The sequence below is a fragment of the Mastigoproctus giganteus genome, chromosome 14, assembly GCF_048544385.1.
Source record: "Mastigoproctus giganteus isolate SK-2022 chromosome 14, ASM4854438v1, whole genome shotgun sequence".
Classification (NCBI taxonomy): Eukaryota; Metazoa; Arthropoda; class Arachnida; order Uropygi; family Thelyphonidae; genus Mastigoproctus; species Mastigoproctus giganteus.
Window position 1 is genome coordinate 44,128,125 of NC_143588.1, and position 72,089 is coordinate 44,200,213.

Below are 72,089 nucleotides of genomic sequence, written 5' to 3' on the forward strand. Positions count from 1 at the left end.
GTGTTAAGCGCCAAAGCAGCTAAGGTTCTCACGCGATTGTGTCTGTAAATTGCGTGAATTCTGTGGCCGATTTGCCTGTTTGCTGGACGCAAAAACCATGGAACTCTCGCCGACTAACTCAGCCACGTTGTGAAAAAATCCATCAGAATTCATCGCGTTATTGACGCCATTCGAACCTAGGCATTTTCCATCTGGAGTGGGGAAGGTGTGTGTTTATGTATACCCACGGTATTCCAAATTTAATTAGTGAAGAGCATTCCTAGGATGCTCTAGGAAGACGCATTGCAGCCCTTGTCGCTTTTCATATCTTATATAATAAACTCTTATGCTAAGCATCTCTCTTCAAACGTACAAATACTATTAGAAGTATCATTCATTCATTCTAGCTATTCTGGAGGGTATCATACGGAAGTGTTCCACGTACTATATTGAGGTATACTCCTCTTATTAATTTACTAATATTATTATCAACGTAGAACATATTGAGTATTACAGCTCTGATTCATACTATTCATTCTAGCTATACCATCGACCACTCAACATCTGTGGAATCGGTTAATCGTAAAAGAACATTGCTGGTATTGCATCGTGTTTCGGATTTCGATTAGACTGGCATGGCCATTCAGTTACCTTTCGCGATTGTGATTATCTATTGTGCAAAGAGCTGACATAATGCATTATAAGAGAAATGCAACCTGCTTTACTACGTCCTACGTTTCGGAGATATTCTATCCTTCTTCAGGTGGAATAAATCGGAACAAACCCTAATATTTATTTATTATTATTATTATTTTTTTTTTTTGTTAAGTATAATCAGTTCTCTCCACAACAAATGTTTATAATTTCTTTCTCTTCGTTAATTTTGTTCATAATTTGCATAATTTCTATGTTCATTTAAGGAAGAGGTCTGAGGTTATTTCTTTTCAACAAAATCAAATATTCTAGAAAAATCCTGTTTAAATAAAACATCATACTTAATATGACGGTGTGTGAGGCTTAGGAGGTACATACAGAAATGAACTGATTCCTTACGAGGGGGAGGGTTACGTACCTCAAGGTTTGCAGGTCACATCACTCTGGTTGTGAAAGTGAACTAAATAATATAGTTGGATGTACAGATAGAATGTTCCGGAGATGTCATCATTATAATTATGTCACTAGAATGATAATAATTGCTGGAGTTGCGTAGTAAACAGTGATAAAGGTCTTTATGATACGCGTTATTTGCTGTCACAATCTATGATTATATCTGTTTCTATAATTATGATTAGGAAGATAAATCTCCAGCAATACCTTTTCGTCACCCTAAGCGTGATGTCCTTCTCGTGACCTTGAAATTTAGAAGCGCCTCACAGAGAATTGTTTGTTCGTTTTGTACAGGTATACGTACATATGAGGAAGTGCATAACCCAGCTCATAACCCATCACTGGGATTTGATTTCAGAAATCTGTGATTCATGCATTCGCATTATAACAAAAGAAAGTCAACAAAAACATGGTTGGAATATATGTGGCTTCTCTCTCTATTTAGTCTACATGTACTATTTCGAAAAAGGCTCATTTCATCATATAAACGTTGTTATTATTATCAGAAGCAAAGATAAACGAAGTATATCGTAGTTATCCTGTGATTGATCTTAGGTGTAGTCCATTTGCTACAACATCTATCTTTCTGACACGTTTCTGTTTCTGGCAGGGTATTGAACCAATAGAGATGGAGAGATATAATGCGCATGCTTCCTTCCCTCGCATCCAACTTTTATCGTGTTGGTCATTGTGTCCTATATTTTGTCTTATCTCATGGGATGAGATTGTGTACCGCTTCGATTTGTACCATTCTATTATATTATTCTGAATTTGTTATTTTTTTCTTACGTTTATCGCTTACAATCTTAAACTTTTTTTCTTTTTTTAATACCTGACTGGTTAAGCTAACATGCCTCACCACCCATGTGATGCAACAGTAATTTTTATTCATTTTTTCTTCCTTTTTCGTACAATTTTTATATATATATACCTTAACACATATTAAATTCTGTATTTGACAATACTAATATTAATTCTATTAATTAATTATTGTTAATTAATGCTAATAATTATTAAAGAAAAGTATTGATTATTTAGAAAAAATATCTAACTTTGTGACAGCCATTGGACAAAAAATAATAATATTTTTAAAAAGTTAAATCAAGTAAACCTATGATACAACAAATTGAAAATAATAATTTTGTTAGAAACCGAAATTCGCAAAAAATATAATAATAATAATAAATTAATTAATTAATTAATAAAGAAATAATAATTCATTTACGATTATCTCAAAATCAGTGCAAACTGCGCATGCCTAAGCAGATGTCTGGTATCAGACTGTTCAGCTATGAGTCTGTAGTGAGTTTTTCTATAGTTATTTTGGCGTGTTTGTGAGTTAAATAATTTTGTAATAAGGTTTTTGAAATAAGAAAAGATATCGGCCGAGATAAGACGTGGAGATTAGCGGTTATGACTTCGAATTGAAAAGCTACGTGATCGGCACCCTTCACAAATCCATAATGCTTTAATACTATAATACCATAATGGAAAAACCAACCAGAAAGACGTGTTCAGAGAATTAATTAATATTTGACATCTTCCCTTTCTCGGGTAAAGAAAGGAGCTTTTAAGAAACAATAATTTTAATTTATTGGTTTTGGGATAATCTTTGTATCCAGTCTTGAAACTGCTAAGAAGTTAAAAGAAAAAGATATCCATATATTCCTTCCCATGCGATCAATGCTGTACATCTATAATAGCTTGTTATCTTAACACCTATCGGGCAAAAAGATTCTGTTTGCATTGATACAGACATCTTAGATCCACTTCATTGATCAAGCAAATATTGGTTTCCATTAAGTCCGGAAATAGGCTGAATGGGATTTAGATGTTAATCAACGCTCGAAAGTTTTATGTCAATGTTCTAAACTGATGTTTTCCATATGTATTATATTCATTATTCTGAGTTGGGTTTAAAAATGTGCGCCAAGGAAATAAAGGCATGAGGCGTATTTATCGTATCTCTAAGTTTATTCGGTATTTTCTCTGTGACTTTTATTAAGAATGCCTTTTGAGGATTTTTAGAGTTTTAATCTGTTCGAGGCAGTTGATGCACAGAAAAGTTACTGCATCGCAGTAAAGTTTTTACTTTTATATGAATTTGTAAGCAAATTTCAGAATTTTTAAGTCTGTGGTTAATTAATTTTAAAAATATAGCGTATTAGCAGAAATTAGATAAATATTTATTTTGCTTTCTGATTATCTTGGACTTATAAACAAAATATGCATATTCGGAGATTTATTAGCAAACTCTTTAATTAGATATAAATCTTTTAATAAACAAATTAATTATTACTCATTTTTAATTTTATGCTTATAGCGATGGCATCAGCTATTATAATTATTAGTGAGAGTCACCAAAAGAGAAACGACCCTTTTATTATTTTTAAATATAATTTACTGAGACTGCTATGTGATTTTCAGAAAATGATAAGAATGATCCAGCCTTCATACAGAATAGAAACAAAAATAGAATAATAGATCCAGCCTTCATACAGAATATGCTACCACCAAAATAGCCTTTTACTTTGGCAGTTAATTTATACCAGTTATGGACAGTACGATACCGGAAGGTTAGTTTTGTTAGATCCAGCCTTCATACAGAATAGAAACTCTGGAGCCTATTGACTTCTGTTTCCCAGGTTACAATAGCATTAAATCTTAGCTGTCATTTTTCAGCCTATATTGTATTTATAATCAATCCAAATCATTTTGAAGCAACGTGGTTCTTCAAAATAGTAGAGAGATAGCCGTCCATCCTCCCTCCTCATTAGTAATGGAAATAAAAAAAACAAGAGGAACAAGCATCAATCCCAGAGAGACTCCTTTTACCATGTTGGCCAACTCTGAAATGTGCCTATTTATGACTATTATTTGTTTGTCTTTCAGCCATCCCCTGATTCGACCAGTCTTGTTGTCGGTGCAGTTTATACAATAACCTCTCTTGGAAAACCATTTGAACTTCCTCTTCATGAACTCATGAAGAGGAAGTTCAAATCCCTAACCATGCACGTTATGATTTTGTCCGATATGATTATGATCCATCATTTCCACGTGTAAGTAACCAATCTGATTATTGTGTTCTTTATATTCAAAAGCGATAGTTAGTAATTAGAGTCTTTTTTTTTTTCTTCTTAAAATCTTTAACTTCTCTTTTCGTCCATTTTGGTACCTTTCGTTTATGGTGCTTTATTGGAGCGAATGCATTAACGCCTTCCAGAAATATCTCTTAAACACATCCCATATTGATTTACTATCTGACAAAATATTGTTGTATCTTCAGTTAATACATCCTAAATTCCTCAATCGCTAATGTCCCATCCTACCTTTTGAAAGTGAAACCCCTCATCCTTTTCCTTTGACTACCGAAATTTATAAATACCCAGACAATTTTTGAGCATCACGATTACTGATTCCTAAACCGTCATATCCTTGCTACTGCCTGAAACCTTATGGTAATCCTCTTTTAGGGTGATTCTAGTATTATTAAAATGCTATTTGTTCAATATATAAATGGTTGAACGTTGAACGCTGCGGTTTCTCTTTGTTGTATTTTTAAGTTATCTCACAATTCAGATTACACGGGGCTTATGAACTTCCCCCACTAACCTATATTAACAGTTTAAAGAATATGGAAGAATTTCACAAAAAAAAAAATTATGATGCAATGTGGTTTTAGTAATTCTGTTCTAAAATAATATAATTCATATATTATTTAATAACTATAGTAATATTCTAAATAATACAATTCCAGTGTTATTTAATAACTATAGAGTTTATTCAAAATAAAAATGCTAGAATGCATTTATTAACACTGTAATCGACTATTACCAAAGTATTAGAGAATGCAAAGTTCAAATTTGTTAACGTGTTTTAAAAAATATAATTAAAAAAATATAAAACTTTTCGCTTTATGGAACTTTAACACATTATATTAAAGGTATCTAAAAAAAGGATGGTGTTTAATACACTCAAACTCTGAAGATGAAACCGAAAGAAAGAAGGTGGATTTTTAATCTGGATTGGCAGATAAAATAACCAAACTCTGAAGATGAAACCGAAGGAAAGAAGGTGGATTTTAAAGGTATTTGATTGGCAGATAAAATAACCAACATCAGCAAAATACATAAATTTCGTTAAAGATTACTAAAGTACAATTGTGATCAGCTTTTTCTGTTGACATATACCTTAATATACTTTTAAATAAATAAAATAGAACCTTGTACACTCGATATATTTTAAAGTTAAGCTAAACTATATTCATGCACCACTTCTATTTATATCGGACTTAATAATAAATAAAAGAAGCTCAAAAACATTAATAAACATGCCACCCATATTTATTTATTATTTGAAAGTCTCCATATATATTTTTATAAACAATAATTTGAAATAATTAAACTTAATTTATTCATTATAAATAAATTTATTTCTACGCTTTTTAATATTATAAATGATTTCTCCTGCAGCCTACTCGAATAATGAGGTCAAGATCTGTATTTAGAAAGATTTCTTTTTCCAATTCAGTTATTATAAATATGCGATATAAATAGAAAGTGAATTATACTTGCAAAATATGTCCTTGTTATAGTCTTAGTGTTTATTGAATAGTAAAACAGCTGTACATTAATTAATTCGTTGTGAAATAATAATAAATCCCTAAGAGAGCGTTAGATAACTCTATATAAGCAACCTATTCAATACTCCACCCTTATTAAACCTAAATGAACAGTCACTGTGGCTCTACGAAAGTAATGAATCTCAGAACAGCCAACCTTTTCTAAAACTACCACTCTTCAGTGATGTGTTTTATGATTATTTTTTAAAGAATACGTACAACACAAACATTAAGGGTGATTGACACTATTTTATTAGCAGCAAAATCAACGGACTGTCTGACACTGTCAGATACATGAAGTGAATGTGCTCTATAAGCACCGGAAGGAAAAAACTATACGACCATTATATAACTTTGATGGTGGATAACGACACATTTACAGTATACAGTATATACACACAGATACAGAACTCTCTATAATACTTACTTCACTAAATAGATGGGTTCAAGTCCACAAATGAGATACTTGCTCTCATTTAGATAGGTGGGATGATGAAAAATCACTGCTTAATAGATTTGATTTGGTTCGTAGTATCCTGTTAGATACACTTGATGAAGAGAAAACGGAAAGTGTCAGACAGTTCTACTTGTATGATGAAGATTATCATTGAAACAACTATTTTCTAAGTCAGCTAAATAAACTTGTAATTTTAATTCCTCGTAACACCACCAGGATTTCACATCCTAGTAAAACTCACTTGCATAACACTAAACACAACTGTAAAGGGAATTTATGGGATGGTGTAGGGAAGAGGAGTGGCACGGAAATTCCTACATATTTTGATCCACTTTTTATTCTGTTGGAGCATTTTTTTTTCTTCCTCTCTCAAAAATGAAAACATCTCTTCAGATCACAACTACGCATGCGCTAACGAAAACAATATACATCAAAGGTATTATTTTGAACCCGACACTATACTGTTTGAGTCTTTGTACTCTCAATAACTGTTAAATACTGACATCGGATAAAGAACAAAGTTATAACAAAAAAAATGATGTTTAAATATACAGAAATGTCTTTTAAAAAGGCATACAGTCTGCTTCTTCACAATAGTATTAACAAACAGTGAAAAAAAGTATATATATAACCGTACATAATGCATATTGCAACATCTATCACTTTTCCAAATAGGGATACAAATCTCTTATTAAACCAGCCAATACCACGTGACTGGACTAATGATTCTAACACAACAGAATTCCTATTGAATTCGTCTCTCACGAAGTGAAAAGTCAATACTTCTAGGGAGTGTAACCAATCGAGACGAAAATATCTTCACTTACAACAATATTTAATTTGTGCACTGATTGGTGAGTCTACGTTTTCACGAAGAAATATATTTTCCTGTAGCCCAATTTTTTTGTGTGGTTAATTAAAGGTTGCTTGGTAACTGGTGTGAGTGGTAAAAAAAAATTACGTATCGAGAGATATACAGTTATAGGTTAAATGAAGTCAAAGCAGGAGTGCTCCTCTTTGTCACATACGTCTTTCCTCTGTGTACATGGTGACTGCTGAAGTGAAAAAAAAAAGGGAGAAAAAAAAAAAAAAAGAAAGAAAATAGAAAAAAAAAAGAAGGGCGTTCGCTGCTATTGGAAATCAATCACTCTACAACCCAAAAAGCTCTCCGTTACGTATCTTCGGAAGCTGCAAGCTCCTACGGCGAAACGCAGCAAAGTCGACACCACTAGGGCACGAGCGTGTAGTGTTTTGTAGATTTTTTTTTAAAAGGGAAATAAAAGTCTTCTTAATTGCACACTATGCGTCGATTTATAGAACTCTTTAGATAATATAAATTGTAACAAATGGCCATAACAAATGCAACGTTGATACAGGAAGATGGGAAAGAGAAAGAGAGAGAGAGAAATGAGATTTTTATATAAAATTTCTCTCGCTTCAATCAGATTAGAATTTTAACTAATAAAAAGACGCCAAATATGAAAAAAGAAAGAAAACGAAAGCATCAGCAGTAAAGAGACAGAAAGAGAAAGTGTAGCGGGTTGGGTAGAGAAGCCGTAAATTATCTGTTCCGAGTCACTGAGACCAGGTCATCAGATCTTTCCTTTGATCGAACCTCATCTAACATGTTTACCCAGGATGTAGGATTAATGAACCGGACAGTTTAGCCATGAAAGCTATTTTCTTCTTTCTTTTCTTCCGTCTATTTGTCTCTTTCGCTGTTTGGTTTTGCCCATTTTATGTTTCTTTCTTTTATGCTCTCATTGTGTCTGCGCTGAAAGTTGCCGAGCAAATTAAATATAAAAAAAAACAAAAAAAAAAAAAAAAAACAGAAAGTCAGCTGATTGGAGAAGTGTGAAAGTAAGAAATACCGCAACTGATGAGTTAAGAAAACTTCGGCATCCTCCACTTTGTGATTAGCAGAGATAAATGTGTGCAGGTGAATCTGCTGATGCAAGCAGCTGTGCTTCTTGCCTGCACCCTCAACTGCTAAGACAGCAATAAAAGCCACTATGAAGTCATGCAGAAGCAAAGATAAGCATCCCGTTCAAAACTCAACAAAGGAAATCACCCAGAATAACGGACAAGACTCTGCCGCAAGAAGGTCCTTTTTTTCTTTATCCTCCATTGTATCCTCCCCCTTCCTCCCTCTCCCCTTCACTTTCTTCCTTCTTTCCTCCTCTCCGGAATTTTTCAACAAAAGTTGTTTTGAATCGAATTTTTCTGGACCACTTCCCTGTAAAATTTAATGACTATCGAAAACCCGGGGGGGAGAGTTTAAGGGGAAGAAGGGGAGGCAAAAGGACGATTTTTTTTTATTTATTCCATCTTGTACAAAGTCTTTTTACTACACTATTGTGAATCCTACTGTGAGAACAACAACAAACATTGCTACAGACACTGCCATGACAGGGATGGCTCTGTCCACCGACATAGATGAATGATAAAGACATATTTTACACTGCTGTCTTCAGCTTCAAACATCTCGAAACTTCTTCCAGCTAATGTGTATTATGTGTGTGTGTGCCTGTATGTGTGTGTGTGTGTGTGTGTTTGAAAGAGAAAAATCTGGTTGCATTGTTAGTGATATATGTATACATACATATATATGTTTATTCGACGGTGCTTTTTTTCTTTCTATCTATCTAGTGGATGTCTGCCTTATCGGCAAGTCTTTATTTGGGGATTCTTTATGAATCTGTTATGTGTCATTCGCCTAATCTTTAGAAGCAACAACTGAGACATAGGGACAAGCGGATTTGTCTACTGAACTATCGACAAGGAAATGATCTTATATATCTATATATATAAATATCTATATATATGTTTCTATGTATATAAATATAAATATATATAGATATATATTTATTTCTTTATTTATGCTTTGGTCTCACTATGCAAGTGGGGATGATGATCGGGTATCACCTGTGGTAACTGGGGAGGAATAGTATTGGCCATCTTGTGTTCTTTCTTCCATTTCATCCGCCTGTTCTGGAACCATATCTTGATTTGTCGCTCGCTCAGACATAGGGCATGGGCTATTTCTATTCGTCTCCTCCGAGTTAAATAGCGATTGAAGTGGAATTCTTTCTCCAACTCCAACGTTTGGTAGCGGGTATACGATGTTCGTTGGCGTTTAGTTTCCCCCATAGCGTTTACTCCATCTGAGGAATAAAAGAAAACAACGAGTTGTTATAGAAATTGGCAAAGAACTAAATGAACTGCTAGTTAAGTAAGCATTTTATAAAGTTAATAACTTTGGCAATCAATTGAAAGAAAATATTGGAAGATATTTTGTGATTTTCAATTTTTGGTCAGCACCGAAATAAAAGTTCCGAATCATCAGCTAATAAATAAACTTTATAATTCATAAACATCTTTACAATCGCCTTGAAGACTGCAGTAAACACTATGGGGGGTATAAACTATGAGATAGGCCTAAATTGTTGGCCTAAAAACACTAAACAGAACTTCATTATCTTCATCGCCATCACCTCTTAAATTAGGGACAATAAGAAAATGAAAATGATTGGTTAGTCAATCCTGGTAAATGAGTAGAAAACCAAAAACCGTGGATTTTAAAGGAAAATAGGAAAGGTTCCTCGATGCCCCTCAATGTCCCATAAAAAGAGAAAAAACGTTGGTTTTGTTGCAAGATTGTGTGCAAAAATTTCACTGGAATAAGACTAATATTAATAAAATAATATTTATTATTCTACATTCTTGCAAAAATATGGTAAATATTGTAAAAAAACAGATGACTGTTTGAGTTTTCAAGTTATCTCTAAATATTTGTTTCATTATAAGTTAAATATTAATTTCCAAGATTTAATTTAATTTAAATAAAAGATCTTATATTGTGCTAGGTAGTGTCTGTTGAACAATAAACGAAAAAAGAGAGAAAAACAAAAACAAATTATACATTTGTATTTAGTAATGTCATGTATAAGTCATTTACTGTTTTTAGCATACAGTTATCGATTATTCTATAGTGTCAATAAAAACGGATAATTATGAAATTGTAATTTTAAGCTTTTCCTGGTGTTAGCATTAATCTTATTATTGAAACGCTTTGATTACAAATGGTAAGCTTATTAAGATTTATGAATATAGGCACAAATGACTCTGATCAGAATGATCACGTAACAGGAAGAACTACATTTTCACTTGTGACTTCCGTTTACACTTTTCTTTTTTTTTTTTTTTTTTTTTTTAAATGGCGTTACTTTGTTTATCTGATTCGATCCTGTGATTGGTATAAATGAAAAAGCATAATAAAATAATAATTATTACATTTATATTATTATTATTAAATTCGAAAAATAACAAAATATCTTCTACTAGGTTATTATTAAAATGAATGAAATAAAAATAAATGTTAACTTCCTTCCTAAGAATATCAACTTACCAGAAGAGAATTCTTCAGGTTTTAGGCTGATCCGCTGTCTAAAAATAACCAGGTGGTAATTCTGATTAAAAATAGTGTTATATTCATCATTCCCTTCTATAAATGATTTCGTTTTTATATTTTCTGATTAAAAATAGTGTAATATTCAACACTCTCTTCTATAAGTGATTTCGTTTATATATATATATATATATATTATATATATTATATTATATATATATATATATATATATATATATATATATATATATATATATAGAGAGAGAGAGAGAGAGAGAGAGAGAGAGAGAGAGAGAGGGCGCTCGTGGTGTCTCTACTGCGCCACAACGAGAGTATAACTTTGCTAAAATACCGGAGAATAGCGAAAATAAATCAAAAAATTGTGATCTTCTTTGTTCTTCATTTAATTTAATGTAATTATCGGCTGAAGAGGGAGGATTGTATATAATTCATAAAGACATCAAAACCCCATTTCCCTACAAGGAAATAAGAAGAGAAATAAACATCAGATTACACAAATTATTATTTTAACTGAGTTTGAAACGAAATAGGTAAACCTAGGGTTGTTTTTTTTTTCCTTATTCACCAAACCAACAGATTATGAACCCATGAATGGTGAAAACCAACGGGCATTATTCGAAAACCGGCCACTAATTACCTGACCTCGTCAAAATATCCGCCTCTTTTTTTATCCAATCTTTTACCCTAACCCTTCTCCAAGGTCTAAAAGGATGAACCGAATCTTCTTCCTCATAGTGGTAACCTCCCTCTTTCCGCATTTCTAGCAGGATCTTATAAGGCTATTGTGGTCGACATTATAATACAGTAAATGAACCGCAGTCCAGGAAACATAAAACCGTACAGGAAGTCAGAATCTCTTTACGGGGGAGTTTAGGAGACTACAAGCATGCAGAATATTCGTACATACTCTAATATATTTACGTATCATAATAATGTCAGGTACTTCTACTTGTTAAGTACTACAAAGGCAATGGATGTCTCCTATTTTAAATGGAATCACGCATTACTTCTTTTATTTATAATTCTTAAATGCAAGGATCAGCAGCTCCATCTATCCAAAAATAAACTTGTACAACTTGCAGTGCCATTATTAGAGCACCCGAAGCTAATCGACAAAAATATAAATGTAAATTAACTTTTCATTTGTAAGCGCGCAAAAAAAGAGACTTTTTTTTTGTTTTAATTTCTTTTATCTCACAGAAACATTAATTTTCCGTTCCATTAGTATGCTTACAATATCGTGAATTTTTACGGTTGGTTTTCCTTTACGTACTCCGATTAAGAAAATTCTCGAATGAATTTTCAGAATTTATATTTAATAAAGCAGGATCGTGTTAAAGTAATTTGGCTACGAAAATGAATTGGAATTTTTGAACTTACTCGCACTCATATATAACAGATACAAAAAAAAAAAACTCTTTCCTCTGCTGATTCTTAGATTTCAGTGATCATCAAATACTAATTGAATCACCGAAAGCGAGTGTCCAACTTTTATTGAATCTTTAAGCAGTTTAGTTTCATTTGACCTTGGACTACTGATGTAGGCAATTTTTCTTGAGCATGACGCTTTCGTTTTGATTTTTTTTCTCCTGCTAAGAAGATAAGAATCTGCCAAAATTTATTGTAAACAAAAGAACAGAGAAACACGAATACATAAACATAAATTGATGAGTCACTTTAAAATAAGGCCACAAGACGTCCGTTGGACCATTATGTCCCACAAACGCCCAATAGGAGACAAATCAGGGGTCCTAACAGGTCAAGAAAATCATGTCGTTGGAATCGGACCAACGTCTGTTTGAATAAAGGATGAAACAATTCTTGGAGAAATTGCAGGTGTGATTATCTACAATCCAAGCTCTTCGAATACTTTGGCTTGTTTGTTTGTTTGTTTGTTTGGGGATTTTTTTGGCGCATGGGCATCTATGGCCATAGTGCGCCATACATAGGTTAGTATTTCTGCTATTTCGTTATAGATCGAGGGTCAGGAGACTGATTTTTGACTAGCTAAAGGAGGTGGTATACATTGATCGCTTTGAGAAAAGTAAAAATCTTTGAGACATTTGTTTTATTGCCCAAAAGTGAAACAAGTGTTAGTGGGTCTTCAGTTGTGGCTGGAGTGAAGATATTCTGGCGTTCTATTGCAAATTTTGCGCATTCCACAAGGATATGTTTCACTGAAAGTACTGTTTTACAGTGATCACACTGGGGGTGATTCTCCCCTCTTAAAAGATAACCATGAGTAATATTAGTGTGACCTATTCGGAGACGAGCTAGTATTACCTCCTGTTGTCGAATTGCACTGAGGCTTGAAGGCCATTGCTCAAGATTTGGCTTGATACTTCGAAGCTTATTTTCAAGTTGATTTTGCCATGTTGATTGCCACTGGTACATGCATTTTTCCTGTATTATTTGTCTATAATCTTGATGTGGAACTCTCCACTGTACATCAGGTGGTAAGTCGGCCGTTTTTGCGGCACTGTCCGCTAATTCATTTTCTGGAATTCCCATATGTCCTGGGACCCAACAGAAGTGTATGGTTTTTCCAAGCTCAGATAAGGTATATAAAGAGTTTGTTATTTCTTTAACGACAGGGTGGGTGATGTTCATGGTGTTTGAATACTTTGGCTTGCAGTGCACTTGATAACGGAACAATAATGCGATTTAAAAATTAACGTATTTCAAAAATTTTCTCGAAGAAGGACTTATCAATGCGTCCGAAACGTCTCGACAAGCCCGAAACAAAATTAAGTTGCAACGTGCTTTGATTAATCACCCCTCTGTGATGTTCGCTCAAAGATCTGATTCACTAAGAGTTTAATATGTAGACGGTTTCATATGGTATACGAACCGTCTTAACAGTAAATTAATTTCAATCATGATTCTCATTAACTACGTTGTCATAGTGAAAAGTTCACTGCACCTTGCACTGAGCAGGAATACTTTTTACATTATCTGTAAACTTCTCATTGTGTGTCTGCCACGCGTTCAAGCTTGTCATTAATCTAAATTCCACCAGACTGTTTATAATAACCGATAGAGTATCCTTCGATCTATCAATTATTAGAGAAAATTTTAATATTTAATCAAGTACAGTGGTTTATTATTTATATGATGATTTGCATTATCTTCATGCAGATATATCTCTATTTAGAAAAAAGTTTATGGGTTCCAATATACTTTTACTGCTTAGTACGATTTTTTCTAAATCTAACAGTCTTTTCTCAAAGGTAAAATAAATAATAAACTGGGTGTATGATTAGTCAGTAAGCAAAACTTAAGATTTATGGAATATTAATGTGACACATTGACAGTTAATGTCAAATATTTACGTATTAGTGACATTTCTATACATTTTTCTTAATATTTCTATATTTTCTACCTCTTACAGGTAATTTTATATAATATAGTGTCAATGCATCACGTCAATTTGGCGTCAGATTTCGATGTATTCAAATATATTGACGTATTCTATAAAAAGTTCGACGTACTACGTCGAAAATGACGTGTGCTGACGAATATGTGAAATGTAACATCGAATATCTTATTTTACGTGATATATCAAAAGAATATTATCATTGATATTATAATACCGCTGCATTGAGCAAAAGAACCTACACTGGTGGAGTAAAAAATTAAGGTACAAGCACATAGAAAAAAAAATAGAGATATAGAACTCAACACCACTGTATAAGTAAATTAGACTGTTAGAAGTTATTTTATGACGTTCATGCATTTGAGCGTTTCTTAAAAGGCGATAAATTCAATAAATTTACTTTTATAATTATAAAACCTTTAGGGTTATATGATTAACGATGTACTACTTAAAGATTATTCGGGAATGTTATTTTTTTTTAGAAATTTCAATGTCCAGTGGACTGTATGGAGTGGTTGGACATTCCTGGTGTCTGGCGTTCGAAGCAGGGCATAAATAAAGGGCCCACGTAGTTTAAAGCAACGAGTTGATATGCTTAATACAAACACGACTTGCTTCTTTTCTTTCGTTGGCATTTTAAGCAGACTGATTTAAAAATTGGCCAGTTATTCGATTTTCAATTTCTGAAAGGAAAGAACAACAAGAAATTCAGAACAGTTGTCCGTATATGGTGGAAGTTTGTACTCAAAAAAGGGAGGTCGTAGAGAGGCCAAGAAAGCAGTGGAATTCAGTGAAAGCATTCATTCTCAATCAACAGTGAAAAAATGTCCATACCAATTTTTTTCCGGGAAATGTATGGCATCCGATTTCTTCGACCACCCGTGGTCTTTTGCTGGTAGCCGTCTCTGAAGAGCCCGATGCCAACACCTGAATGGTATATCAAAACTATAGACAGCCTGTATTTAAACAACAACCCATACCAAAGGTTGGTTGGTTGTTGTTGGGTTTTTTTGGCGCAAAAGCAACTTTGGCCATATTGCGCCTATCTATTAATGTTTAGTGACAAAGACATTTATATTTCTTAAATATGATTTATATCTGGTCAAAATATCCTATTAATTTTAAATAAGTGAATATATTTTCAATTTTGGAGTTATCGCCTAGGATTTGTGATAAGGTCAGAGAATCTTGGGAAGCTATAGGGAGGTGGAAGGCTGATTGTCGCGCCATGTGGTATTGTGGACATTCTATAAGGAAATGTTTTACAGTAAGTTGACAAGAACAGTGAGGGCATTCTGGAGGATTTGCTTTGGTGAGTAAATAATTGTGCGTAAGATGTGTATGTCCAATGCGTAATCTGGATATAATGACTTCTTCATGCCGATTCTTGCGAAGACTCGATTTCCATGGCTGTAGCTCATGTTTTATTTGAAACAATTTATTGTTTAATTCATTTTGCCACATTTGTGACCACTGATTGTGGAGAAACTGTTTTATGATTGGTCTGTAATCGGTATATGGAACTTTGCAAAACCTTTGGTTTACGTTTATAGGATTCTTTGCTGCTTGATCAGCTCTTTCATTACCTTCAATGCCTGTATGTCCTGGGATCCAACAGAATTTTACTTGCTTCATTTTGCTTTTAAGCTTCACAAGGTGAGCTTGTATCTGATAGAGAAAGGGATGTGATGGAGTCTGTCTTTTTTGGAGAGCTTGTATTGCACTCAATGAATCTGTGTAGATGAGATGTTTTAGAAGAGGGGAAGAATCTATGTATTTTAAGGCCATTTGTAGGGCGAATAGTTCAGCGGAATAACTACTGCATTGATTTGGAAGTTGTTGTGAGAGAACAGTGTGTGGAAGTACCACTGCAGCACCAACTTTGGTGTCTGTTTTAGAGCCGTCTGTATATATATGAAGGTATTCCGAGAACTGTGATGCGTGGGCTGCATGCATCTGTTTTATGTTGACATTTGCCAGAGTGCTTTTTCCCCATTGTTGAAAATAAGTGTCACAGTTTGGCGTGTGGGTGTGCCATGGTGGAATACTTATGCTGTTATCCTCATGTACATTTTCAAAGTTTAGGCCCCATTTTGAAATTGTTTCTTTTAGTCGTATTCCGGCTGGTTTATTTACTGTGGGTTTATTGCTGTAGAGGATTTCCCACTGTGGATTGAAAAGATACTGCCAAGTAGGATGGTGAGGCAGACTTCGGATTTTAATTGCATAGTTTAATAGCAGCATTTGCCTCCGGAGATATAATGAGGGCTCATGAGTCTCTGCATATAAGCTTTGTACTGGTGATGTTCTGTATGCACCTAAAGAGATTCGTAAGGCACTATTATGTATGGAATCGAGCCATTTGATGACACTTGGTCTACACGAACTGTACACAGGGGCTCCATAGTCTAGTCTTGATCTGATTATAGCATGGTATAGGTGAAGAAGTGTGAACCGATCGGCTCCCCACTTCATTGCAGAAAGAACTCTGAGAATATTTAGTTTTTTTTGACAGGTTGTTCGGAGGTATTTGATGTGTTCCAAAAAGTTAAGTTTTTTGTCAAGAATCAGGCCAAGGAAACGTATACTATTTGCTAGAGGTATCAGCCGGTTTTCTAGTTTTATTTCTGGATCTAGATGCATTTTTCGTTGTCTGCAGAAGTGTACAGCTATTGTTTTTTGTTCTGATAATCTGTAGCCATTGTTTTTAGTCCACAGTTCTATTTTGTTCACTGCACTTTGTAATTGTCTTTCTATCATGTTCATGTTTTGTGAATGGCACGAGATAGTAACATCATCAGCATAAAGGAATGTTTCAACTGTTTTTGGCAGGTCTTTTATAATGGAGTTTATTTTGATGACAAATAAGGTTGCACTCAGCACTGAGCCTTGGGGTACACCTTCTTCCTGTGTGTATATTTTTGACAGATTGTTTTGGTATTTTACCTGGAAGGTTCTAACTTTCAGAAAATTTTTTACCAAGAGTGGTAAGTTTCCTCGCAAACCGATATTGTGGAGATCTTTAAGAATGCCGTATCGCCAGGTAGTATCAAAGGCCTTTTCTATATCAAGACTGATCATTATTAGATGCTCATTCCTTAGAAAAGCATTTCGGATATTTGCTTCTGCTTTTATCATGGGGTCCAGAGATGATCTGTTTTTACGAAATCCGTATTGAGTTATGTTAAGAACGTTATATGTTTCCAGAAACCAGGTTAATCTATTGTTCACCATCTTTTCGAGGATTTTCCCAAGGCAACTTGTTAGCGCTATTGGTCGATAATTTGTAGGGATCGTGTGATCTTTGCCAGGTTTTGGTAAGGCAATTATAAGGGAGTGAAGCCAGGAATTTGGATAGTAGTTTTCCATATAAATTCTATTGTATAGCATAAGCAATGCCTTTAGAGATTTTTCATTAAGTTGTTGGATCATTTCATAGTGAACTCCATCAAGTCCTGCTGCACTTTTCCTAGACTTAGACAGAGCTTTCTGTAATTCTTCTATGTTGAAAGGTTGGTTATATGGGAGTTGTTTGTTGGTTTTAAAATTTAGTCTGTATTTTTCAGCTGCAGTTTTAGTTTTCTGAAAAGATGGAGTATATGCCGATACTGCTGATATATTTGCAAATATAGTTGCCAGTAAGTTAGCGATTTCCTTGGGGTTGGTTATCTCCTGGCCATTCCAGATTATTAGTGGAGTTGGAACTGAAAGAAATTTCCCATTTAGTTTTCTGATTTTGTTCCATATGACACGGGTATCTGTATTTTTGTTAATTGTGGAGGCAAAACGTATCCATGATTCCTTTCTACTTTTACGCTGGAGATATCTAGCTTTGGCTCTGGCTTTTTTAAAATTTATGAGATTGATGAAAATGGGATATTTTCGGAAGAGATTCCAAGCTTTGTTCTTCTCTCTTTTGGCTATACTGCATTCTTCAGTCCACCATGCTGTGTCATGTTTATGGCATTTTCCAGATGACCGAGGAACTGTAGCTTCAGCTGCTATTAAAATTTGGTTTGCGACATGAGCTGTAGCATTGTCTATGGGCTGAGTGGTGATTATTTGTTCATCTATTGCTGCAATTGTTTTATATTTAGTCCAGTCAGCTTTATGGAATCTCCATCTTTTTTGGCCATCGTGATGTGCAACATCATTTGTTAGTATTTTGCAGATCACAGGAAAATGGTCGCTATTCAGTGGATTCTTCAATATTGACCATTCAATCAATGGGTATAGGACAGGTGAACATATGGATACGTCAATTGCAGAGGCTGTTCCAGTGGGCAAATGGATGTATGTCTCAGTACCAGTATTAAGGAGAGAGAGATTTTGCTGTTCCAGTAATTTCTCAATCAATTTACCACGTTTATCTTGATGACGGGATCCCCACATGGGATGGTGGCTATTTAAATCTCCCATAATACAGACCGGAGGTGGAAGCTGGGCTACTAACGCTTCCAAATCTGAAAATGAAAATTCTTGATTTGGGGGAAGGTACAGTGAGACCAGTGAGAAAGTAAAATGTACTGAGACTCGAACTGCGACTGCTTCCAAAAGAGTTTGTAGTTGGAGGCGTTTACACGGAATTTTGGAATCAATTAAGATTGCAACTCCACCATGAGCTCCTCCGGAAAAAATTCGGTCTTGTCTGTAGATACCGTAGTGGTTTACTGCTGCATTTATTTGTGGTGTGAGGTTAGTTTCTTGAAGGCAGACGCCTACCGGGTGATATTTATCAACTAGATTGCGAATGTCATCCAGGTTGCTGCGAAAACCTCGACAATTCCACTGTATTATTGTGCGCATTATATTGGCTTTGTATTTGTATTTGTCTCTGACTTTTTACGAGTGGGGGTCTGCTTGGATCGCTCAGGCTTTTTCTCTTTTCTGGGGAAGATTGGGCGAACTTCCATCTCTTCCTCAGCATGTATCTCTAAGATTGGTTCTTCTGGGGCTTCTTTTTCATATGTATCCATATGATCATGGGCAGGGGGTTTGTCATCTTTATCTATATTTTTAGTATTCATGATTGGCCGTGACATAGACGGCATTGTTGGCGGAATTGTAACAGGTGTATTTATGGCTTGATTAGAAGTTGAGGTTGAAGATGATTTTGCTGATGGAGCTAGGATTGAGCGAGCCCAATCAGAAATAGAGATGTTTGGTGGGACTGTAACGTTGGTTTGAACTGAAGTGGTAGTGGTGGTAACAGCAGTTATTTGTTTATGCTGTTGGACAGTTGCTGCATATGAGCGTGTTATTGTAATTGGTGATATTTGTTTTTTTGCCTCAGGGTAGGAAACTTTGTGCTCGATTTTATACTTCTGAATCATTTTTTCTTTTTTCCATGTTTCACAGTCTTTTGAGTAAGCGGAATGGTTGCCTCTGCAGTTTGGACACTGCAAGGTTTGTGCAGAACATTCGGTATGGATATGGTCTTTAGATCCACATGAAGCACATACAGCAGTCCCCCGACATACTGTCTGTGAATGCCCAAATTTTTGACATTTATAACATCTGATTGGGTTCGGTATATACGGTCGGACATGACAGTTCAAGTATCCGGCCTTTACAGTAGTTGGTGGATTTGGCAAGTTGAACGTTAGTATGATGTTTCTGGTTGGAAGTAATGAACCATCCTTTTTAATTAGGATTCTTTTAACTTGAATGACATTTTGGTCTGAGAGTTCTTGTTTAATTTCTTCCTCGGATACGTGTAGAAGATCCCATTCTGTTACAACTCCTTTTGAGTAGTTTAGGGTGGCATGAGGTGACACTTCTATGGGAATTCCTCCAAGTGTTTTCAATTTAAGTAGCTTGTCAGAATGCTTGGATTGTGTTGTTTCAACAAGCAGGTCACCTGATTTTAGTCTGCGAACCATTTTTGGTGAGCCAGCGACATTCTCTAAACTTTTCTGGATCAGAAAAGGAGAAAGCTTGCTGACTGGCTGGTCAGTCAAAGAATGTATTATGAGGAAATGAGGCCAGATATTCTGGTCTGTATCCTTCTTTTGTCTCTTAGCAAAGGAAGGGGTATATTCTTCCTGCTCTCTAGAATGTGATGGGGCATTGAGCCCGCAAGAGTCAGTGTTGGTATAGTCCATCTTTGCTCCTTTTAGCCCTTGGCAGAGAGACTTTTCTGCCAAGATTTCCGGCCCCGCCACGGGGAGGCAGGAGCAGTGCCTGGTGTGACCAAGCGAAGATTAGTAGGTATTAGTAATATACTATGAGATAAAAGAAAGGTGGCTTTCCTTCCTTGCTCTGTACAGGGACTTTTGTTACGAGAGCTGTTATAAAATGAAAAGATTTTTTAAACGATAACAACAAAAAGGAACTGTAAATCGCTTTCTGGAAATCGCACTGGAAGTACTGAGAAGTCGCTTAGTCACAATCGCTTGGCACCCGGGCCCACGTAGCGTGCTTTGGCACGTGGACCTTTAAATGACACGGAGTTTTCATTCGTGGGACATCGGCGGACTTTGTTTTGTGCCATTTTTGCTGCTGTGCAAACTGAATTCCAAGGTTTGGGAAATAGTGGAACAGGGTGGACGCTTTTGGAACTGCAACTGCAGAGCAGCGATACAGATCATTTTGTCTTCAGTCCCATATGTGCCCGATATCCTTTTGAGGTATATCTCCTCCCCACGTCTGGATTAAGTGTTCCCTTAAAAAACCTATGGCCTGAACCAGTTGAAACATGGCGGTCAGTTGCCATTCCATCATGTTCTGGACATGCTCAACAGAAGACAAATCTGGGAATTTTTATGGACCTTTTCACAACAGGACTGAATTGTTTGGTCTGAGGTGAGGTTGGCATGTTTTTTTCCCCCCAGAAACTTTGGCTTTTCTTCCAGAACTTCAAATCAACCACAGAACACAAGCAATTTACAAACATTATACAGGGTGCAATGTGGCCTAAGTTTCTGATACGCCTAACACCCTATAACAACCAACCTATTTCAAGTGGTTCTGTCTCTGTACACGATGGGATGTAGTGGAGGAAGGGTGGGGTTGTTAAAGTGTTCTTTGGCGCATCGACTTCGCAGATTAGAGTGCTCCAGTACTTTTGTCAGGTCGTGTCAGATTTTGTTTGTATGTGCGTCCCATGGATCTGTCATTTCAGTTTTTTGTTTCTTATACATCTTGGTATGGTTTGCTTATTACAGTATTGTTTTTATGATATTTATAACATACGATAAAGATTAATTGTCTTTGTAAAATTGAAGATGGACAGCTGACTGTTACTGGTAGGGGCCGCAAAAGATTTTCGTCTCCCATTTTCATATTTAGGGTAGCCTGCAAGTTGGTTTAACTGTTTTCACTGTGTCATAAAATCGGCTTCTTGGAGGTTCTTGTATTCGGAGAAGGAAATGCATGATGTGGGTATGTCCTATTCTTCGTCTGACTAAGATTACCTTTTCTCTCCTTAACTTTACTAAGCTTCAAGAGCATTTTTAAATTTGTGGAGTTTGGTTTGCTAAATTTGTTGCCAAGTGGTTTGGCACGCTCTTTGAATAATTTATGTGCGATCCACGTATGTACACTGGTGTGCAAAACTTAAGGACCAACACTATTTCTAAAGGTTACAACCACAAAATCTTTACTTAAGGTACTCTTTACTGATGAGAGTAGATTCAGTCTCAGCAGCGATTCTGGACGTCAGGTAATCTGGGGAGAGGTTGGCACACGGTATCACCCCGCAAACATCACTGAAAGGGATCTATATGGCTGTCAAGGTGTTCTCATCTGTGCAGGAATTGTCTTGGAAGAACGGTACACAACTCCAGATACTATGCATGCTACTGTACTGAGGTAATCTTTCCTCGTTTGTGCGTCTGTTCCGAGGTGCCATTGGCCCAGAGTTCGTGTTTATGGATGATAACGCCACTCCATTGTACCGCAGCTGTTGATATGCTTTTGGAAAGTGAGGACATTGTTCGTATCGATTGGCCTGCCCGTTTCCTCCGATCTAAATCCCATCGAACACATATGGGACGTTCTGGGGAGACGCCTAGCGGCATGTCCACACCCACCAGAAAATGTTCATCAGCTGAAGGTGGCGCTGACTGAGGAATGGACGATGTTACCGCAAGAACTTATCAACAACATTGTTCTAAGCATGGACAAGCGGTGCAAAGCCTGCATCGACATTAGGGGTGACCATATCTCCTACTGAGGACCACCCTTCCCAGTGCTATGTTGCCATTTTTGAATAAAGTCCCTCTGTACCGTTTTGTTTCCGTTGTTGGGTCAGTGTTGATTACTTCATCATTTCTGTACCTCACGGGGTTCCTTTGGTATGCTTTTCCCATTTCCAGGTAACTCCTATGAGAAGCTATAGGTGAAATCCTGACTGTTCCTTAAGTTTTGCACACCAGTGTAGTAAGAAATGGCTTTTGGGGTAGAAATATGATGGTTTTTGCTGCGTTGTCTGCGTCTGCGATAATGTTACGTCTGGAAAGACTATTGTAGCGCCTACTGTAATTTCTGATTTCGATCCGTCTGTGTATATTGGAACATAATTGCAAAATTGTGTTCTATGCATTGCAAATAATTTCTGAAAATTATCTTTGGGTAAAGATGTTTTATCTAGCGTCACAATGTAAGGTCGTACTGTAGAGGTTGCAATTGTCATGGTGGAAGAGTCTCTGTTGGCGGTTTTGAGACATCTAGACTAAGATGATATGTTTCTATTAGTTCATCGAGCCTAACGCCTAATGGTTGATTGATCTGTCTGTCATTTCGGTAATGGGGGAGTCAACGCAGTGTACAACATAAATGTCAACAATCCTACTTCTGCCAGCCGTCTGCTAATGGTGCACCCTGGCACTGGATGTCTCCAAGGCGAATTAACATCATTAAAACGCTTTTAAGTTGACAAACTTCTATCCTCATACGAACACACAATATCGGATTTAGGAAGTCTGAGGGCCTGACGCTGTATTTTTAGAAGCAGTAAAAGGAGATTCGCTGAGGCCCTAGACTAAAACAATTGCATTGTTCCAGGGCCCGCGATCTTCGGGACCTGGAACAATTTGACCTCGGCAAAGTCTGATGAATACATTCAAACATCCTGGAAATTTGCGTTTTACAATGCTTCCAGTCTCAATTGACCTGCCCTCGGGGGTAGGTCAGTTGAGTCTGGAATCAACTGACTGGTGTGGGGAATACGGTGGATATAATCACCGTATTCCCCACACCGGGTGGAAAAGAATTGAGTTTGAATCTCTTTAATGTCGTGAACAATTTTTATGGGCCTTTTACACAATGTAGCTGAGTTTGTTGGTCTCAGGGAAGGGTAGAATGGTTTTTTCTCCTGGAAACTAGAGTTTTTCTCCCAGAAAACAGGCAAATGGACCACAGAATACGCGCAGTTTACAGACATAAAATGATACATCTATATATTCTTGGGACGTACTGATTGCAACCTTGCTGACATCAAGACATTTTTGAATATTGCTCTTTGATAAAGGAAAAATGCAAACTCCAGTTTGGGAAGCATCCTTCTTTAGTCGCTTTAGGTTTCAAAGGTGAGGTTGATACAAATCCATGGAAGCTGTATTTGTAGTGTTAATGGACGGAATAATCCATATTTTGATCTTTTTGTCTTGGACAACACCTGGATTTACTTAACAACCCACATTTCCAGCCCCGCCATGGAGAGAAAAGAGAAATGCCACAGGATAATCAAACGCTGGGTTAGTTAGGTGCGTGGGTTGTAAAATCTGGCCCTACGCCCTCCACCTGAGATTGGCTAACCACAGCCTCGATCGAAAAGGAATAAATATTCTTCCAGCTATAAATGGAATTGAGCCAAACTTCTCCAAACCATTGACAAGTGGTGCAATCATTTTAATATCACAGAAGACTTCTTGGTCATCAGAAAGATGGCCAGTAAGAATTCCTGGAAAAATTTTTCGATTTTGGGTTCAGTATTCGCTTTTGTAATGAAATGCGAAGTTTATAATCAATGTCCTTTTGGGTCTTGAGCGTTTTCAATGCATGTCACCGACCCTGCTTCTCACAGTGAATAATAATCAAACTACTCACCCATAATCTAATAGGCGTCCACGGTATTTTGTATTCTCTGTGTGTATCCGTTTCTTTCTTCATCATCTCCATTAACTAAGACTGTATTCTTCGTAGATTTGAGAGGAAGTGAAAGTGGCTTCCTTCTGCCTAACTTGCTGCATAAATTAACAATTTGTTTCGATAGGAATCAGCTCCGTGTTGAATTCTATTAAACCTTCCATCTTTTTAATACAATCTACTAAAGTTTCTAATGTTTGAAACCCTTTACATAACAAAGTCGATGAACCTAATGACTGTAGTGTGTAAAAACTCCATTTATTTCAAAAGCACAATCATTTAGTATAAAATGCTCTCCTCTTCACTTTATCCTACTTCAGAATACGGGTTAGGAATTTTGATTATCTGCATGTAACGTCAGATGATCTTAAAACATAAGTCAAACGTGTTCAACGTCTTTATGTAGTCCTAACACGTAACTAGAGTTGTTGGCCTTTATAAAACCTGATTTTCTATAATCGAACAATTGAAATTACGAAATTTTCTTTTCTCTTTCTTTCTTTTTACCCCCCCCCTTCAATTTCTCTTCTATCAGAAGAGAGCGAGGTGAATAAAACACGTTTATTTTCTAAAAGCTCAATACAGACTGAGAATGATAATATCCACGCATGCGTAGACAGATAAGCACGTACGTAGCCAATGACTATTTTGGGCATGCGCGTAAAGTCTGCGAGAGTCAAAGGTATATATCGGAGGAGGGCGTATTTAGTTTGGTTTGGTTTTGTGGCGCATCAGCAACTAAGGCCATAATGCGCCAAAAACAGGCGCATTATGTCTCTAGTTGCTGTCATATTGTTAACTGTCGTACAAAATATAACAGTCAAGAATGCGTATTTAGTGGTGTCGTTGAGGATCGACAGCGCGACATGCCTATCTCTCTACCAGCACGTTTATTCATGTCTTAATTTTATCTTTCAGTTTATTGTAAATTACAGCCATCAGAATATCCCTTAGTACTTATAAAAATTTAAATGACTTAGGGAAGACCAAAAATTTTTATTAGATTAACGATTTTTATCAGTTCAATTCCCTTCAATGAGGTCAGAAATTTTTATGGGCCACTTTTCGAATCGTGGCTGAGTTAGTAGATCCCAGGTGAGGGTAGCGCGGTATTTTTCTTCCTAAAACTTAGGAGGGGGATGGAAATAGGTCGTTTAATACGCGGCTTCATTTTGCTTCTTTAATCTCGCGTTAAAAGAACAAAAACATGTCTCGTTATTGGAATTCAGTCTTTCTCTTGATAGGTGGCTTGTAGTACGGATTAAGAAAAAAAATATTCTCTTATCTGCCTTCCAGTGTGCTCCTGGTTTCATAGTATAAAACCCAAATGATCGATAATTGCATTTTTTGCTATACTTCTCACAAAAACATCACCAGTAGAAAAATATGCAGTCGTTTAAGGTACACCGTTAGGAGGCGTTAGTTGTTATCTCTCTCTCTCTCTCTCTCTCTCTCTGCTTTGTGTTTTTATACCGGTGGCTATGATAGAAAAATGTGTAATGCGTTTTAAAATGTCTCAAACTTTCTTTTAGGGTTTAATGATCGGTTCTTGAGCATTAATCACACCATTAAGTGACTTTTTGGCCAGTCACTTGAGCGAAACCAAGTTTCCAGCGATATCTAAATATAGTGAGCTTAAGAGCACCCTGGTAATATGGTTAACTGGCCCTAACTCACTTGGAAAGAATTCTTAATCCTGTTATGCCCCGAATAAGATGATGAATGAGATTAGAAGCTTCTCTTTGGACATGCGCACATACATGCAAAGGTGGTGAAAAATCGTTTGTTTGAAATAGACAATGAAGTGTCAGAAATCGTGTCCGTAAATTACTTTAACCTTACTGTCTGTTTATTTGTTTTGAGGGATGAAAAACCCAACTTTTTCGAAGTTAAAAACCACTGTCCCGCATTGGAGAAACTGACTCGGCCATGGTGTGGAAAACCTCTTAAAAATTCTTCCATTTCCGATGGAATTCAACTATTTAATGAATTCATTTAATGAATTCTTCATTAAATGAAGAATTCCCTTGGAAACTCTAAATATCCGGGTCCCTTTTGTTAATTCCAAGCCTCTGCCCTCTGTTCTTTAATTTATAAAATCAAACACTCGTCATTAAGAAAGAGTACTTGGTGTACGTTTTGTGTTTCATAATAAACATGGTAAGAACTGCATCTGAAATCCGAGCTGAATTCAATAGGAACAGCGAAACTCCTGTGTCTGCATCCACTGTAAAGCTTCATCTTAAAGAGGACTTCGAGGTCGTGTAGCGGTCCGAGAACCCTTATTAAAACCAGAAATTCGAAATAAAAGGTTAGCCTGGACTAAGAGCCCTCAATCGAAGAGTGGGAAAGTGGAAGAGTTTCTTTATGAACGGATGAATCTAAATTTTTGGATTCAACAGTAGAGTTTATGTGAGACGATTAACTGAAGAAGAAATAGTGGTTGTTTAATGCCTACAATCAAGAATGGTAACGGTTCCATCATGATCTGGGGTTGCTTCTGTTTTTCTGGAGTGGAAGACATCGCCAAAATTGATGAAATTTTAAGATAAAGAAGGCTATAAAAACATTCTTGAACATAATGCGATATTCTGTGGACTTGGACTTTGTGGAATAAATTTTATCAGGGACTTTCTAGCAAATAAACAACAGGAGATGGGGTATTGGAAATTATGGTGTGGCCACTCCAGTCGCTTGATTTGAACCCAATAGTGCTTTTTGGGCTCATCTAGACTGTCAAGTCTGTGAAGTCTGTCCATTAGACTTTACAGACTCCACGAGATTTTATCACTGCCCATGGGCAGTGATAAAATCTCGTGGAGGGACTTTCTAGCAACTAATCAACAGGGGGGGGTATTGTAAATTACGGTGTGGCCACTCCAATCGCTTGATATGAACCCAATAGAGCTTTTATGGGCTCATCTAGACCTTTAAGTCTGTGAAGTCTACCCATCAGACTTCACAACTCTTGTCATACGCTGTGATTCCATACTTTTAAGAAAGAGTGTATATGTTTAACCGAACAGTTTACCAAACTTTATTTGCCGAGTATTCCTTTTTGATTTATAAAGAAGGGCGTATTTCATAAATAAATAAATACAATCGTATATTCTAAATTACAAAACAGAACAATTGTAAATAATAATTGTTTATGCAATCAAAGTTAATGACTTTGCAAAAGAGGTCAGCTGAGTTATGAGTTTGTATAAGACAGATTATATCGGTAATAAGTGGTCAAGTAAGGTTTAAGCAGTTGACGAGGACAAAGAAACTTTAAAGGCAAAAAATGTAGCAAGTAAAGAAACAAACGGAAAGAATAGAAGATGAAAATCGAGCAATATTTGTTCTTATTCTGGGAAAACAAGGACAAGGGGAATGCTATGATTGCGTCTCCTGATTTCGACATAAGTTAAGAATGATTGTTCCCAATGATAAACCTTTACATATAATACCATTGATTTTTTTAAAAAATATTTCCTGTTTGCCAAATGAAAAGCTTATAGAAAAATCCAGAGTTTCCGGGAGAAAAAAACATATTACCATGGTCTAGAACGACTAACTCAGCCACGTTGTAAAAAAGGACCATCAAAATTTCTCCTGCCATTCAAGGGATTCGAACTTTTCCACCCAGTGTGGGGAGGACGACGGTTGTGAACAAAGTAAAGTTAAGGAAATGAAGAAGACATTCTTTAATAATTCATGTTGTTCTTTTTTGGGTTCCTTAAAGAATAAGAACTCCGGACTTATCTCACAGCTAGGAGGACTCCACCCTTATCAGTCCAAGGTTCTTTTGGCCTAGCACCGAGATAGTTGTCCCCACAGCGGTCACGAGGTTATTTGCAATTCAAAATGCATAGCGATTTGGGTCACTATATTTATAAAGAGATTTCGTCTTACCCAGATGTGTATGGTGAAGTTCTATTTGGTCATCTTAAAGTGTTTTGTGAACAAAATAGTTGTCAGGACAACAGATGAATTGTCTCTTACAGTCGTCAGCCACTTTACAGTTAAGGTCGATGGCTAGTCACAGTTGGTTGCAACCATTTCCCTGAGTGATCGCTGTACGGTGAAGGGACGCTTACTTACCAACGCATTCTCCTGGACAAGGACTTAATCGTGTTATTCGATTGAAGGCAGCGTGCCATTTTCCACAGGATTGCTAAAAATATCTTTTTTTCAAACTGGTTATTGAAGACTTTTCTTTCAAGGGTTTTATTCAATGTACTACGAACTTATAAATCTCCAGTACTCGTATTATTGCTCACAGTATTAAATTTAAAAATTAATTACGTGTCCCATATGAGTTTACTTTTCAATTAAGGTGGTTGTTTTGCTTTCCGATTCGTCCTAGCAGATGAAAAAGTGATTATTTTATCCATCGTTGTCCATCCACGCTGTTTGTTAAAAGTCTGGATTAAAGTCCCTTTCAGAGGTGAGGAGTTATTGAGTTGGTACTAAAGTTACTTTCTCTGGGCGAGAACCTCATGGTTTGTTTCTCCTTAAAATCTGGAATTTTCATCCCATAAAACTGGAACCCAAGTATAGATTAGCTACAGGTTTTGTTGAGTTGTGTTTCATTAAATGTCCAGAAAAGGCCATAAGTCCAGAAATCCAATGAGAAGGACAAAGGGTTGAAAACCACCGATAAAAGTTGCTCTAGTTTAGGTGGAAGATCCTCGAAACCAAGTCTTACCCAAATAGCAAAAGAGGATTATCTTATACAGCTATATACGTAATCGCTGGCTGTCCACGAGGACGAATCGGATTGGTTGGTTGATTTCGTTTTTTATAGAGCATTGAAAAATTTAGTCCATAACGCGCCATGGCAAAATAATAAAATGTAGTAAATACAATATGTTTGGCAGCATATAAACAAGTTACTGTTTATAGGCTACATCTGGTCCTTTTGCAGCGGTACTGTTCTTCACAGAGATACGAGGAAGTTCTGGCTGCAGAAATCGACCTACACCATCCTCCCAAAAGTAAACGATGCGGGACAAGTCTTATGCAGATAAGAAACTGATATAAAAGTACGACATCAAGCGCCATTTTGAAGTGGAATACTACCCCTCATCCTTGGACTCTGGTATAATGCATCGATAATTCGTGCTACGCAATGTTCAAGTCCTTCTTCTGGAGGAGAAGTGTCATTGTGTTCAACTGTTTATCGTGGGTCGGTTGGAAACCCTCAATTTTGCGTCGTATATTGGACATACCGGACCAGTCCGTGGTATTTACACTCTGCTAAACCTATAGAGTAAATGTCAACATTCACTCACACCATTGAGAAAAACAAGGTTCTAACTGATGTGGCCGTCTCGAAATTCTAAGTTGAAACTTACAGTCGCTAAGTGGTAGAAAGTCTTCCGCGAAGGAAGAAAGTCTTCCATGAATTCTTCAACATTTTGGTTGAGGAATAGGGAACTTCTCGAATTTCATGCACAGAAATTGAGCCGTTGCATCCAGTTTGTGAGAAAAAGGTGAACCAAGATCAGGATCGTACATGTTACTATAATTTGTGTTCAAGAAGTTACCCAAAAGTTTCCAGTTTGGTTTGGTTTGGTTTTGGTTTTATTGGCGCATTAGCTACTAAGGCTATAATGCGCCAAGACCATGTCATTTATAAAATAATTTAAACTTTCAGTGACCTAATTAGTTAGGTCACTATGTCAAGAAGTATAAGAAAAATGTAAATTTTATAAACGAGTAAAAATATTTATTGACTTTAAAAATCTAAAAATAGCAGACACATTGTCATTGTCGGATAAAATCTGACTGAGTCTATATGGCTCAGTCAGATGATTAAAAGCGGTAAGACGGATACTGCTAAAAACTGGACATTCGATTAAAATGTGTCTAATTGATAAAACTGTGCCACAAGACTCACACATAGGAGGGTCATCAGCCCTCAGCAAAAATGAATGAGTTAAATGACTGTGTACTATGCGGGTCCGGGCAAGAACAACTTCCTCAGTACGATTCCTGCGCAGACTGGACTGCCACGGTTCAATAACAGGCTTTATACAATATAGTTTATTTCCAGTCTGTCTATTCCACGAGTCCTGCCATTGGGAGTGTATTTTCTCGTGTATTCTTTGCCTGTAGTCTGTATAGGGGACTGACAGGCAGCGATTATTTCTGAGAATTGCTGATTTGGCTGCGGTGTCAGCCAAATCATTTCCCTTAATCCCAATGTGGCTAGGAATCCAGCAGAAGCGGATGTCGTATTCACGTTCACGGAGGAAGTGAATCTTCTGCTGGATGCTAGACAGAACTGGATGAGAATTAAATCTCACGGTTATTAAAGCCTGTAACACACTAAGAGAATCAGAATATAAAATGAACCGTTGGTTTTGGCATTTACTGATGTGATCCAAAGCTAACTCAATAGCGTGCAGCTCTGCAGTAAATATACTGCAATCAGAGGGAATCTGCTCCGATGTAGTGGTGTCTCTAAAGACAGCAGCAGATCCCACATATGATTCTGACTTCGAACCGTCTGTGTAAACTGGCGCGAAGTCAGAATGTTCAGCTCGGTGTGCTGAATAAAGCTGCAGGTAGACCGATGATGGAGTGTCCGACTTTCCCCAATTTTTAAGGGGCAAGTCACATATTGGAATACGAGCATGCCAGGGTGGAAGGGGTTGCTTCGGTGTTTGGGCAACCTTGTCTACCTTGATATCAAGTTCTATGAGTAGCTCTTGGAGACGAATACCAAAAGGACGATTAGCAGTCTTACGGGTATTGTACAAATTTTCCCATCGTGGCTCAAAAACGGATAGCCACGTAGGATGGTCTGGCAGGGATTTCAGTTTAAAAGCGTAGTTTAGACACAACTGCTTACGTCGAAGGGATAACGGTGGTTCGTTTGCTTCGACGTATAAACTCTGGACAGGAGATGTTCTATATGCTCCAGTAGCGATACGAAGAGCCTGGTGATGGACAGGATCCAGCCATCGAAGGGCACTGTCTCTGGCTGAAGAATATACCTGGGACCCATAATCAAGTTTGGATCGCACAAGTGCACGGTAAAGCCGAAGAAGCGTGCATCGGTCCGCTCCCCAAGATATAGAGGAGAGCGAGCGGAGAATATTAAGCCCGCGTGTGCACTTTGTGCGAAGTTGACGGATGTGGTGCAGAAAGGTCAACTTTTTATCAAATACGAGTCCCAAGAATTTTGTGTCCGCTGCTACTGGAATAGCATTTTGTCCGAGCATTAATTCAGGTTCAGGATGAAGATTACACTTACGACAAAAATGTACGCAGACGGTCTTCTCCGGCGAGAACCTGAAGCCATTTGCAAGTGCCCAGGAGTTGAGGCGGTCAATGGCTTTCTGCAGTTGTCTTTCAATAACCCTCATGTTGCATGACTGACAAAAAATGCTAAAGTCATCAACATAGAGGGCACTGTTTACAGTTGGAGGAAGTTGTTCTGTGATGGAATTTATTTTGATGGCGAAAAGCGTGACACTTAATACTGATCCTTGTGGTACTCCCTCCTCTTGGCTAAAGGAGCGAGAGAGTGAGGATCCCACACGAACTTGGAAAGATCGATTGGCTAAAAAGTTTTGAATAAACACGGGGAGATGCCCTCTAAGGCCTAGGCTGTGCAAATCTTTTAAGATGCCAAATCTCCAAGTTGTGTCATACGCTTTCTCCATGTCAAAGAACACCGACACCAAGTGTTCACGTTTTAGGAAAGCATCCCGGATGGATGTTTCCAGTCTAATAAGATGGTCCAAAGTGGACCGGTTCCTTCGGAAGCCGCACTGGATGTTGGAGAGAAGGTCATTTGTTTCTAAATACCAGATTAAACGAGAATTCACCATTCTCTCCAGGATTTTGCACAGACAGCTAGTCAGAGCAATAGGACGATAATTGGTGGTGACTTTTGGATCCTTTCCTGGCTTAGGAAAGGCAAGAACGATTGCCTTTCGCCAGGAGTCCGGAAACTGCCCTTCAGTAAAGATTCTGTTATACAGAAGGAGCAGACAGTCCATAGATTTTGGTGAAAGATGTTTAATCATTTCATAATGGATGCCATCTGGTCCAACAGCACTTGCTTTGGAAAGAGTAAGGGCTCTTTTCAGTTCCTCTATAGTGAATGCCCCGTTGTAGGGATAGAGGCCCTTGGTCTTAAAATTAAGTGCTTGCTTTTCCATTTTATGTTTCACGACCAGGAACTCTGGGGAATACGAAGATGTTGCAGAGATGTTAGAGAATGTTTCCCCAAGAGCATTGGCTATTGCAGTTGGATCTGCAATAGCGCATCCATTATAATCTAGGATTGAAGAAGGGTGGGATGTATATTTTCCCTTCATTTTCCGGATTTTATCCCAGACTACCTTAGAGTTGGTAGACTGGTTAATAGATGATGTAAAACGGATCCACGATTCGTTTTGACTCTGACGACGGATGTAGCGTGCTTTGGCTCGTGCACGTTTGAAGGCTATAAGGTTGTTCGTGGTAGGATATCGGCGGAATATCCCCCACGCTTTGTTTTGAGCCTTTTTTGCTGCTGTGCATTGTGAATTCCACCAAGGTTTGGGAAATGGTGGAAACCGGGCAGATGTTTTTGGAACAGTATTCACAGCTGCTTGGACAATGATTTCTGTGATGTACATTACTGCGTCATTGATAGGCTCCTGACTGACTGTACTGAGGTCAAAATTTGCCTGATGTTGGAAGGCATTCCAGTCAGCCTGATCAAACTTCCACCGTGGTAACCTAAAAGGAAGACATGGTCTCCCACTGTGTAACAAGGTTATCACAGGGAAGTGATCACTTCCGTATGGATTCTCCTCCACTTCCCAGGTGAGTGAAGGGAGTAGAGAAGGGGAGCAGATAGAGAGATCAATGGCAGAAAAGGTACGGGTAGGCATGTGGAAGAAGGTGTTTGTTCCAGTATTTAGAAGGGAAAGGTCATTGTCATTTAGCATACGCTCTATGACCCGTCCCCTTCCAGTGATGTTAGCACTACCCCACAGGGTGTTATGTCCATTAAAATCCCCAAGAAGTAAGAAAGGGGGAGGCAACTGCGTTACAAGGTCATCAAGGTCTTCCTGGGAGATGTCAGTCCCAGGTGGCAAATAAATAGAGCAGACCATTAATAGAAATCCCACTGTAAGGCGAATTGCAACAGCCTCTATGCTGGTTGTAATTAGCAAGGGCTGAACTGGGGTCTGATTATTCACAAGGATAGCCACTCCTCCATGAGCAGGACCATCCGCAATTCTATCCTTACGAAAGATTGTGATGTTATGCATGGTGGGATCATCATTTGCCTTTAAATAAGTCTCCTGCAAGCAAAAGCAAACTGGCTCGTGCTTTTGCAGGAGGGCCTTGATGTCATCTGTATTTCGCCGGAATCCACTACAATTCCATTGTAGGAATTTAGCCATTATTTTGGCTTGGTGGGTCCTTCAGGCGGCTTCCGAGGTGCTGAGGGCTTACTTTTATCAGTCTTGGCTTTATCTTTTTTGGGGAAGAATGGACGCTGTCCCGTGTCCATTTCTTCCTCCGCAAAGAGTTCCAAGACTGATTCATCCTGTACCTCCTTGTTTTCTACATCCATTTTTTCTGTTGTTCCTTGAGGCTCTTTACCACTTGGTTTTGGTAGTGGTGGAGCACTAGGAGGTACGGATATAGGAGTGGCAACTGACTGTGTTTTTTTGGTGGGCTTTTGAGAACTCAATAAATAGCGTGCAATCGGGGTGAATGACTCTTTTGGTGGTATAGTCATCTCAGTTTGTGTCCCGATAGTGCACTTAGCAGAAACCTTCTGGGCGTATGAAGGTTTCCCGCTATTTACTGGTTGGATACGTTTTCTGGCCTCTGGGTAGGAGATATTCAGCTCTGTTTTCAGTTTTTGTATTTCTTTTTCATCCTTCCACCGCTGGCATGCTCTAGAGTAGGCAGGATGATCTTGTTGACAATTTACACAGATCGGTTTAGAAGCTGAACATTCCTTGCTCTCGTGGTCTTTCGCACCACATCGAGCACAGGCAGGGTTACCACGACAAGATGTTTGTGAGTGGCCGTATTTTTGGCATCTAAAGCACCGCAGTGGGTTTGGGATATAAATCCTCACTGGGCAGTTTAGATAGCCTGCCTTGATGGAACTTGGAGGCCGTGGGGTGTTAAACGTTAGGATGAGAACTCGGGTAGGGACGAGATTCCCATCTTTTCTCATTGATATTCTTTTGACAGCCGTCACTCCTTGTTCTTTCAATTCAGAGCAGATCTCTTCTTCAGAAACATGAAGAAGGTCCCACTCTGAAATGACACCACGTGAAGAGTTCAAAGTTTTGTGGGGGGTTACGATGATAGGTATTCCCCCTATTGATATGGCGTTCAGGATTTTTTCCGCCTGTTTAACATTTGAAGCTTCGACCAAAAGGTCGCCAGAACGCAGTCTTTTTACAGATTTTGGTGAACCTGCCAACCCTTCTAATCCTTTCTGGATGAAGAAGGGTGACATCTTTCCAATGGACTGCTCTCCGGTAGAATGGAGAATGAGGAAAAGCGGTGTAATAGATGGTGTTTTATCCTCAGTTCTGGCTCTTTTTGCAGAGGTGTTATCTGCGTCATGATCTCGATTAGGTAGGGGCCTTGTTGGGGCCCCAGAAGAAATGGGGTTTAAATTACTCATATGAGTAAAGAGAAAATGTCTGATGCCTAAGTACCTCACCCACCACGGAGCCCTACGAGGGGACGCCCACTCGTGAACTAGCAGGTACTGCGTACACGAATGGGACGCCGAGTTCGCTTAGAGCACCATACCCACGTTACCAATAAGTCTTTATCCCGTCCCAGGACCATAGGGAGGGAGACTTATTGGAACGCAGTTGACCCTAGCAGTATAATACCACCCGCCGATTGATCCCAGTCGAGCCGGTCCGGGACCACCCGTCTCGTCGAAGCAGGGGCCAAAGTGGTGTATTGAAGCTGGGCCCCTCAACCACCAGGATCCCCCTTTCCGCTTCCACGGGTCGCGGCGCACGGCTGCACACGCCGGATTTCAAAGATGTAACCCTGAAACCAAGGTATGGGCGTTAGATCCCAGTGATGCTAATCTGGAAACCCAGCAGCGTCACTGGGAGGTCCCCTCACCACGTACAGGTGCCCACGTTGATGTTGTTGTTGTGGGGGTTTTATGGCGCATAAGCAACTTTGGCTATAATGCGCCTATTCTTTTAATGTAATAATATATAAGAAATTCTTGTCACGTCAGAAAGGGCAGTAATCAGAAATGACTAAAAACTCCAATTTTTTTCAGAAAGTTAAAAAATTCCGGAATGTTTGCATTGTCACCTATGATATTCTCTAGAGTTATTGGTTTTCGATCGTTAACCAAAGATAGCAGGATTGTATTTCTGTTTTGTTTATAGTATGGACATTCAATGAGAATGTGTTTCACTGTCAAATTTAGAGAACAATGTGGACACTGTGGTGGATCATCTCCTGTGAGTAAATGAAGATGGGTCAGGTAAGTATGACCTATTCTTGCTCTTGAAAGAATTACTTCTTCCCGTCTTGATGTCCGGATACTGGAGAGCCAGATTTTCGGAACCTGTTTAATCTGTAAGAGTTTATTATTCGTTTGGGAATGCCATAGTGCTGTCCATTCTGATAGGCATGCAGTATGAATCATTAGTGCACAGTCTGAGGCTGGGACAGGGATATTGGTTAAAATCGCCCACGTTGAGGGGCCAAAAGTTTCCAGGTGTGAAACTATTGCAGAATTGCTTTGTAAAAGTCCTGATTAACATTTTGGTCCCGTGGGACTTGTTATATCAATTCCATCATCCTATCAAAACAGGAATCGTGAAGAGTACTCGTGAAGACGTTAGTGGGAGGCCAGAATAACCCTGAAGTGATCTGAACGATTGGTGTTGGCACCAAATTGTTCCCAAAGGTGTACGCTATCACCATTTGGTGGAAGAATTCCGTCCTGGAATCTGCGTTGCCACGGCAAGAGGATTCCTAAACTTTTGGTAGAACTTAGAACGTTTCCTGCGAACTCTGAAATTTCAACGAGACGTACAGAGGACTTGGTCAAGACTTCAGTTCTGATACGAAGATTGCCTCCCTGGAAGGAAGGCACCTCATCTTCCCTCGCAAACAGTCCTCACTGCAATCTACTAAGGAAAATTACCCTTAATTATTGCTGTGGGAATCTACCAGACTATGAGAAATCTTTAAATGACTAGGAACGAGATTTTGTTTGCAAAATATCTTTCCACGTTTCAAAATGGTACATGTTGTTTAAAGAAAACTCTATATGGACACTCTTCTAGCGGGGGAAAAAAATAATAATAAAAAGTCGGGTGTGTAGTACGCGCACAAGGAGTCTACGGATCTATACATCTAAAGGGGGGTAAAAAAATGCCGTTAATACCGATCCACGCCACCGAACGTAATCAACAGTTCCGAAATAGCCCCCAAGTGGTGAATTACATTCTGTGACTTTTTCCATCTAAGACTAATCACCTAAAACGTCATAACCTTCGACTATGTCTATAAATCACGTGATATGGACCCTAAAAATGATCTCGTGGCATAAAGCACACAAATGATAAAAAACAAAAAAGAAAGTAATTATTTTTGATAAAAATGTTTCTTATTCTCTGACAGCAGCGCACACGGACTAGGGGCCTAGAGTATTCCGAAACAATCCACATGAGCAATGGTGTTCTATTCACTGCCTTATCTACCACAGCTGATTCTGACTGATAGAGTGTTCTTCCTGGTAGTACAAGCGAGTTGAAAACGGAAAGATTTTTTTTTTCCCCCTTTTTCCTTTTACCTTTCGATTCATTTTTCTTCCGAGAGGTTTTGTATAAATAGAAAGCCACTTAGATATGTTTAGCGTAATAATTAGATTAGGCAAGGGAAAGGAACCAAATGTCTGCGGTTTTTTCTCTTTTTTTTTTCTGTCAATCAGAATTAATCGCAATTAACGGCTATACATAATTTTTCTTTATTTCAGGGTATTCCGAAAATAAAACAAAAAAAACGGAGTACCCGGAAGGAATTCGTCTAATTATTAACAATTAGAGTCGCTTTATAAACAGAAATAGCATTACAATCATGTTGTCAAACAATTAAAAAAAACCGACCAACAATGCATTCGTCTGCTAGCGTTTTCCAAATCACCTATTCGCTGCCCATTGAACGCAGTTGCTGCGTTTCATTGGCCTGTCAAAGTTGATTTATTATTGGCCTTTTCTGGGAGTTTCTGAAAGCTATATGGCAGATGATTGGTTTACCTGTGTTTTTTTTTTGCAAATACGACTTTAACCAATCAGTATAGATTACCAACCATTTAGAACTCCAAGAACAGGACAATGTTAACAGACACCACAACTGAGAGCCCCTTCCCTCTATTGGAGTGACTTCAAGACAAGAATCGAAAACATCTATTATTTGGTAAGGTTTATATCAATCGGAAGTTCTAACTAAAAGCGTGATATATGATTGGCCAACTGGGATAACAGTGGCTCCCCCTTCTGTGAACTATGATTGGTTGAAAAGCGAATCATAGTCTTCACCAATTCCTGCCAACAAAAATGGATAAACCGTGTTTTATGTCATCTCTTTTAAAAATAATAAAAATAAATAAATCCGAAAAGAGACTTCATGAGAAGACAATCTTCCATAACTGATTTATGACGATTGATGTCAACGTTTATTCAATTCTATGATCTTTCAGAACAGTCCACAGCAGCACCTGCTGCAAATATAAATATTCCAGTCGCGTGCAGGAAACGAAAGAGGAATATTGGAGTTGCAGTCACGTGGTTTCTGCGATCGGTGAGTAATTTTACAACTCATTTCTATAAATACGACTTACATATTCAGGATAATGTAAACAAACAAGATAGGACAGGATATGTCAAGTAGCGGTTAACTGAAACGGAAAATACAATCTGGTTTCATTCAAAGCAGAGAAATTACTCCAATAAGGACGTAAAGGTCCCCCAGTGTCAGAACACTGAACTGTCTTTTGATACAGCGCTATACGAAGCCAGTTAAGGCCACATGAAGATGCTCCTTGAAGTTGTATTATACCAGTCACGTAGTGTAACTCACTCATGAACAATAGTATTATACTTGTCACGTAGTTCATGGTCCACTTGTTGGGAACATGGTTATTGCATGTATAACACAGTACAGCACCGTGATCTACTCTGGTCGCGTGTTCGATGCTGTAAAATGTCGTGTTATGTCACAACCGTTTGAACCATCCTGCTTGGGTTGCAAAACACGGAGGACTACAAGAAAACTTATTATAGAAACATCAGAAATTACCGGAATTTCCTTCGCTGTAATTGGCTTCCCACCGGAAGTTCTTTGTTATAGTGTAGAACAGGTTTTGTTTTTAATATTGTGTACTTACATATTTCATTTATTATTAGTTACAAAATAATAAAATAGTTAAAGGCAGTTGCAAAAAACAGACAAACCGCCCATAGATCAATCCAACCAAACGAACTTTTAAATCTTCTGTAGATTCATCTTTGGAGGTCTTACAGAGCAAGAGGAAAGTTCTACAACACTTTAGATCACATTCTAGTAGTTATCGCTAAGATATTTTCCTTTGACCGAGGCTCTTTGTGTAGCAAAGGGCCCCCATCCAACATCATGAACATCTTTAGTACTAAACAATACGCATATTAAACTATGAAACTTGTATCGTCAGGTTCCATGAGAATATTATTTTATTCTCTGCAAATTAAGTCGCATATAAGCCCTGACTGTGAATGCGCTCAGACTGCCAGTTTATCTTTGTGTAACAAGAGATCTTTGCAAAATGCTGTAAACAGTCATAAGACTGGATGAACTGTGGTAATGTCTGAAACAGAAACAGAATATCCCAAATATGGAACATCGAGACATTCTTCTAGCATTTTTGCTCTTAATTTGGAAGACAAAGAGGAGGATACCTTTCCAGTTCTTTCTCTAGTTTCAGAAACATAGAAATTGTATGGATCAGTGGACAAGACGTTAATCCAATAATAAATATCTCAAATAAATACAGTTAGAATCACATTACCTCTTTGGAACAATACTGTTCATTAAGTCAGTCTCTATGATTATATAGCAGTCCATCTAAATAACGTATTTAGGAATACAATTATATTTCAACAACACCACAAATAGAATAATGATGGCTGATATGCAAAAAAGAGTTAAAGAAGCGGTCATAAAGAAGAGGTAATTACAGGAAATATTTTTCTCGTCCTCTTAGTCAACTGTGACCATCTAATTGGGAAATCTTCAAAGGAAAGCCGACGGTGATTGACAGAGACTGCTGCTACACCTCTGTGAGAAGCGTGTGAAGATTCTGGATTCATTAATTTGAAAATTACCACTACCTAAAGACCCGTTCCCAACTCCCACGACTTGTTTCAAAACCAGTATTGTTTATGGTGGATATTACGTACTGAAAGTCAAAAATGGCAGATCCAGCTAAGATCCAAAAGGTCTGCGTTACTTAACCCCTTTCTGGTTGGGAAAGGGAGGGGGAAGTTGAATTCAGAAAGTGGTGTAGTCTCAAACACGAACCAGAAATAAATTTAACGTTCTGACTGCAGTGGAAATGCAATTTTTTAAAATCATTTGTAAGTCGCGAGTATTTCATCGGGTGAAACTTAAACTCAGTTATAAATAGAACCGTAGGGACCAGCAACCTTCATCCCCCACCTTGTGCAGCGTATCGGTACTCGTAAGAGTATATCAAGCGACTGCGTGTGGATTTAATGAGCGTTTTGATGGCAAGGGAATCTTTGAAATTAACTTAAAAGAGAAAGAAGACAGAAGAATCCCAGGAGAATCTCTAACTGCAATAAATTTTTAAAGTAAATGTTCATAATCTTCCTCAACTACCGAGGCGCAGGTGGCACCTGTTCAACAAGTTCTATAGCTAATGCCCTTGTGGACAGAAATAATTTCAAGTCGACAATACAACCATTCACTTTCCAAAACATGCGACACAGTGGTTTCAGGAACACGAGGAAGAATCAGCCCTGGCCAACCGAATCCATGGATCTCAATCCCATTCAGTATCTATCGATAAAGTCGAACGCATGCTCATCAACACAATCTTCTGTCCAAGTTACTCCAGCAATCGAGGACAATTTTATTACAAGATTGGCACAGTAATCCGCTTATCGCTTTTCAACACCTTTTTGACTCCGTGCAAAGCTTCTATTGGAGCAATTCTTCTGGACAATGGCGCTCAAACACTATTAACTCATGTTACTAATAAAGAGGTCAGGCAGTGTAATATAAATGTACTGGTCTCTAAAATCTGGTGTAGTTTATTTATACACTGTCCATGCCAATGGGAGTATAATTTGGTGCGTATTATTACCTGTATAAGGGACCGACAGTTGGTGGTTAACCAGGGGAGTAGCTGATCGGTGGTGGTATCGATTAAATTTCCCTGACATCAGTGTGGTTTTGGATCCAGCAGAAGCGGATCCCAAGCCACATTGTAGTTGGGGAAAATCTTTGGTAGTCGCTATCTTTAATGTGACCAAGGGCTATGCCAGTTGCATGCAACTATGCGTTATATATGTTAGTTTCTTGTGGAATCTTGTTAGATACTATTATGTGTGGGAAGTCAGTAGCTGATCCCATATCATGGGAGATGTGTAGATTGGTAGGAAGTCAGAATACTGAACTAAATGTGACGCGCAAACAGTTTCTGGTAGACTGATCGTGACGTGATAGACTTCCACCCTGATCTTGAGAGAGAGGTCACAGGATGGAAGATGAGCGTGCCAGTGTGGAAGGAGTTGCCTTGGTGATTGGACAAAGTAGAACGGACAAGAGTTCGATAGAGACGAAGAAGAGTACAACGAGCCACATTCAAAGAATTTGAAAACACTTCAGGGAGAGTGTGGATCCGACACGGAATTGAAGCTGACGATTAAGTAAGAAGTTTAATGAAAGCAGGGAGGTTACCTCGTAGACAAAAGTAATGAAGGTGTTGTGTGGTACGTACGCTTCTTCGATTTCAAAGAAACCTGCTACCAGATGTTCAGATTTAATAAATGCATCATGAATATACGATTACAGTCCGATTAAATGAACCAAACTAGACCTGTTTCTTCGGAAGCCGCACTGTGTCCTGGAAAGCAGATCATTTGTTTCCAAATAGCATATGAGGCGAGCATTAACCATTCTTTCCACGATCTTTCGCAACCAGCTTCTCAAAGCAGCAAGAAAAGCTGCTGTGCATTGTGAATTCCAAAAGTTTTTGGAAATGGTAGAAACCATGTAGACATTTTTGGAATTGTAACTGCTACTTCATCGACAACACTTTCTGTAATATACATAACTGCATCATTGATGGGCTTCTGACCTACTCTTGCGATGTCACGCTATGCCAGATGGTCGAAGGCATTCCAGTGAGCCTTATCAAACTTCCACTGAGATATCTGTGATAGCAAAAGTGATATCACAGGAAAGTGATCATCCCCATAGGGATTTTCTTCAACCTGATGCGTGAACAAAAGGAGGATGAACAAAATGGTAGTTCAGCAATGAGATCATCAATGCCTCTGTGGGAAATTTATTCAACAACTGTTAGAAGAAACCCCATGAAGACGCGCATAGCAACCACCTCTATCGTGGTTGTAAGAGGGATTACTTCGAAAGGGGTAGGTTGCCCACTACGATATTCCATCGCGAGCAGGTCAATCCCCAATTCCGTCTTTGCATATTATACTAACATTACGTAAAGAATGGGTCTTCATTTGCTTTTAGATATGTCTGCAAGACTGGTATGTAAAGGCACACTGGATTTTGCCTATGGAGGAAGCCCTTGTCATCAACATTCCATCAGAATCCATTGTATGGAGTTGCCATTATTTAGGTTCAGTGTATCCGTCGGACGGATTCCGAAGTGCTGGGGGTTTAGTGTTTTTCAGTCTTGGAACTGTATTTTTTTGGAAGAAGAATGGACGTTGTCTTGGGTTTATTTCTTCATCGTCAAAGAGTTCCAAGATTGAATCTTCTGGTACCTCCTTTACTTCAATGTCCATGCTTTTCTGTGTTACAGGGGAGGGGGGGGAGATTCTTCAACCTTTTAATTCTTATTACCGGTGGAGCATTAGGAGGCACAGATGTAGGAGTAGCAGCTGATTGGGCCTTCTGCAAGAGTTTTTTCTGAGCACAATTAATAGAGTGCGATTGGAGTAAACGACTCCTTGGTGGTATGGTCATCGCAGTTTGTGTACGGATGGTACATTTCGCTGAAACTTTCTGGGCGTATGAACACTTCCCGCTATATATTGGTCAAATGCGTCTTTGGACCCCTTGATAGGAAATGTTCGGCTCCATTTTCAGTTATTGAATTTCTTTTTCTTCCTTCCACCACTAGCATGCTCGAGAGTGTGCAGGATGCTCTCGTTGTCTTTGGCACAGCATCCAGCACAAGCAGGGTTACAACGACAAGCTGCTTGTGAGTGGCCATACTTTTGGCATCTAAAACATCTTAATAGGTATGGAATGTTAATCCTCACTGGGCAGTTTAAGTAGCGTGCGTTGGCGGAACATGGAGGTCGTGGGGTGTTAAATGTTAGGATGAGAACACGAACAGGAACGTGATTTCCATCCTTTTGCATCGATATTTGCTTGACAGCTGTCACTCCTTGGTCTCTCAATTCAGAGCAGATCTCCTCTTCAGAGACACGAAGAGGATACCACTCTGATATGAAACCACGTGAAGAGTTTTGAGATTTATGTGGGGTTACAATGATATTCATTACTCCTGTCGATATGGCTCTTAGAATTTGCTGGTCATGCTTTGAACATGAAGCTTCAACAAATCCCCTTAACAGATTTTGAAGATCCTACCAACCCTTCTGATCCTTTCTAGATAAAGAAAGGTGACATTTTCCCTGCTCTCCAGAGAATGAGGAAAAGAAGTGTCACTGATGGTGGTGTACCTTCATATCCAGGTCTTTTTACAGAAGGATTGTGCGCATCATCTAATCCGTTAGGCAGAGGCCTTGTTTGAACCCTAGAAGAAGGAGAAGGATGTTATTTCAGTACTCATCGACAGTACAAAAGTACTCATGAAGTTTGTACTTCATGAGTACTGAAATAGCAAGCTTTTGCTGAAAAATTTGTTGAGTACATCGACAGTACTTCAAGCTCTTGTTGTATAATTTTAGAAATTATTTATACGAGTAAAATATGATGCCCTAAGTTCTTCACCCGCCACAGAAACCTATGAGGGGATGCCTACTCGCTAACTTGCAGGTACTCCGTTCCCCAATGGGAACCGAAGTTCTCTTAGAGAACTTCACACTTTTCCAATAAGTCTGGACCTTGTCCCAGGACCAAAGTGAAGATATTTTTGTAGAAGCAGGAACCAAAGGGAAGGGAACGGATTTTTAACGCTTAAGGTAAGCTCCAAGGCAAGTAAGGCTATGAGGTATCCGTATATCTTATCGATAAATTGCGAGTGTTCGAATTCTAGATCAATTTGTTTGCAGGCAGAAGGAAGTGACGAGTCTGACTGCTCAGATTTTCTAATATGGATAATTTTAACAGTTTTCTACAGGAATTGAACTCCTGGTTTTCAAACAGGTGGCAGAGGGAATTTTTTTTTTTCGCTAAGTCGACCTAGCTTTATTTAGAAAGAAGAGGAAAGTCACTGTCTAGAGTTATCTGCGGATAAAGATGCTGAATCCGCAATTACATCACATGTCCATTATCCATAATCAAACCGTATTTTTCGTATATTTCTCATCTCTACTCCAAAACACTGCAGAATTCAGTACCAATTAACGTCTTTAACATGGGAAGATTAATCCCCCCCTCAAGGATGGCATATAGAGGTGTCGGCAGCCGTGGGGGAAAGATTATGGTGGATTATTACTTGTTCTCAAAGAAAAAGTAAAAAAAAAAAAATCTGACCTCAATCGAGGTGTGAAGATTTCTGTCGCAGCTGAAAAACTTTCATGCTACAAAATCTTCAGTGAGCATGCCCATACAAGCTGCAGCGTACCAGCACGGATAGGTGCTTGAGCAACTGCAACTGTGCTGCTGCAGTGTATGGCTGTACTGCTTTTTCTGCACCCTGCCCCACTTAGTCAGTGAAAGTTAGTTTTGCAAACGTTGGCTTTCATATGCATACAAAGCAAACTAAGCATAGAATTCACGCATTACAGGTATGATCTATTGAAATCTCATGGACTTTATTGACAAAATGTCCCCATTGGAGATCCAGTATGATAGAGGATGCATTGGATGCGCTATGCAGATATATTTCAGCTTTTATTTCCCTTAATCTTTGAACACCAGCAGGTATTTATTTTCTTTATTGCCGACTAAAATTTACAAATAATCATTTGAGCGAACGAATTCAATGGACTAATCAAAATGAATCCCTTTTTCTTGGATCTTTTTAACACCCCGAGGCTAATTAGCACATAGCTTTATCAGCGATCGGTATCTGTCGCGAGAAAGTTTGCGATAATGATCAGGTTGAAACGACAGAAAGACAAAATGAATGAAAGGAAGAAAAACAAGTTTAGAACCTGCTAATTTATGGGAATAGAATTTGTACCTTCTTCCTGCTATTCATCTGTCTTCCTTGATTTCGAACCAGGAAATAATTCGTCCTAAATTTTAAACTGTAGGCTAAAAGTGCTCCAACAACTGCATTCACACCAAGTTCCTCATAGTCTTCTGTTAGGTTGCTTTGGAGGCGTCTATAGGTGTGCAGTAACTCGTAACCAAACTTTAAAAATTGCTCAATACTCGTTTGTTAGCTCCAATCTGTAAACCCTGAGGGCAACATTACTTTTTATTATGTAATAAAATACAGGAAGAATAGCGTGAGAAATGTATCTCTATCCTTCCATCTTAAATAGTCCTTTGTAAAATTTGTTTGTTCTTAGATGATTTGTTAAATAACAAAACAATCTCATCGCAAAACAAAACAAGAAACATTACAAAATTAAAAATATTGAATGTCACTAGATATCCTTCACTGTTTTCCTCTTTTCTGTCCTTTGGGATTATTATCCATCTCTCTATTCTGTTCTGTTTCTTTTTATTGTGTTCAGTTTATATCTTACAATTTCTAGACTGCCTTTTTCGTCTTAACATCGAACGCGTGTTTGTGGATTGGGAAATCGGAGTAGAGCATGCAAAACAGAATTCTAAAATAAAATCAAATATTCAGCAACCCACGGTGGCATAAAACAGCCTCCTGAGAATAAGTCAGTGGAGTAGAACTTCGAAAAAAATGCAAAAATAAACCGATTTCTTTAAGGATAAATCCTACCAAAGACCAGTTGAGTATCAATATTCTTTTAATTTGAAAGTATTTTTTTATTTGAGCAGCTTTATCTTGTTTTTTGTACAGATGCAACTGTCCTAAGAAATCCAACAACAAAAAGAAAGAAATTAATAAGATTAAGAACCAAAGTATCGTTTCTAGAAGAACGTGGATATTACTTTTGTCAGTAGAGCAGGTGCTGGCCTCTTCTGATACCAATTTGTAATGCCAGACACGAAAGAACACCCACCTTAATCAGACACCCATCTCGTTGAATGTAAATAATTTTCATCCCACTTTCTATACCTTTTTCTGTTAAGAAAAAAAGATGGTAGTTGTAGGGTTAAAACTCTTCAGGAATATAAATTCAGTCTGCTGAGGAACTGGTTTTTAGATAATTGTACAATGAAGTGGGTGGAAAAACTCAGCTCTGCAAAAGATGTATCCGAGAACGCTACTGCTCTCTAGCAAAAATATTGGTTAGATCGAGTTGTTTAGGACTGAACCTAGGCAATTAAGGCTACGAGGGACCCGTATTGATGTCGGTAAAATGAGAATACTCCGAGATGGAAGACCCGATTCGATCTGGGGATGAAAAATCCGATTATCCGGAATCGCTGAAGGTGATAACTTGTAATTTGCTAAAGGGGAGGTGTAATGGCTCTCGTGCATGTTGCGCGGTATAGCACCGGACTAGATCGAGCTGTGATAGGGTTGTCCGGAATTGTGGAGCCTTCCACAATATGGATTTCAATTAGTGTCATCCAGTACTAGAAAAATGTCAATGGCTTTTACAAGTGCGTAAATGGAAAAGACTTGAGTTCGAATCCCATCGAGGAAGGGAGGAATTTCTATGGGTATCTTTCAGAATGTGGCCAAGTTAGTCGGTCTCAGGGTTATATGGTTTTTAGATCTATGTCCATTAAATCTATGTCCAATTCTGCCTATAATTCTCAATAAAATTCACGTGTCGTCCAAAAGATTCCAAAATAAACTTTCCAAACCAGTAGCGAGTGGAAATGCCAAGGAGACTGCAAAGAGACAGACAGAAAGACAAACAGAGAGCAGTAAAAGAGATTAAATATATTGCGGAAATGGGAGAAATGACTGAAATAAAAGAACTTACCTTAAAACTAACCAAGAACGCACCTGTCAGCACGACACTGTCTCACGTGAACTGGTAATGTCCCCTTTGTCGAACTTTATCTCTGCCTACTTGTACAACGTACGTTATCCACGGATCTGAGATAGTTTCTTGGAGACAGCTGGATGGGCGTTTCTAATTATGTTTCGATAATGGGAAGGCTGGACTCTGATTGCTTTTATTCAGGCACTCTTCAAATATATTAGCGAAAGTTCCCGCAAATGCAAAGATTGCAATGAAAGTTGGAAATTTGTGTTTTGATGCTTCGGCAGTTTTCTCATTTTGGAGGAGGTTCATTAATTCAAACCTTCGTTCGTTAGTTTACCCAATGAAAATTGAACGAGGAAAAAACCTTAAATTTTTCATTTTCATCTGTGGACAATTTTTGCGTTCGTTGATTGAGGAAGATGTGTTGAATGAAATTTTACTGCCCTCTTCAGAAAGTATAAAAAAGTACTTAATTGGTGTACGATTGGCACAACTGTCGTGACCCCTCATTGGTGTTTCAATTAAGAATAAGTTAACCGTCAGAAAAAAACTTTTACATATCCTCACAAAATTATTCGGACTTCAGCAATTAAGGAAAATGAACTTTTATTAACTATATCAATAACATATGATCCTACCTTTGGCCTCACTGACAACATTGACCTTTTGTCGAAGACTTTCAAATAGTTCACTATAGCTGCCAGATATGTTTTTACCATAGAAGTCACACCTTGATCACAAGTTCCAGCTCGTTAAATAGGATTCATACACTCGCTTGTCAAAAAAGCTAGAAAGCTCTTGCAATTGTCATCAACAGATAAAAATATTCTACTGGGGTGGTGCCTCAAACACTGGACTGGACACAAGCCTGGACTGTGGCAGAGTGGAAAAAGATTACGTCATCTGACGAGTCTCGAAAAGGTACAAAGAAGTGTAAATCGAGTCCACCACTCACGCGGCTGGAGGTAGTATCGTGGTATGAGGCACGTTCTGTTGGTATGTATTGGATCCGCTCATACCGTTAGAGGATCTTATTATCTGCGATGAATATCTTTCTGTCGTATCAGACTAACTTCGCCTGCAATGCTTTATTTCTACCTGGATTGCGATGGATTCTTTCAAGATGACAACGCAACTATCCACCGTGAAAAAACTATCTTAATAGTTTGAAGAAGATTTCCAACATCTGCCGTGACTGCCTAATTCTCCAGATCTGAATCCAGTAAAATATATCTAGAACATGTTACAAAGGGCAGCTCAGCTTCGAAGCTCTCTACAGACCACAATACAGAAGCTGAAAAATATTCTGGTGGAAGAATAGTGAAATCTGGAGCTCGCCTCTCTGAGACACTTAGTGGAATCCTTGCCACGATGAGTACGGGCTGTTAGAAGTTAGCCCTACTAGATGCTCAATAAAAGTTTCTAATTTTGTTTGGCCAGCGAGTAGAAAGGATTCTAGATTGCCAAGCAAATTGTAAAAACCTGTGCTTCATGGGATGAATCATCATGATGGAACGTGAAGTCCAGTTCCACAGAAGTTTGTGGTAGTACCAAGGGTTTTCCGTACTGCGACCAACAGCCCCAGTCTAGATCAAAAAAACAGTTCACACCATGATGCTATCGCCCCTACGCTTCCTGTTTGGGAGGATACACCGCGGTAGGTACCATTCTTTGGCAATTCTCTGACAATACTCAACATCAGACATGGATATTGCATAGCGCGACCTGTCACTCCCTATGACCTGTTTCCATTGTTCCACAGTCCACGAGAAATTGGACAATGAACCATTTCAAACAACGCTTGACATTCGTTGTCAAGAAACATGAAGAGCAAGCAACTTCCTAAGGGCAAGCGCGCGCACTTACACCCGGTCCTTTTGCTACCTGCAGTTTTAATGGCGAAATGTCTTAGGAAAGTCTTCGGGTACATTTGAGTGTGGAAGTACTCTAAATGATTCTTACGTCAACTGTTTTAACAGCAACGTGTGTAGTGGAGTGTCTACTAAATCCTGAGACTTTCTAGCCTGTTGAGAACTGTGCAGTAAAGACCTCATTCTTTTTTCAAAGTAGTACCCTTCTCTTGCAGCAAACATCGCAAAACATCTTGGATGCCTGCACATAACTTCTTTGGTTGCCTACTGAGCGATTGTTACACTGTTTTTTGAACACGGTGGCCCTGATTCATCTCTGGTTACTAAAATGAAAAATTTAAATGTATAAGAAATCATCCTCTTCAGCTTCGCAAGATGTGAAACGCTTTCAGGGATGCTAAGTAAAGAAAAATAACTCTCTATATTCCTTCACGCTGAATTAAACGTCTTGAACGGAGGTCGCATGGTTTCATATGAAAAATCTCTATCGCTGGCGAGCAAAAGTTCTCCAAACACTTCGAAGTCGCACAGCGACATATGCGGATTGTATAAGTGAAACATTAAATGTACAGTGTTTAACAGGCGCTTTGTCATCAAAAACATACGAAGTGTCTTGTCAGGTGATTGGTGAGGTTCTATAAAATCACGCTTCATTCAGCGTTAATGATGACTAAGAGTCACGATCTGTCGCTTTGCTACTTCGAAGGGTTTGGAGAACTTTGAACAGAAATTGTATGATCATAGGTTTAACTCAAATACGATTATAAAGCAGTTCTGCTGGAGGTAAAGCCTCAGTTCTGCAAAAGCGATACAGGAATTTATTCGTAAAATGTCAGCTATTGGTTGTCATTGCGATTCATAGGGAATACTTCCTCAAAGAAATGCAAAGATCACACCTGGAACCTCTTGATGAAGTGGGGAGTTATCCAGTTATTAAAATTTAAAAGTTGTTAACTGAAGCTACTTTGAAATCACATTTACTCTATCCCGAAACTATTGGATTACGGATAGGTCAAAATTCTAAACATTGTTCACAGAAAAACGTTGATGGTTAACACGTAGGCAAAGGTGAGTGGAAGATAATGATGTCATTATTACCGAATAATGAAATTAGTTATATTGTTTTGTTTCGTATTGTTATAAAGTCAGCACCTTCCTACAATAGTTGTTGCACGCGATACGCTTACGTCATCTGCAGTCAACGTATTGTTAAAAGTCCATTGTTGTCAGCGCAAAATCATCGGCATTGTTTGTTCAATCAAACTATTATGTTCGTCTGATGAAGTCATAGCATTGTCAGGGAGGATAAGTAACACCGCTGACAGTATACGATTTTTATTAATACGTTACGTTTTACTATTGATACCAGTCTTGATGGTATTTACATTGATTACATTAGTGACTTGCGCGTTAGAAAATATAAAGCATTTAATTAAGTTAATCCTCAGTGGAATTTCGGAAACTACCTTAATTAAGTTGTCAAAGGATTAAATTAAGGTCACTTTTAGAGACACTTGCTATTTTTAGAAATGTTCCTCCTAACTGACGCACTTAATAACCGAAATATAAATGAAATCAGCAGACTGCGTTAACATTTTTCTTGTTAATGAAGTCGTCTGAGAACGCTGCCTAAAAAAAAGATGCGTTTGCTGCCTGAAAAAGTGTTGCATCTGCTCTCTAAAAAATGTTGCGTCTTCTGCCTAAAAAATGCGTCTGCTGCCTAAAACGAGACTGCGTTTACTGCCTAAAAAAAGATCGCGTTTTCTGCCTAAAGAATTGTGAATCAAATCAGTAGGCCATATTAATATTTTTCTTATTTATGAAATCGCCTTAGAATTCTGTCTAAAAAGGCTCCCACTTCTACGGATACTGCCTAAAATGCTATTGAAAATGAAATAAGCAGGTTGAGTTAATTTTTTTCTTGTTTTTGGAATCAACTTCGTATGCTGCCTTAAAAGATTAAAAAATACTGCCTAAAAACTCATTTTGTAAACGAAATGAGCAAGCTGCATGAGCTTTCTGTTTATTAAGTGGCCTTCTTACGCTGCCTAAAAAGACTTTTGCTGCGAACTCTGCCTAAAAAAAAAGGAAAAGAAAGCTTGTAATTTGAATATTCCATACTTATTAGAGACGTTTTTTAAATGATACAATATCTATTCTAACATAACTACGATAAGCGTTTTATCTCTATTAATAGTTGTAAATCAGCCTATTTAATGCAGCACGAAATAAAAAGAAAAAAAAAAACGTGTTATTCTTATCTCTCCCTAGCGTCATTTTAATTAATCTTAGTAACCTGAAATAGGGTTAAGGATTTGGTGCTCGTAACCGAAAGCCGTTACCTGAATGGTTGGCAGTCAGATGTTGTTTTAAGAGGAGGAACAGAGCCAAGGTAAGAGCGGAGAGATTAAAGACTAGCTCATCTGTTTATTTGGCAATAGATCATAAAGAAACGCGATCAGTTAAAATTCCCAAGGGAAATTTATTGTCTTTTCTTAATGACATAAGAAAAGACAATAAATAATGTTTGATAGAAAGAGAGAGAGAGAGAGAGAGAAGAACCTTGAAATAAACAGAAAGAAAGTATTGTTTTCTTGTGCTGCACCAGCAAATGAAATATCCTAAATGAGGTTAAGAAGAGTATCACTGTAACCCAAAAATATGTTGCGTACAAAGGACTAACATTACTATGAAACAAAGGGGGAAAGTGTCTTCTTTTACCGTTTGTTTGTTGTGTCTTAAGGGATCTCGTTGATACACAAACTTTGGATTTTCGTGGATAACTTAGAAGTGTCGAAAATGCGGCACGCCACAGACGCTATCGAATGTCTAACGTCGTAAATTTAGAAGCCACCTTTGATCAATCAAGACTCTTGTTACGTTTTGCTATAGCATCAGAGCCATTGTATTCGACGCATCACTTTCAATTTCTGAATTGTGTTGCTATTCAAACCGTGAACTTGGAAATCTCTTCACCAATTTGATTTTCAGAAGTTCTAAAATTCGACTTCGAACATCGGTTACAGAAGCACTTCGTTGCAAACTACCTAATCCGCCTTTTCAACGCTTCTGCTAAGAAGTCGGGCAAAAACCGGACGTAAGAAGCTGCAAATCTTACTCCTGTCGTGAAATACAAACTCCTTTTTAAGGCAGTAGGCATTCGAATCACGAAAACGGCCGTTGTCATGACAACGACTATTGTTGCCACATTCCTTCAAAAGCTAAACTTTTTAAGAATTGACTTTATATAGTATTCAAATAGGTGTTTGTTTTGTATCGAAATTTTTTTCCTTTCAAATCGTCTTCATATTTCTTAATTTCTTCAATAGTTCACGATTTTTACCTTTAGTTTTCTTTTGTAGTTAAGTTAAAGTATTTCCTTTGGATAAACGAGGTTCTCGATATTTGTATTTTAACCTAACCTCAATATGACAATCATTTTCTCCCCTTCACATGCGTGTAAAATCAGGCTAATCCGATATTATAATAGGTCGTCAACCATAAGTTCGTACTTTACATGGCGCTTCAAACAAGACTCGTGTCTTGACATATAAAAGATCTTTTCCCCTCTGTAAGCCCCACCCAAACAGCTTTTTCGCCCTTATGGCCGATTCGTCAGATGGATGACAGGAAGCTTTCAGGATAATCAAATTGGAGATAGAGTCACTGCAGATGTCTGAAAAGCCATTATGTATTTTCCTTAGAGGTGTGGGAGCTTCTTTTCTGCTAAACTTTCTTTCCTCCCTCTCTAGGACATCTGTCGGGGGTGGGGTTGCAGTTTTCTTTCATGTGATAGGACAGATGCCCACGTTAAAGTTTCTTATTCACCAAGTGTAAAAATAGAAAACACTTATGTTGATACTAGCCTTTTTAAGACAAAATTTTTAATACAAAAACAACATTTTGTTAACTTTAAAATGGGAGAAGACATTAATAGAATTTATACGCCTTAATCTTGTTTACATAATCTTTATTTATATAGTTTTAGTTAATTTTAAATGAGAACTATTTATTACAATAGCAGAAGGTAGTACATTTATACACCCGAATGTTGCAACAATCCGCTCATTTATATAACTTTAGACAAGATTTGAAAAATAGCAATTTGATTTATAACTAGTTATAAATCAAAGTTATTTGATAAGATTTGAATTTATTTAGAACTTAAATTGGATGTTTTTCAAATGGTCGAAAAATCTCTTCTACACTCCATACAAGCAATATCTTCCCAATCGTTCGAAAAGAACATCATCAAACTATTTCCTATTTAACTTTTGTCTTTCTAAAATAGGTATGTTGATGAGTGTACCTAAAGGAACTTTTGTTTACTCTTAGGCCAACCCCCCAATTATTGGATCTAACTTTAAACAAGGTCGCTTGAGCTGTTTAATTAGTGACTGTTAATTAATTTCACTCAATGTCCACAAGTCCTTGATTTTAACAGACAACTCAAGGTGCTTCATTATTTCGATCTTTCTCTTAAAGTAACGTTGTTATATTGTAAATCAGTTTGTTACATTATGACATTTTTATTTATTTTTAAAGTATAATTATCTATATTTAAATCTTGCGTGAATAAATTATTTTTTTAACTTCACTTATTTTTAACTTTGATATTGTTGAAGCTATACCAGTACACCATTTAAGATATATTACTAATGCAAAACTAGAATTTAATACTAAACTTTTTAATTGTACTCTAATAGAACTTAATAAATATTCTTCTTGGTGTTAAATTCTAATAATATTTAATTGAAGGAATTTCATTAAACTTAATGAAAATGAAATTTTATAATAAAATAAGAGTCCAAAAGGCTTCTATTATTATACTAACAAGAACTGTTATAATTATTTAATCTTCATGGTACAGCCAGAATAATCAGCACGATACTTCAACATCTTCAAGCTACAGTTAGCCAAAAACCATTAATGTCTAAATCAAATAATCTTATTCAGCTCCGGATATAATCCACAAACTTGACACACGGATAGTTGAAATGAAATATTGCGTTTTAATGTCCTGTTTCCCCCCAAGTTGGCAAGTTCAGATTTTGCTTGACGTTAACAGAGTAACCGTTAAATGATAATTAGGGTTCACTTTAGAAGACGGTTGAAGTTTCGCATTAAAATATAAATATTTTATATTTCTTATATAGTGACTTGAGATAAAAAAAGAAACCTTATAACCGTGTAGTCGTTCCGGAGTATAAAGAGACAATTTATTTATTTAAATTTAGAAGTGCTAAAATAGTTTTTAGCACTTTCATTCAATATATACTTCCCTCTCTCACATTTTAATTTTTTCCTCTCTCCCCACTGAAAATAACTCTTATCGCAATTACCAAAATAATTTCGACCCAAAAGAGAGCAATAATAATTTTTGAGATAATAATAAGTGTAAAGAATAATAGAATAATGTGTATATATAAAGCGAGAAATAGGAGAAGGCAGGAAGAGAACGAAATACACAGATAGACAGCCAGAGAGTTCGAGACAAATATGTAGCTTGATGTCAGAAAAGAGCAGGGAGGAAATATTTATAAAGAGAGAGAGAGAGAATAAAAAGATAGAGAGAGACAAAAAAGACAAAATAGACAGAGACAGAAAGGAAAAATAGACAGCCAGAGAGATAGAAGAGAAAAAGACAGAGAGAGAGAGGAAAAAGAGCCAGAGGGAAATATAGGTTGCGAAAGAGAGGAGAAAAAGACAGAAAGAGGCAGAGAGCGAGAAGAAAAATACAGAGGGAGAGAGAGAAAGGTGAAAAATACAAATAGAGAGCGAAAGAGATAATGAAATAAAAACAGGAAATGGAGATAAAACAGAGACAGAAGAGAAGAGGAGAGAGAGAGATAATTTCAATCTTAACTTGCCAATGTTAGTTACATCTTCCTTAGTTACAGGCAGATTGGTAGCAGCAGGTGAAGCGTATTGTATTAACTGAGGGTTGGGTGTTTCATGAGGGGAACGGGGGGGATCTATGAGACAGCAAGTGTTTTATGACTGCCAGCACAGTGGGAGGGCAGATGCGAGATATGCGTTGGAGTACACTAATAACAACCAGGTGTTTCTCCTTGTGTGTGGCCAGCCCAAATGGTTCGTTTTCGTCTAGATATTACGACTTTTATATTTCTGAGATGAAACGCTTAAGAAATCGGTAGCTGTCTTACAGGGGCTAATGATTTTGCATTTGGCTTTAAAGATAACGCGCATTGGTGTCTTGTTGACAATACATTCTGTGGAATTCCTGAATAGTAAGTTGAAATGTTTTAAATTTCACCACTCCGGTCAGATGGTTTCTGTCAGTAATGGAAATTTTAGAACCGTCTTAAGATTTTTATATAAAAATCTTCTATATCAGAAATGTATATTTCTGAAAATAAATATTATCAAGAAATGTTTAAATTTTTACATATTGCAATAGGAATTTATCTTGTTTTATAAACACATCAAATGTAATAATATAAATAGTAGTTAGCGTCTCTTCCAAAATTTCTTTCAGATATAATTATTACTTACCAAGCACAGCAAAGAAAAATAGAAACTAGTATTAAAATATTATTTACTTTCAAGATTCTTTAATTATGATATTTTATACAAAATATAAGGAAATGTCAATTAATGTTCATTAAACACCTTTTGCTCGCTTATATGTTTATCATAAAAATATTCAACAAGTATTGATAATTATGGTGAAAATTTTTACATTGTTGTCCCTGGGTTGTCCAGTTCTTTCTTAGTTACAGTTACTAACTTAGCTATTTGTATAATGTTGTCCGTGTTGGTAAGTTATATCTTAGCTACAGTTATGAATTTGGTTCTTTGTATAATGTTGTCCCCGTGTTGGTAAGTTTTATCCTAGTTATGAATTTGGCTATTTGTATAATGTTGTCCATGTGTTGGTAAGTTGGTTAGAGTTATGAATTTCGCCATTTTTATAATAGTGTCCCTGTTTTGGTAAGTTAAAGTTATGTATTTGTCTCATAGTTAATATTTTACTTTTTAGCGTAAAGCAAAAGACAGCTAAAAATATATTTTTATTGCATAATGATTTTTTAAATGAAACATTAATTTACAGTTCACGTACGATAACAAAACAAAGCTTTTTTAGTGTTATGTATATATTTATATCCTAGATTATTACGAAACATAAATCAGACAGTGCGATTTAACAATTTTGATTAAAATATTTACAATTTCAATGTCGTTAAAGTCGTCATTATTTCAACGTATATCAAAATCAATGCATGTATGCCTTAAACGCACGTGGCGAATCTCGTAGTCTTCCTTTTCCTTACTAAAAATAAAACGCGTTCTTTATATTTCATTGTGGGATATTAAAAGATGATTTAAATATGCATATTTTATGAGTCCAAAGTATTTTTTTTTTCGTATGTATGTGTGTGTTTAGGAGCAGCTACTTAATTTGACTTGTATATATCTGCGAGAGATGCAATTAGTCGCTCAGATTTGGTGTGAAAATGAATTTGCGACACCGTTTCTTTCTACAAATCACATTACAGGTTGGCTGAGTACAGCAAATGTTATGACAAACTGACTACCACCGCTAAAACGACGCACACCACGACGATGTATGTGTAAATAGCGAGCTCGAGCCGGGATGATAAATTGGCTCATATACATATGACACCTGTAAGTGTTCACATTTATGATTCGCTCGCACATACACGTCTTTTAAAGCATAAATTACCCATAAAGGTCATTTGAATTTTATTTTTTTAGCTAGAGATGTCTACGTTCTAGTAAAGATGCGGTTTATGCACTGCCAGTTGACAGAAAATTAAATTTTAAAAAAATGTGTAAGAATACAGAATATGAAAAAAATTTAGAAAAAATTGAATTTAAAAATCGGCAGTTTAAAATTAGCGGTTTCAAGGTCTTTTAAAAGGCAACTGTTGGAAAGCGCTTAGGGACCATCAACAAAGGGGTAATTTTGCCAGTTAAACAGCGCACTCAAATCTCTTTGTTAACAAATGTTTCGCTTCTTAAAGACATTTTTCCTTGATTTTCCCCATCATGACACTAACACGGTTGTCGCTTTGTAAAACCCTTTCCTGTTCCCTAACAGGACATTCCGGGAAATTTTATAGCCGCCATAAAACTGTCTGACAGGGTGTTCCGATTGGACCGCTCTCTCTCTCTCCCTCTCTCTTTCTCTCTCTCTCTCTCTCTCTCTCTCTCTCTCTTCTCTGGCTTTTATGGCTCAACTGTTCTCGACAAGGCCTGGAGCAGCTTTTAGGCCTAGGACTTGACAAAATTATGGCTGTGTGGAAAGTTTTATAGGGCTTACGTGGGCCGCTTTATGGGAGAAGGGAGGAGAGAGCTGTCCTGACAGCAGATACGGGGAGAATATTTACTGCGTTTCTACCGAATGAAAACCACGGTCGCCGCCGCAAACGGCCTCACTCTGCCTACAGCTAGCTGTCTCACACACACTGTCTCTCCCTCTCCGTAGTGTTTTTAAAACCTCTCCACTGTTCTAGGTGGATTTCCGTTGTGTTTATACCTGACGTGTACCGCTTGTGAGTGTGTGTGTGTGCGTGTGTGGACGTTGCTGTCGGCGTCTAGAAAATCTACGGACGATCTTTTAAAAAAAGGGATGCTAAAAGGCTCGGACGTACTTACTCTGACCAACGTGTACTTTTCTCATCCACGGGTAGATCTGCGGTGGATTTGTCGCAAAACTCTGCTTCTGAGGACTCGTCTGCTGGCTAGGCTGGGGAGACGATGGCTGTTGATTCTGTGACTGCTGCTGTTGTGACGTCTGTTGTGTTTGCTGTGGTTGTGGGCTCGGTTGCTGTGGTGATGGCTGCTGTTGGGGAGACGGCTGTTGTTGTTGCTGTGGTTGCTGAGAAAGATGAGACTTCTGCGGAGGAACCTGTCGTGGAGGTGGAGGTGGTGACGATGGCTCAGGGCTACCGGGGGGCGCCGGATGAGAGCTGGTCGTGCTCAGGTCCTGCGGAGACGACGCGCTCGATTCGGCGTACTTGCAGCTCGGCACCGGCGTTGCCGACGGAGTTGGCGTTCGCGGGCTCGGGCTTGGATTCGGGTGACTCAATCGCTGGGAACAACTGTTAAAGTGGTGGTCACCATTCGGAAGATGCGACACATTCGGTTGTGAGTACGGTCCGTATTGCTGCACGGGCGACGAAGGACCACTGTAGCAGCTGCTGTAAGCCTGTACTGGCGGTGTGTAGTAGTCCGGACTGGAAGAGTCCTGTCCGCGTTGGCCATAACATGAGGTCAGAGAGTTAACAAACTGATAGGAACTCATCAGTCCTGTATGATTTGTGGAACGGCAATAATTCTGCCAATATTCCTCGCAATTTTGATGAATTATGGCCGTTCTGCACTCCAGGAAACCTCTGGCACACTTTTAATAGCACATTATTCCAAATATGGTACAGCCCAACGGCCCACGTGACTCTCAGCGACCAATCAGAGAGAGGCGCAAGTTTAAGTACATAATCGACTGGTGTATTCCTTCAGTACGAGCACTTTAATGGTGCACAGTCCCGCTAATTATCTCGATAATTTTTAGGAGTTGCAGAAAAGGGGTCTAGTATTCGTGAAAGTCAAAACTCTACGAATGTCGCGGTGAGACTGGAACTTTTGATGGATCCGAACGGAACGACGACCAACCGATCGTAGCAGCAGCAGCAGACGCTGTTCGCCATGTCACGCGCGACGTCAGAAATGCAAACGGGGCTATTCTAGAACGTCCCTTCCACTATACCAAGGGTGATTTATGCAAGCTGTAAGTGGCGTATGCGGTAAACAGAGGAGCGTGTCACCTTCTGTATTACGTCTTAATTAATTTCTTGAGGAAACCTGAACCCTCAGCTACCTCATCCCTCTCGTAAAACGGCAAAAAGGAAAGAGAGAACGAACTTACGATTTACCTACCGCTGCTCTCTCTGAAAAACACTGACAAGAAGGCAGTAACGGTAAGGGACAGATGCGATCGCAATTTCTGGCCGTGTTTTCCTTTTTCTTTTCCTTTCCGCGGCGTTTTAATTCCTTCGATCAGCGGGATGAAACGCCTTCACATAGCGGTAACTCTTAATGTTCTCGTTCGCTTGCCCTAAAAGGCTAACGGCGGATGTAACCTCACCACACGGTTACGAGGAACAAGTGTGTCCTTTACGTGATGCTCTTAAGATGTTGAGCATCCACGCGCCCGCGTGGTACGACAACGTGGCTAGCAGTCCGACTGACTGGCGGCTCAGCTCTTGGGCCTGTCTCTTTCAGTATCTTTGCCTCTCTCTCTTTCCCCTGCTTCGTTCGCTCACTCTCCGTACTGCGCGGATGCCTGGTTTGAGAGCGACCGCGTGGTGCAGGCTTGATAACGTGCTTCCAAGTTTCCAAAGGCTGGGTTCGATATGCTCGGAGACTTCCAGGTCCCTGAGCTCAGAGCCCCTGCTTTTCGTCCAGCCTCATTTTCTTCAGTGATCAATACTTTTCTGGGCGAATGAGACGCTCTGAGCATTCCCAAACCCAGCAATCACATTATAATTTCACCCCCTTTCTACAATTAATATCTGCCACTTCCTTGGACTATCTTTTTCCCGTTTCTTTTCCATTCGTCTTTCTATCGCTGGAACGAGAGTAAGGAGATGGCCAAACGCGCAACTTTAAAAGAAGTTTTAAGAAAGTACTCGCTCTCGAAGACGTCCGACTGGCTTCTGGTGATTCTTAAATATATGATTCATAAAGAGGAAATTTAAAATATTTCTGTCACCTCCCCCGGCCCTTTCTCCACCCCTCAACAGTTTGTTTTTTCTTCCTGCTACTTGTCATCCATCATAAGCAACCGTCCAAGGGTAAACAGTCGTTCATTTATGCCTCTCCACTTCTTGGACAAGACAGCAGAAGGAGGGGGGGGATAAACGCGGGAGTTTTCCCTCGTAGGTGGCATCCAAAGAATTTCACGGAAAGCTCTGATAAACTTCTTAAATAACCTCTGCTTGTCAGGTTTGCTGGGCCTCCAACACGGTTCGTATCTCGCTCATTGGATCCTAATGAATCCAGTTTGGGCTTTATCTGAGTTTCTCATGAGTGCGCTGTTAAAGCACTAGGGACTTAAGAAAGACAGTACAATTATCGCCACTTTCACTTTAACGGGAGTGGGGAAAAGGGGTGGGGAGAAGGATAGAGAGCGGAAAGTTCGCGGCTAATATACTCACCTTAAAAAAAGTCAGTTATCAAATCAGGTACCTTCACTGTTGGAACCGACAATTCCTTGGCGCTCTTTTGCTAGCGATCAGCAGCATTACCGGCTTTAAGAAACGACACGGATGCCGCGATGACGCAGCCAGACTCCCGTAGGAGCAGTCGCTACACCTTGCTCTCTTCGTTCCACTCCGTTTATCTGCGACTTTCACTATCGTCTGATTAATACACGTTAAGCGTACAGGAAAGTTAACTGACACCAACTCCCAGACCAACACTCCGGTGATATTAAAAACCCTCCTTCGATCGGGATTACTCTCTTCTAATGTGCTTCGCCAAGACAGGATCCCCGAGAATCCATATCCCCTTCCTTATAGTTGTCCCCCTCCCCTTGCAACATGGTGATTTATGAGAACTGGGCGAGTTTCAGGGCTTTAAAAGTGTCTCTAGTTCAGCCCTTTGCGGATTGAAATGTAATCATTTTCTTGAATACCCTGTCCCCTGAGGAGAGAACCTTCCTATTTTTTGGAAAAAGCACATCTCCCTAGTCCGATGAGACTACTGTTCAGTTGTTGTCTGGTTTAACTGCAGAACGCGACATATCGTACATTATGAAAATACCTGGGTTGAAAATGGGTGTAAGGTGAAAATTCTCTTGTTTTTGTTGTTAATAACTTGTGTAATTCTCTTGAAGATAAATTATTTACAGATGTTTATGGTTTAAATGGTAGAAATTATGAATAAAGAAATTGGCAGAATTTGTGGAGAGCGTTTAACAAAATTAACTGATAGAAAGTAGCCGAATTTACGAGAATCTGAGAAGTTCAACTGACAGAAGCCAAATCAACATAACTATTTTTTTTGAGAGAAATTGCTAGATTCAACCAACATAAGCCAAATCAACATAACTATTTTTTTTATTTTTTTTTTGAGAGAAATTGCTAGATTCAACCGACATAAGCCAAATAAACAAAATTATTTTTTGAGAGATATTGACAGATTTATTCAATCGATAGAAACTGATAGATATAAACAAATTTAACTTCTGTTTTGGGAAACGGGCATTTATAACGTTGCAGAAGCACTTTTCCATAAAAATCGACTGGATTTATATTATATTTTTTGCAACACAATCTATAAAACAGAATATCCATATATGTACGTATAAATATATAGTACGCTGCATATATAGACGTTCGGTTTATTCATATTATATTCGATATAAACAGATAATATAATTTGAAATAAAAATGGGAGCATTTAATTTAGCAGAGTTATATACACCATAACAAAGACAAGAACCGAATATCTGTAAAGTCGTGTCTGTCTGTATTTTTCTGTTTTTTAATCGTGCATATTTTTATAACAAGCTGGATTGTCAGCAGTTAATCTGTCATTTTTCTAATAACAATACCGCCAGCAAACATAGACGTAGAATATTATCTCCCGTCTATCTTTTTATTATCCCAATTTTCTACATAATTCTCGTTACTGAACTCAACAGTTAATATAACTTACCTCGCAAAAGAATGAAAAGATAGAAAGAGAGAGAAAGAAGAAGAAAATAAAAAAAAGAGCTCTCCTTTGTGTGAGTAGATGGATGAAAGACGTGCGTCTGTGACTTTGATTACCGGTCACAATTTGTCATCCTGTTCATCTCCGTACTTTATATGGCCATTTCATCGTAGATCGCACTTCGAGACTTGTACACAAATCCCGGCTGTTCAGTTCTCAAACGAAATGATACCTAAATGTTTATTTATTTTCTCTATCTAAGTTGTCAGCCATTTCCTCTACCGTTGTTTCCGTTCTGTCACATCTCGCGTTCCCTTTTGTTTTTTCTTTTTTTTTTTTTTTTGTTTTGGTCCGCTTCAGTACAGACGCCATACTGACATCCGCTAACGTAAACAAAGATGGCGGCACGTAGTTCACAAAATGACACTGGTAGCCTTCCAAACAGTATAGACTGAGGTTGTTTCGGCGTTAAAATTTCATCGGTTTCAGTGTGTATCTCAGCAAAGATTCTAGATGTCTTCAATAACAGTAGGAAGACTTTTTTTCTCTCCTGCTAGTTTTATCTATTGCAGCAGATCGTGGTTGACACAGCGCATCGGTGATGAGCAACTTTTACAAGAGTGTTCATGCTAATGTCAGGAATTCAGCGAGAAAAAAATGTTGAACTTCTTAAGGCAATGTACTTTATAGTTAAATTTCTTTTCTTATTTATTAGGTTAATTGAGAAAAATTTAGTTTTTGTGCCAAAGATCTTATTCAATAATTTGAAGCTTTTTTGTAGTAATAATTTCAGAATTTTGCTGATAGTCTAACGTTATATATTCGTAAATCTACATTATTATTTTTATCTCCCAATTAAGATTATAATTTTTTTTTTACAAATTATTTTCTATGTTGCTATCAAATGAAAGTAATTTTATTATACGATCTGCTTTTGTAGACTTTTTTGGGCAGCTAGTCCGATGACAATAAACTGAACTGATATTGTAAGAAGAAACTGAAGAATCGGATTGTTTCTATTAAATAAAATATAAAACTACAAGTGTTTTGGAGTTTTTTTAAGATTCTGATCTTGCAATTTATTATCATCAAAATAAGACATCTTTAAACCGGTAGAAGTTAAGTCACACAATCAAATGATGCTAAATTATGGATAATAAACAACAGCAAAGATACATGACTATTTTCAATATCTTCTGGCACATCAAGATCTCTCTAAGAGCGTTGAGGTATATGCTGATACCCGTATTTGTGCCAGTTAAAATGAGATGATGTAGCTAACACGTGTGATGATTTTTCTAACTCAGACATTTTTATTTTGGTACCACTTCACAGTATTGGGTCTAATAAGAAAGACCATGATTTTAAGATGTCATAAAGCAACAATAAAAATGCATTAGATTCTTACAAACACATTTAAGACGTTTATATCGGCGTTTATCTACTGGATTGCATTATGATACGTGAATTAAATCTATGTTTATTAATATTAATGATTTCTATTGTTGGTTTGGTACACAAAGAGTTGAGATTCAAGTGATTTAAATTATTTAAATAAAAATATTCAACTTTATGAAGTCTTGAGAAAAATTTCCAACTCCATTAACATGTTGCCAATGTCAAACACCTGTATTTATGAAATACAGTACAGAATCCATCGTGAAGTCTTGAGAAAATTATGAAATATAGAATAATTATTGGGAATATTCCTTATATTACTCTCATAATTACTGGCAAAATTTTTATTGCAATTTAAAGGCAACTGGATAATATTATCTGATGTTATACGTGTTTTATAAGTAAACCGATGTAATATGGTTTACATCCACAATATGAACCAAATTTCAGGACAATGAGAATACTAATAAAACACGTCATTTACTGTGACGTACAAATGTAATTAATAAAAGTCAAATTAGTTGCTATGGTTTTATATGTGTCACTGAAGTGCATGTTAAAGAAGTTGTTTTATATGACCACTTCTGTTGGCTTGTCCTGACTTTTGGCTAATGTTGTAGGAGGTAATATATATAACACACAAACATGTATGTATAAATACATAAGCAAATAAAGTCGAAAGGACTGCATTCTTAGTTGAGAGATATGATTTTTTTCAGAATTTTGTCTCTGTACATTTTTGTTAAAAGCTGTAAATGCCAGCTTAGAATAGCAACAAAAACCAATATGATTTAAAAAGGAGGGAAAAAAAACTTATAAAGTGCATCTCATGGGAAATAATAACCCAATATTAGGCTTACTGATTATCATTCGACACGGAGGTCTTCTTTCTTGCATTTGTATTCTGTATACAGATCCCATCAAAACTCCTATGAAGCTCAGGTGTTTTATCCCAGTAGCCACTTTTTGTTTACACCCACATCGAACAACACCACGAAGAATAAAAATCAATAGTTCACCGCTCCCCATCTATAATTCATAGGATCTTATGTTTCGTCTTATCACACGGGAGTCTTCATGGAATAGATACAGAGGGATTCATCTATTATGGAAGGATGTCTGGCACAGTGTTTGTGTATGTGTCCATTTATTCGTGAGTCAGTATGGATGATGTAACCATCTGTGGTCATAACAGCAATAAATACATGTGGACAAGGAGGATACAGTTGTTCATATATAATTTATTGTACTGCCCTATGGATACAGAGTGCTAATAACATTGGGAAGGTTTGTCGAACTAGTGACAAAAGATGTTTGCACTGATATCACACACACAGCATCTGTGTTACTCTTTACAAGAAAACATGAGCATCTTTGTTGCTCAAGAATCATGGCAATGGTAACATATCACTGTTGTACACACGTACACATATGCACACATTCAAAAAATATACACATTTTGGTATTGATCTATATCAATATCACATTATTGGTCCACGACAAATACTTACTTCATATACATTTTGTGTTACAAACTCCCTTATCTTACAAAGTTCAGCGAGGTAATAATAACTGAACTCATCTTGAACATTCGTCCACAATTACAAATGGTAAGTCCACAACCAGTTTTTTTTCTTAATAAAAACAACAGATTGTTTGGGGTTTTATAATCATCACTAATACATTCAGAGAGCTTTTTGCATTTTGAGAATTTTATTAACATATCAAATCTTATTTTCATAAAACAGCATAAAAAATAAAATATTGTTTTTCATGCACGCATATTTTATAGATTAAATGCTCATAAATAGAGAACAAATACCATATAAAATGGGTTTTATATGGTATGGAAAGCTGTGTTAAACCAATATAAAATTCATAACAATACTTTTTTTTAGAAACCTCGAAAATATAAATCCAAAAAATCTATTTTTATCCTGCTCTCTAACCAGATTGCATAAATTAAAGTGTAAGTCAGGAAATACTACAAAAAAAAAATTATTTTGTATTTTTGATCAGCCAAAAATACATAAGTTATACCAAGGCGTTATATCCCTTTTGAATTCAGAGATAGCGTTTTAATAAGAAATATAAACTATAAATTAGCAATCTACTTATCCATGATATATATATACACGGGATTAGTCTATCTCTCTCTCTGATTCACATCTGTGAATTTAAGTACATTTAGATAATTTCATTTCCCTTATGAATTAAAACTTTTATAGAAATGCATTATTGTATTTCTCCTGCGGAAAATTTAGCATTTTTTCCAAAAATTAAAAATTGATCAACATATATACAGTCAATATTTTTACGCTTTTTATTATTAAAATAATTTAAATTAACATTATAATTATACGGTTTCATAATAACATTAAGCATGTTCTCACCTTTCAAATCATGAATAACTTGCTCCATTAAATCAAGTCCAAACTGTGATCACAATTACCTTGTTAGCTCTTCCATACATAACCGTATTCAACACTAACTCTCTTCTTAAATTGATTACAAAGCACTACATGCTATGTTATTTATTTTGATTAGACGCAGAGACTTGGTATAGAAGTACAATTTTCTATACCACAAGGAGAGAATGTAGTTGAGGCAGTGATTTAAGTTTTAAGGCAAATATCACATTATTCTTTTATAACCATCTAGACTGCAGTTAAAGAAAACTTAAATAGCTTTTTAAAGACAAATAATCAACCAAACAACACATGTATGTTTATCAAGCAACGAAAAAAAAAAAAAATAATAATAATAATAATCACGTTGCAACACAGAAATTGTACAAACTTCAAAATAAATGTTTGAACAAAACCCGTTTTTGCGATTTTCTACCCGTATTGTGATTTCGTTTGATTTCCATTATTAGTACAGGCATATAATTAAGAAATTGCAAGCCTTTTATATGCAGCAACAAATAACCTCATAAAATGGTGTACAATCAACATTCAAAAACCACCAAAACACTGTAGAATCCATCACAACATTCACACGAACCACATCATGGACAATTGTTCCTGAGTGGAATCATCATAACACATTGGAGGGTCTGTCGTTTGAAATTATTTCAGGATGACTTTGTCGAGGTATCTTTATTAACGTTGGGAGAGAGAGAGAGAGAGAGAGAGAGAAAGAAGGGATATGGTCCCTCTGCTGTGGTCCCTTTACTACCATTGATGCTTCGAACAATACAAAATATTAAAATTTCCATATACATCTGTAGGAACTGGTATAGTGAATTCTAGAAAATCATGGTCAAACATAATGTAACAATGCAATTCTAACTAGTTTCTGAATTTTCTAGAGACCTGTGATATTTCAACAGTGCAAAAAATAGATAGTTATTACCCTCTGATTAATTTTCTTATGGTAATAAAATCCTATCAGCGAAAACCGAGTATGTTCAAGTTCCTAGGCACATTGGTGTGCAACGGGGGTTACTTTAAAGGGTGAGGTGTTCACCACTTGGGGCTCAGGGCGTTCCTAAAAGCCGAGATAATTACCGTCTTTGTCAGGGACAGAAAATTGAACTAGTAATCAGCACTTCAATGATGTCTTCTCTCGAAACCATAAAACTCCCCCTTGTGTCTTACATTTATCTGCCAAGGAAAGTGGATTTTCGAGGGGAACATGTCCATTAAGGCATGAATGTCAAGGCAGGGAATGACTTGAGCTATAAGAGACAAAGGTGACAAATCACAAGATATGTTCTTCGGGTTAATTTCTCCTTTCTCCTCCAGAAAAGTGAGCATTGCAACCAAGTAAAAAAATCGGGTGACTAGGTAAACTTAGGGAGTCAGTATGACACGATCTGTGCCCTAATAATTAAAACAAGTGCCAAATACAGTGCTAATTTTAACAAATTTGACAATTATTTTGTTTCGCAAACATGAACATGTTCTAAAACACATATAAACACAGTTCAATTTAATCAGCTACAATTTACCGAGAAATTACTGTTCACATTTTTTTGGCTTTTTTTTTTTCCACACTTACCCTTTGTACATATAGTCGTTGAAGGGTGAAACAGCTACAAAATCCAGTTTAAAAAATAATAATAACAACAAAAAAAGTCTTTGGAAAGTCACTGTTCGCTTCAAAACGCATTGCCCAGCTTGTTTCTTCTGAAACAGGCAACTAATGGTGCTTAAAATGCGACTGATTTGGGATTTTGCTAGTCCTTTGTGCAGCAGAATCGTAAACTCATCATGTCATAAAACTGGGAGTTCCAACCCGTCTTTGCACGTGAGCGTTTGCCAGTGTAGTAGCGGAGACACTGTACGGCCGAAATCTCCCCTTACAGAATTTTGCCAGGGGTTAATATTCCTTCTTGGGTGTCCTCCAACAAATGACGGCTCATAGTGAAGGCTACGATATTGTAGTTTAAACACACACACGCACACACACACATATACACTCACATGCATACAGACAGACAGACATTCTTACGTACCATCAGCAGATAGTACTTCCCTACTCAACAGTTGTAAATTAGTCACCGTTAGACTTGGAGGAGGACAGTTCTGCCACTCATTTTAGCAGGTCTAATAGGAAAATAGGTCCTTCGCTTAAGGACACAAAACAGCTGAATGTCACAGTCTGCTTTACGATACTTAGAGTCACTTAAGTTCCGAACATCAAGGAGATAAGTCACTGCTACCTTCTCCCCCTGTTTTTATTATTTTTTTTATTTAGTTTAAACCCTCAGCTGTTTAACCCGTCCTGCTTGTGGTTAGTGATGTAATCTTTGGTGTCAAGGCTTGGTCTAACATCATCAGGCAACATGGGAAGAGATGGTTGTAATTTATTTTCTTTTTTAGCTTTCATTCTTCGGTTCTGAAACCAGATTTTGATTTGCCTCTCTGTAAGACCTAATGCGTGAGCTATCTCTATCCTTCGACGCCTGGTTAAGTAGCGATTAAAATGGAATTCCTTCTCTAATTCTAGTGTCTGATAGCGAGTATAGGTCTGCCGGGTTCGTTTTGGTCCTTGCCCTGAGTCTGAAATAAAAAAGAAAAAAAAAAAAGTCATTACTGTACAGTAAAACACGATCACATACATCCAAGTAATTATTTAATTTTTATTTATTTTTGCTGGTTTGGAAATACAAAAATAGTTATGATTAATGTTATTGAATTGATATATATATATCCGAATAAATAAAATAAATTCACTAATGGAATATATAACTGATTAAATAAAATGTTTTCAGCACTCCAGTGCATCCCGAATAAATAACTTTTTCACCGACAGATGCTGATGACATAAGTAACTTTTTCACCGACAAATTCTGATCACATAAATAACTTTTAATGGTGAAATAAAACCGACAAATAACTTTTGATTATTGATCACACAAATAACTTTTATTCACGAAATAAAAACCGAATAAATGAACTTCACCGACGAAATTAAATAACAGAATTATTTATGATTTACAATGAAACAATAAATAAGTTTGTTTTTTGTTTGTTTTTTTTAATTGGAGGAATACATAAATTTTTTTTTCGTGAAATAAATTATGAGATAAATAAATTTTTCGCTTTTGGAATAAATAGCCAAAATTGATAAACGTGTGCTTAAAATGGGTTTTAAACTGTTACTTAAATAAGAAACCAAAATCAAAATAATAAACACAGAACATGTTGCTCGCGAGATGATTCGTGGTCTCGCGGGAGTAAATTGCGCGTGGCGCAGAAGTGGAGTTAATTCAAATATGGATAAATCACATGGACTAACCTGTATACGACTTCATCCAAGGGTAGATGCTGGGCTTAGATACTGATTGCGCAGGTGGACTTGGCTCTAAGTTTCTGCTGTCGTAGCTCGATGTTAAAGAAGCTCCTGTTTCGAACTGATTATTACAAGTCGGTGTAAAAGAGGCCACTTTACAGCTGGGAGGATATTCCCCTGCTCCATTCACAACTGCTGTGGAAGAGTTGACTTCGGGGCGAACTGGCATAGTGGGAGCATAGAAGTTCGGATGGCTTATATCGTATGAAACGGCTGGTTGATCATACGGTGGTGTTTTGGCCGGAATATTTGCAACATCTAGGCGACTGTAGGACGAATATCTAGCCGCGAATGGGGATGGTGTGTACTGAGGATAGTGGTTATCGCCATAGTTCATGGCATATTTACTGTGTTGAACATAAAACTGTTCTTGATTACTAGATGACCAATTATTTCCCGAAATATCGCTGAAATGCGAGCTCATAATGGAGTTTATGGCGCGACCGACAAATGATTTGTGATCCCCCTTGCACCCGCGACCCTTACGTTCTCGCCATAATGATATTCAGCGAAAACATTGCCACGTGACTGACGCCGGCCAATCAGCTGTCAGCTGAAGCCACTGTCACTCAGCGAACTCTCCGCTCGTTTGCTAGTGACAGCCCCTATGCAAACGAGAGCAGCCAAGCGTGTGAGATATGGATCAGCGCTTGTGGTATCTGCTGGTAGCCAGATTTTGGCACCTGTTTTGAAAAGAATTCGTTGTTCGTTTTACGAAAAACGCCTAATATTTCCGCTCTGCTCATTCATCGCCTGCGCCTTGAATGAAAGCTCCAAAAATGACTGGAGTAAAGGAAGAAAATAAAATTAATTTGAATGACAGCTACCGTGGCTTTCAGAACCTCTTTTGTTAGACCCGCTTTTAGAAAATATTTATTGCCAACCATTACTGAAAATGAACTTCAAACTAGAACTTCACGTTCTCATTGTTTAAGTTAAAAAGTATTTTGGCAATTGAAAATTGATCTTTCTAACTGTTGATCATAAACTAACAAGGCAACAAATTGGCTATTTCAAACGTTTTTAAAAATAATTTTTAATATATAAACTTAACCGTATCACGTTCATAAACATTTATTGTTATTATCGCGATAAAAACGTCTTAAATAACATGCCTGCATTTAAAATCATATTTAACCAAATAATATACTTCTCATAATCCCATTCATGCTAAAGAACTACATGATAGATGCCGAGTTCTGATTGCCACCAATGGCAGTCTTGAAAAGGACAGATTTTAATATAAATTCTCGAGAGGTGTGTTCTGATTGGTTGTTTTTTTTATCTTTTTCCGTGTTAAAAATATGAGCGTATAATTAACAACCGAAACAGCTCTACAAACAAAAACAACTATATCTTCGAGTTAAAACGCAATTTTTCCTATTCCTCTAGTTAAATGAAAAGAAACTGGTATGGATTTTATGGCTTATTGCGAAATATATTCACAGGTGTTCAACACTTTACAAGAACGGCACGTGTATCGTTGTGACGCTGCTTGAACCACACCTTCTATCCATCCCAAGCATGAAACTCCAATTCCATTGGCTGACGGGCTTGATTGGCTACCTGAACGTAGACGTTCTGGCGCTTGTGATGATACCGATGTTACGCCTCAAGTAACTTTTAGCACCGCTATTAAGTTGACGAATGCATGTCCGTCGGACGCTGGCCAAAAAGGTGTAACTACGCCACAAATTTTAGCTACGACACACCACCGTTGCTTTGCGGTTAGAACCCCAATAGCCGTTGCCACAAGTTAGTACAGGAATTTCCACAACACACTGCGTAATCCAACACCTTAGGAGTGGGCTGAATGAGAGAATAGTTCATGTCAGGGGACATTCGTCTTGTTTGCTCGTGCCACATGTCGTAATACATTGCCCTGTAGCGCCTGTAAAAAGCTAGTGTGGTAGTCGCTGGGTGAAGTGAGTTTTGTTGTCTCTTACCCCACTTGCTTCACTGCCTCCCCTCTTTTTAGGGTCGTGGGGGTCGCATTATTACGTAGTTCAAGAATTTGTATTTTATAGGTGAGGGTTCTTGCTTTGTTTTCGATATGGCTGATATCTTGGAGACGTATTGATTTTATAGATGGAGGGGGGAGCGGACTAATCACTAATACATTACTGAATCACCCATTGCTTGGAACAGTTCCCAGTATCGACTTGTGTGTTGCCTTCGATACTGGGAATTGGTGTAGGACAGTAGATCACGTGTTAGTTTTTCCCGCTTTCTCTCCTGCGGGAGATAATGACAGAGTGAGATCTCGCAGGTCCGCTGAATGATCCGCTTGTTCACCATACCATCCTGTTTCCCCCGGGATTTAAGAACAATGCTGCAAATAGTAATAAAATGGGTGCTGGAGTGTTGGCGCGGACAAAAATCCGTCAAATCACACTGAAGTGGAGGAAGAATTTGAACGAGGGGGACAAAGTCACATGGCAGAGTAAGTTATAAGTATGCTTTTGATGCTCATTAGTGTTTTTTTTCTGCTCCCTGATCCATTCGGAACATGCAGGCAAACGCGCGCGAGCGCTCGCACACTCATACACACACACTAACACGTTGGCGGATAGGAAACTAATATTATATCGATTATATCGCTGGCATAGTACCCGCATTCAGTATACACTGTTCTGTGGAACGATTTGCAATCTTCGATGATTGTAATTTGATTTGCACTGTTATTTATGTTCTACTCCTAGCAAGCGGGCCACCCTACATTAAGAGATAAAATCCGTGCAACATTTAGATTATAACTTCAGTTATGAAGTTATGAAGCCAATATAACTTCATAACTTCAGTTATGAAGTTATATTGGCATATAAATGCCAATATAACTTCATTTCTGGAGAACAAGATTTTTGCAATTGTTGATTGTACTGAACTCGAGTGCACAAAAAAGAATGCGAGCTCACAATCCCATAATTCTCACAATCATTGGTGTGCCACCTCTAGAAAAAATTAATTTAATATATCTCATGAATTATTGTAAAATTTTTCCTTTCAGATAAAATCAACCGAATACCAGATACTTTAAAATTTTAATATACTTGAATTGAAATTGAAAAAAAATAATTTTAAAGTTTAAACTTAGTTTTTTTTTTAATTTAAAAACGTTTTTAAAATGCTTTCAAATATAAGTCAACAGAGGTTTTACTTTAATATTATATTTACATAGAGATTTTCTCAAAAATCTCTTCCACCAGTCTAGAATGCAGCTGGAGGAAAAATCGAATTCAGTGTACAAGAGACTGATAGATCATTTAAAAAAAAAAGATCAGGCACAAATTCAACACAAACAACTGTTCCTAAAAGGTTTAAATATATTCAGGTAAAGTGATTTTCTTTACACGTTGCTTGAAAGGGCTATGATTAAAATATTCCAGTGGGCGCTAGTGTCGTTTTGGGGCGTCTTAGAATCGTAAAAAGTGTCCAAGAACCGGCTAAAGTCTCCTTCTGTTGGCTGTCTACTGAGTACAAATGTCTGCCGATTCGTTTTAGGCATGCAAAGAATGAAACACTTCATCAGTTAATGTTTATAAAAGAGACAACGCAAATTGCTTTGTTTCAAGTTAAACATAATTGTTTGTTTGTTTATGGTATTGCCAGTGCATCAACAACTGTCGCTATGGTACAATTCATGGGTATGAACATAACGGATTCAACTCTGCTTATCTGCCTTATTATTCTCTTGCGGATGGCTTGTGATGGTTCAAGCCAGTGATGGCTTGAACCACGATGCACTCAAAGAGATTTTGATACTGCACTTTCGATTCAGATAAACAAAATTCCATCGGTTTTTCCACATTTCAGGAA

General features: G+C 37.7%; 2 protein-coding genes across 7 annotated transcripts; both read right to left on the bottom strand.

The window, feature by feature from the left end:
- Positions 1-8,005: 8,005 nt before the first annotated feature.
- On the bottom strand, positions 8,006-58,762 carry LOC150075095 (uncharacterized). 6 transcript variants are annotated; one of them, XM_090388764.1, is made up of 4 exons: positions 57,265-58,762; positions 57,113-57,213; positions 57,012-57,070; positions 8,006-9,328 (listed from the first exon to the last, which is right to left on the bottom strand). In XM_090388764.1, exons 1-4 carry the CDS (start codon positions 57,658-57,660, stop codon positions 9,042-9,044), a joined length of 843 nt encoding a protein of 280 aa, XP_090244890.1. In that variant the 5' UTR covers positions 57,661-58,762; the 3' UTR covers positions 8,006-9,041. The 6 variants fall into 6 exon arrangements, with proteins under 6 accessions (XP_090244890.1, XP_090244887.1, XP_090244889.1 ...); XM_090388761.1 differs by having other exon boundaries at positions 57,012-57,213; XM_090388763.1 differs by having other exon boundaries at positions 57,012-57,085; positions 57,149-58,762.
- Positions 58,763-67,184: 8,422 nt separating this feature from the next.
- Positions 67,185-68,697, bottom strand: LOC150075096 (homeobox protein Hox-B6-like). The gene is made up of 2 exons (XM_090388365.1): positions 68,220-68,697; positions 67,185-67,480 (listed from the first exon to the last, which is right to left on the bottom strand). The coding sequence occupies exons 1-2, from the start codon at positions 68,695-68,697 to the stop codon at positions 67,185-67,187; spliced, it is 774 nt and encodes a 257-aa protein (XP_090244491.1).
- Between the last annotated feature and the right edge of the window lie 3,392 nt (positions 68,698-72,089).

Coding starts and splice junctions, on each gene's coding strand:
- LOC150075096 (XM_090388365.1), bottom strand. CDS start 68,697: ATGAGCTCGCATTTCAGCGATATTTCGGGAAATAATTGGTCATCTAGT. Junction 67,481..68,219: donor TTGGATGAAGTCGTATACAG/GTTAGTCCATGT, acceptor TTTTTATTTCAG/ACTCAGGGCAAGGACCAAAA.
- LOC150075095 (XM_090388759.1), bottom strand. CDS start 57,660: ATGAGTTCCTATCAGTTTGTTAACTCTCTGACCTCATGTTATGGCCAA. Junction 9,329..57,011: donor AAAAGTACACGTTGGTCAGA/GTAAGTACGTCC, acceptor TTTATTCCTCAG/ATGGAGTAAACGCTATGGGG.